Source organism: Pinus tabuliformis, chromosome 5_1, assembly GCF_031772625.1.
Source record: "Pinus tabuliformis cultivar Carrire ecotype Pingquan chromosome 5_1, CPIR1, whole genome shotgun sequence".
NCBI lineage: Eukaryota > Viridiplantae > Streptophyta > Pinopsida > Pinales > Pinaceae > Pinus > Pinus tabuliformis.
In genome coordinates, this window is record NC_142305.1 from 573,299,126 (window position 1) to 573,371,214 (window position 72,089).

Here is a 72,089-nt window from a genome sequence, read left to right on the forward strand (position 1 = left end):
CAGCTGCGGCAAGAGCTAGTACTTGTGCATATAGCACCGTCGCTTCCAAGTTTGTTACGAACTACCGGGTTGATAAAATTAAAGAAGGGAGTTCCAGAAGTTGCAGCATTATTGTTGCAATACTGGAGCCCACCATCTTTTTGGCGCCGTTGCCGGGGAAGCATCAAAGTATTGGTGATTGCCGCTTTTCTTCTATTTTCCACTACCATCTTCTGCTAAGTAGTTTATTTCATTTCCATTATGCAATTTCGTTATGCAAAAGTAGATTAGCATTTCCCGCTTTCATAGATTAGCATTTCAATTCCGCAATTTCAATTCTGCAAGCGTAGATTAGCATTTCAATTCCGCAATTTCAATTTTGCAAGCGTAGATTAGCATTTCAATTCTGCAAGCCTAGACTAGAATTTCATTCCTGCAATTTCATTTGAGCAAAATAGATTAGTCCTTTCCTGCTTTCATTTCAATTCCGCATTTTCATTTTAGCAAGATAGTTAGTTCCAGTTCAATCTATTTGATTTTTGCAGGTAGAAGTAGAAAAAAGCAAAAATCAACCAAAAAGATTTCATTTCATGCCTTGTAGGAGTAGAGATAAGTTAGAAAAATGATGGCACAACACCCCCACTGCTTCACACAGCCAACATTCTCTCTTCTTCGATGGCTGTGATTAAAGAACCCTTAGGTGGACAGCAAGACATATTTGAAGAACCTCAAGGGAAGAAGAAGAAGAAACCATTCCTCTGGAGCAAATGGCTACAAGCAAAAATGTTGGGAGTAGCACCTTGTCCAAAGACGAATTTGAAGATCAAATGGAAGATTTCAAGAGTGATATGAGGCAGTTTCTTGCCATGCAATTGGATACCCTGTGGATCCAAAAGAAGCAAGAGGAAGCCAAGAGGGCTTTGGCCATCTTTTGTCCCAAGTGCACTAGAAAGCATCCTAGGGACGAATGTCCAATGCACTCCCTAGAAGTGTGCTTCGTCTGTGAAGAATACCATCCTACGAATCAGTGCCCTTCCTTGCCTGGAATCAAAGATGCATATCAGAGGGCAAAAGGAGCCACTGAATCACTCTACTATATGAACCAAAGGAGGCCACATGAACCTAGATCTTATCAGCAGGAACTGCAAGGGACATCTGAGACCTATTATGACCCCTATCAAGCCACTTTCATGCCTTCTTGGGGTCCCCCTGCTCATCCTTCCTGGTTCACACCTCCTCCTTATTCCTTCATAAATCCATATTATTCCCAACCAGCTGCTCATTCGTTTCACACTTATGCTTAGCGACAGCCTCAGTGGAATGCACCTCATCAGGGGTGGAGGCCCGAATACAACACTCCTCCCGCTTCTTTTCCTCCACCACCTGCTCATCCACAACCATCGCCTCCTGCTCCACCAAGGCAACCCCAAATGCCTGCCCAACCACAACCCCATCCACATCCATCTCAAATTTACACCCCCACTCAGCTACCCATACCACCATTTCCAAAACCATACAATGGAGTAGCTCAACCCAATTGCAAAGCTGAGGCACAACATGTCCAAATGACTCCTCTTGAGCTCAATGATCTTCACCATAGCTCAGGAAGAGTGTTGCAAAGCAGAGATTATATTGACAACATTGAAGGACCAAAGGCAAAAGAAGATTCAAAAGAGGAGATCAAAGCACCATGGGCTGCACTTGATGAAGAGAAAACATCAGAAGCAGAAATCAAGAAAGCTCCCTCATGGTTACCATCAAATCTTCCATGTATTCAAGAGAAAGATCAGCAAAAAGAGGAAGATGAGAAAGTCATGGTAGAAGGTGACATGAAACATGATCCAGATCAGCAAAAGGACCAAGGATATCAGAGCTATATTGAAATATGGTTTCAGACGGTCACTAAGTTGCAGTGGTACTATCTTCCTCAGCTATGTTTGATCCCTTCAAAGTCAGATCATTTGGTCTCTGAAATCTGGATACCTGTCAAAGCATGCATTTCGAGCCTTCACATCATCTTGTCTCTAATCTCGATGTGCACATGGCTCCATTGGAAGTATTCTTATACTTGAAAATGATTTTGTTTTTCAAGTAGGGTAGGGTAGAAAAAAAGGAAAAAAAAAAATAATAAATAAGAAAAATGAAAATAAGAAGAAAAATAAAAATCTAAGGTGAAAACCTCCTCGGAGGCACCTTAGATTGGCTCATTGATTGAAAACCTCCATGAGGCGGTCAATGGGTTGGGAAAAAAGAGAAAAGAGAATAAGATCCCTGGGTGAAAACCTTCCTTAGAGGTGCCCAGGGCAGGCAATTAGGGTGAAAACCTCCATGAGGCGCCCTAGTTGTTTTTCAAAAAAAAAAGGAGAAAAAGAGAAATAAAAATAAACCTAATTTCCATTGGATAATTGCAGGTTGCAAGAAGGACATTGCAGGTCAGGAGGATCACTCAAAACAAAGACAAAGAAATTTTTGTGCCTTTTACAGGAAGTTCTGTATTTCTACAGGAAACATCCTGTAGAACCTTCAAGCGAGCCAGATTCAATTTTGGGAAGGGAATCTAAAGCTTGGAATCTGTTGGTTATGCCTACAAGCATCCATGTTTCCATCCCTCACCCTTTTCCATCATTTTTTCCACCTCATTGTGCTTCTTTTATGAAAACTGTGTTTTCTACAGGAAGTTCCTGTAGAAATTACAAGAAGCTAAAAATGGATTGCAAAAAGGTGGTTTGGCGAACACGATAGCTTCCGCAAGGGTTCAGAAGTCCTCCTGCAATCTTAAAACTCCTCCTCCATCATCTCCATGCCTGCATCACAGCCCAAGCTCAGCTTTTCTTTCCATGCAAAAACTTGCAGAATGCTTTGAAGAAAAAATACATAGAACAGAATTTGTTTTTGCCCTAACTTGAAAACCATGCATCCATTTGAAAAACAATTTTACAGGGAATTGTATAGGGATGATAGAAACATGCCTGAGCAGTTTCAGCCCATTCCGATGCACGATTTCCAAGAAATCTGCCTCCATCACCGTCAGCCATTTTCGCATTTTTTCCATATCCGTGCATCCATTTCAAAACTTGTTTCATGGGGAGATGCATATGGGTGATAGTAACCTACCCAAGCAGTTTCAGCTGATTCCGATGCACGGTTTCCGAGAAATTGATCTATGAAATATTCAGCCATTTTCCATTTTTCTCGAAATCTGCATATCCATTGATCACGATTTTTCTATGGGAGGTGCATCATGATGATAGGAACATGCTCAGCAATTTTCAGATCGATCCGATCTATCGTTCGGGAGCAATGGCGAAAACAAGTTTCGGTCCTGTGAAAATTCAGTGGCAGCAGCTTGAGGGTGCAGATTTGAATGTGAAGCCAGCTCCTACAGCATGCATCTGGCCAGAGGACACCTGCACAAGGAAAACAGCCATGAATCAGCAACCAAGCCATCATGCAACCATAGAAACAAATGCATGCAGCAAATGAGAGACCTCAGCACTTCACAACAGCCACGCACGACTTCCAGGTACGTGACTAAACTCGTTCCTCTGATTGCATGAATGTAATTTGAAAACTGTGTAAACAATGAGATGGTTGTGGTTAAAAGAATCAGTGGCCAGCCAACTGGCCACCCTCATCTAGTTCAACAGCGCTCGGTGGGTGGATACGACATGTGTGCTCAGCCATCTCAGGAGGAAATCTGGAAACAGGCAGTGGTTACCGTTTAAACTTCAGCGTGATTGATGGACGTGATTACAGGCAAAGAACAAATAGTTAAACACTGCAGTGGGGACCAACAGTCTGCATGGGGCCAACGTGTAGTTGGCCAGCTCACCCTTCATCAACGAAAATCTTCATAAACAGCCAATCGAACTCTCACAGCTATTGTTTCTAGTTTATCATCGTCCTTGCAGCTGCAACAAGCTCCATAGCAACAAACCAAGCTTTCTTGGCCATTTTCTTTTAAAGACCCTCCTGCTTATCAGCGTTCTACAGGAAGAAGTTCTCCAGGAAGTACGACACAGCTTTCAAAAGCAGAGAAAATGGATTTCTCTTCGACAAATTTGGAGTCCCGAGAAAGGTAGGATCGAAAACACTCTTCCATGTATGATATACTCCAAAAAGGTGGTGAATTGAGTTGTTTTGAATTGGAGGGTGACCATGCATGAATCTGCTTGAAAAACACTTGCTAATAGAATCTGTTTTAATGCCTGAAATAAGGGGCATCACAACAAATGGGTAAAGCAGATCTGAAGTAGTGCGCTCCCTCTACCCAGTCAGCAGGCATCAGAAACTATGGTTAAGAATGCTCCCTTTTATGTTGTAACTAAGGCACATAACAACCCTGGAAAATGTGCCCAGGCTGCTGGTTATAACTCCTATCACAGACGTGCCCCATCTCCTGGTGTAGATATTGTGCTTGGTCTTCCAGAAAGCGCCTCATATGCTCCTCTTCAAACAGCACTCAAATACCATATAAATTGGCTAAAGAACTGCACCTAGACATGTGAAATCAGGGGCTACATAGACCAACAAAAAAATGCCTTTCATTTTTTGATCTGGAACTGATGGGAAAACAGCATCCACTTCTCTCAAAATAGTGTCTCTTCAACTTCAAATCTGCCCAATCATACAAGAACAGCTCCAATAAAAGAAAACGCTCATATTTGTGTTTTCTACATGTATTATAATCCTCCATAACTGCTGATTTGTTTGCAGAGCTTGCACCATACATATTGAAATATATGTGTTGGTTTAGACTCTGACTTTGATTCAAAAACAACAAAAAAAAAGGAAAAAAAGTCAAAAGTCTCATGGAAGTGCTCCTCTGTAAGCTGGTATAATTCTGCACCCTGTTCAAAATCTGATTTGAACTTTTCCAAATCTAAAATATCTCCCAGAATCTTCAAGGTGCCTTCCTATGCTGAACAAAACATCTCAGACATATGGACTTATAAAAACATTGGATTTATCTTATTGTGTCCATCTGCTACTCGGGAATACTGCTACTTCATTTTCCAATATCACCCTGTATATGAAGTTATTGTGTGCTGGAAAGAATGCCTCTGCAAAGATCAAAATGCATCTGCATTTTGAGGGGTAACAGGACCCAATCATGCACTTGAAGAATGCTGCCACTAAACTGCTCATCATCTGGGAAACTATGATACTGAACTGTCCATCCGAAAAAGAAGTGTTGGAAGAAACAATAGTTTAATCCCTGGAAACTGTTGTAGGTTGCAGGAACACAATGCGGAAAGGGGGCCTCCCAACACAAGCAGAAGGGTCCCTACCAAGTTCCCAGGCATCCTCACATCCATCCCCTCCATGAACACTCATTTTTTTCAGGGTTCGGACACAATTTAGTCATGGTTCAACCTTCTACAGGAAGCTACAGGACTTTCTACAGGAAGTTCTGTATTTTTACCAGAAACATCCTGTAGAGCCGTTGGGCAGGCCAGAATCGATTATGAAGAGGGATTTGAAGCTTGAAGTCTGTTGAGGAGGCATGCAACCACTCTTTTCTTCCATCCTCCACTGGTTTCATCTCCTTTCATATGATTGAATATACTTGCACAATCATACCAAGGCTGAGAATTCTCTAGGAAAAGGAGCAGGCAGTGGGAAGAAGCAGAGAGAAAAGCATGGTTTCATGACCGAGAAGAGGAAATCACTTCAGAAGCTTGGGATGACAGGGAGGCCACCAGGGCCATCAAAGATGAGGAGATAGATTGGTTGCTCAGAGGATGAGCAACACTTTCAGTAGGGGGTGATGATGAGCCCCAAAAATGGATGATTATTTGGGCTCATTCAACCTCCTAATTCGACTTAATCCACCATTCTCATTAGTTTATTGCATGTTTTTTATTATATTTATGCTAATAGAGTGAATTGGGTTAGTCATTATGCCAACAAGTCTAATGTGTGCTTTGTGTAGCCTTTTTGGTCAATTTGGAGACAAAGTCAATGGTTGAAATGAGCACTTGGCAGCCAAATTCGTGGAGAGTATTTTTAGGAAGGTGTTCCCTTCATTTATGGGCCCTTACCTCGAATTCTCCACCATCAGCTCGGAGTTCAAGGGCCACCAAATCAATTAGCACAAGGGCAGCCAAGCAAGTCAAGTAAGACTGTTGTTAACTACAAGTTTTGGGCAACCGAGTCCCTAAAGTTTAGGAGGACTGTTGGGGTCCTCAATTTGTATAAATAAGAGGGCTTAGGGCCTCATTTCAGTTAGTAATTTTTGGGAGCCAGTAGTTAGTCATTTTGTATTCAGTTTGTAGTCATTTTGTAGTTCGATTTTTAGGCAGTAGATTAGCTTTGCTTTCAGCACATTTTCAAGTTCTCCTTGTGGACAATTTTTGGAATGTAACATTTATTTTGATCAATAAAGATGAATCCAGCTTTGCACCAGCTCTAAATCTCTCTTAGGAGGTTGTAGCTCTTGGGGTTGGGCCCATCTCAAGTGCCCAGTACCTCCTTTGTTTACTTTCATGTGTCTTTGCTGCATTCTTAGAATAAAATCTACTATTTAGATTTAAATATTGTGTTGTTGTTTAGGTTGCTTTTGATGATTAAAAAGGTTTTTCATGTTCAGATTTGCTTGATAGGTTAATCATAGGGAAGATCTTCATAAAAAGGCTACCAAATACCTTGGATCTCACCTCCCCCTCAGTGGAATCATGAGCTGGGACCAATGTGACTGTGCTGCCAAAAAAAATGTTGTTTTGCTTTGCCATGCAATTCTTAGTGTTGGAATCCTCTTTTGTAGATGCTGATATTAGTAGTGTTTAAGTGCTTCAGTTGATGATTTCTTAGTGGCATAAGTTAGTTCACACATTTCATTTCGAATAAACTGTTGTTCATTTCCTTTTGTTGTTACTTAGGTCATAATAGAGTAAAGTAACTAGGTCATAGGTTTTAATAGTGTTTGTTTGTTCAGTTTGAAAAAACCACTTGCAGAGTACCTATTACCCTTCCTTACCTGCACATACTCCATCCAACCTACCTGTTTCATCCTTCACTCAGAACCCTTACCTTACATTTACCTCATTCGCTTACTTTGCCATGATTCTCATCTTCTTGTGCAACATCGTTTCATCCCTCCTTGAACAAATCTCACCATCTACACCTTCTCCTCAACTCCATCCTCCAAGTCTTGAACTCCCTACACCCCTATTTCACCTCCATACTCATTCCTCCACCTTTTTTCCTCCATACATGCTCCAAAATTCCATTTCTAAACATCCTGTAGAAAAATTACAGAACATCCTGTAGAACCCCTGCAGACTTCCTGTAGAAGCTCACGAATGAGGTTTCTTGATAGCCAAACTTTGTGAAACTCTCAGGAAGGGTGCTAGGGACCCCTTAGGACCTCTTCTAACCTTCCCAACCTCCTGCAAGCATTTTCTCCCACCGATCCACCTCTGCACAGTCAAAAGCCAGTTAAAAAGCACATGCATGATAATTCTAATAACTTCTTCAAAAATACAAAAAGATGTTTTCTTCATATAGTGATAACTTAGACACATGCATTTTACCTTCCTAGAAGTCAATGGCATTCCTTTCAGTAGCTTGCATCCTCTTCCTTGCATCAGTAGGACTAGCTGGTAGAATTAGGGTTTGCTAGGGTTTGCGTTTCTTTTTGGCTTTTAGTTTCTTTCCGCAAGTAGATTAGCTTCCTTTGAGTTAGCTTTCATCCATCAGTTAAAAAGCTTCTTCTAAGAGCTCATAGAAGTTGGCTTAAGCCCCTAGCGGACTTGTGCCAGCTGACCAAGTGACAGCTACGGCAAGAGCTAGTACTTGTGCATATAGCACCGTCGCTTCCAAGTTTGTTACGAACTACCGGGTTGATAAAACTAAAGAAGGGAGTTCCAGGAGTTGCAGCATTATTGTTGCAATACTGGAGCCCACCAGTCGTGTTGAGTGGTTACAAAGTATGACAAACAGGCTCATTTTTCTCTCTTTTCCCCCACCATTTCTGGCAAGTACCTCTTTATTTTTGACAAGCTTGAGGAGGATAACATTTGCTTGATTATAAGCTCATCCTTTGGATGAGTCCAACTTAGTTTAAATTTGAACCCTAAGAAGGAGTGGTTCGTTCCTGTTTGTAATTGAACAGGTCCTTTACTGTAGAATTTTAATGAGTCCAGTATAGGGGAAACTCGGCATTTTTCAATTTTAGAGAGTCTGAAAAAAATTAAGAAGACTCCAGGGTTGACCTTTTTCGTAAATTTGTGTCTCCCAAGCCCGAAAAAGTATAAAATAATACTTGAGAGAACCGCTTGATCTTTACGACCAAAAAGTACTTTTTGTAATTAGTGCCCCTGATCCGAAAAAGTAAAAAAGTTATCAACGACACGTCGTTTTATAACCAATATCGAATTTGAAACGACAAAAATCCGGTAATCTTTTCATGTTTTTACGGTTAGAAAAAGAGCTATAAGTGGACCGTCTTTTTAGTTTCGTTTTGACGAGTTTAAAAAGAAAAACTTGGCGATCTTTTCATGTTTTAGGAGTCAGAAAAGAGCTTGAAGGTGACTCTAAATGTTTTTTCATCGAAAATGATCGATGTCGCCTGAACAATCCGTTATCCTGAACAAAAATTGCAAACATTACTCATACATGTTTGAGATGGATAAAAATCCTGCCAAAATTACCTTTCTAAGTGAAACATAAACAAATTTACAATTTATTTATTCAAAAAACTTATAAAAAGGGCTTTCGTCAATTCATTTTTACCGTTTCAGATTTGGGTGAGAAAATAGTGCTTTTGTTCAGAAACTTCCTGTGATTGTGGAAACTCCATCCGTCGGAATCGAATGTCGTCTCCTCCAGGTAATCCACATCATCCTACTCTTTAATTTCAACCGTTTCAATTTGTGTTTTACGGTTTTATTTGATTTTTAGAGGGTTTTTAGGCTAGAAACCCGCGCGCGGGGGCCCGCAGGCATGACACTGGCAGCCCGCGGACCCCGACTTTTTCTCAATAGGGAAAAAGTCAAGGGTCCGCACCTTCCATGAAGGCAAGATGCGGACCCCGCAACAAGGGTTTTTAATCCAAAAATTCTCAAAAATGACCCAAACAATTTAATTTCTTGCATTCTAATTTGCCTTTTTGTTGGATGTAGAGTGTACATCATGCTTGATTGGCGAGAACGGGAGCAATAGGACGTGGATCTTGCCACGTTGAATCACCAACCTTCGATCGATGCATTGAAGGCATGCGGCTTGTACAAATTCTGGGCCATACCTGGCATGAGGGCGCAGGCGGATTTCTTACAGTGGCTGGTAGACAGGTGGAGCATACAGGACCAGTGCTTCTTCATTGGTGGCCACCAGCTCGAAATTGAGCCGGCAGATATATACTTTTTGACTGGTTTGCCTAAGAGAGGCGAATACTTGACTCTATTCGAGACTAGGCCAGGTGGCCAGTTTGTAGATAGCCTCCGGCTAGAGTTCTGTAACAGCCAGGCTAGAGACAAAGGGATAGACATTAAAACCATATCCCGTACTGAACTCATGGTGATCGCGTTTACTATCACCAGACTTTGCGGGAGTGCCGCACTACATATTGCCACCGGATCCCAGATGCGGATGGCAGTTGACTGCTTTTGAGGCACCATCTTCAACTGGTGCGATGCTGTGTTGGCCAATGTAAAAGGCCAACTGACCAGAGCCAAGAACGGACAACTGAAAACCTTTGGTTATGGGGCTTTGGTTGTGAGCTTTGGTCTGGAGAGGGTCTGAATGTTGGTTTCGCAGCACCTTACTGTTGGAGCTGGGTTTCCTCGAGAGCCCAAACTGATGTGATGGGTTGCAGTTATGGCCCGTCATCCGGACGAGGGGACAGAGGTCGTTCGATTCAAACCTGAGTATTTCCATTGGTTGGAAAATCAGGTTTTTGCTATTCAGGACTTCCCTTATGCTGGGGTAGATTTTCGTGGTGACCTAGACATGGCTCTTCCACCAGGAGAGCAATGGGATGATTCAGGTAAAATCATTTTCAACATTTTCCTATTTTAAATTTTTTGTTTTTTTTATATCGTCCCAAAACTGATAGTAAAAGTTTTAATGCAGATGTGGGTCCAAAATGACCAGCCATTCTCCGGCCTTACGAGAGGAAACAACCAGCTGCAATGGTGCTAGCCCCACAGGACGAATCAGCAGAGACCTTGGCCGAGTTGGAGAGTCATCTAGAACGCTTGACAGGGGACATTCCAGAGACCGGCATAGATGACATTCCTCGTCAACTACAGCGCTATGTGATTGGGGTCCCAGGACCTTTTAGGAGGTTCCTTTGTAAGGTGGCCCGTACAGTGGTTTCTTATCGAGATCATCACCAGTGATAGGATGATCGCCTATTGTAGACACATATGACATTTTTGGTTTTTGTACTTACCATTTTTGCCAATCATAAGGTGTTTTTCAACCTATGATCGAGGACGATGTATATTTTGACACACTCCTATATATATATATATATATATATATATATATATATATATAGATATATAGATATATATATACCACTATTACCGGCTTATCTTGTAAATCATGTTGTGGAATGCTTTTAAATTTACATGTATGATTATTGCAAATGTCTACTTAACATTCGAGAAGCAATTGCATCAGCTAATGTATTTAAAGATCTTGGAATATGCTTATATTCAATATAATCAAATTCACGTTCCAAGAGACGTACTCTCAAAAATAATCTCAATAATACTGGATTTCTAATGGCATACACTCTATTAAGCTGTAATACAATGAGTTCAGAATCTAACCTCACTATCAAAATCCGAATCCCAAATGAAATAGATTCAGATAATAACTCAATCACTGCACTATACTCGGCAATGTTGTTCGTTGTTTGACCGAGGCTTACCCCATGCATAGATACTAACTCATCAGAGGGCGAATAGATAACCCAAGCTCTGGAAGAAATGTTCCGTGTATTACGACAAGCACCATAAGCGAAACCAATGTATGTTTGGAGAGGCATCGACATCTGCAATATCAAGAGTAAAACCAAGATAAGTAGGAATAATGACGAAAAACACTCTCTACGCTAAGCACACTTTTTAAACTAAAACACACCAGCTAGAAAGAAAACTATCCTAACTAAAAATCTCCATACCCATTCTTTAAGCATAATACCTCTTCAGGTAAAGACCATTTATGGGTTTACCTAAAGAGTCCCCGTCAAAGTCTACCAATTCATAGGCCCTTTTTGCTAGCTTTCGCTTGACAACATAGGGACCATGCCACATAGGAACGAATTTTCCAGCACCTAATTTATCATTAGCTTGATCCTACAATAAGACTAGATCTCCTTCCGAAAAATTTCGAGGGGTCACATTTCGATCATACTGAGCTTTCATACATTTTGCGTGAGTTTCGATCGCCAATGCTGCATCACGTCGATTCTCATCTAATTGAGCCAAGTATAACAAACGTTTTTCCTCTTCGGAAGTGGCTGGAAGTAACTTGATGGCCATTTGCAATGACGGGATTTCACATTCAATGGGTAACACAGCTTCCAGACCATAAACTAGTTGGAAAGGAGTGAACCCTGTTGAAGTTTTTACTAAGGTTCGATACGCCCAAAGCGCGGAAAATAGCATGTTATGCCAATTCGACCGATGAATCCCAATGATTCGCCGGATCATGATGACTAAAACTTTGTTGATGGATTCAACCAGACCATTAGCTTGTGGATAATAAGGAGTTGAACTATCGTGACGCAAGCCAAGCTGGCCTGTAAGTTCGGTCATCATAACGTTTCAAAAATGACGCCCATGATCAGTGATAATCGCTTATGGAACACCAAACCTAGAAATTGTATGATTGAACACGAAAATTGCAGCTGTTTTGCCGTCTACCTCAAATGTAGGCATCGCCTCGGCCCACTTGGTAAAATAATCTACCGCAAGGATGATATACACATGCCCCCCGGCCAAGTGAGGGTTACATGTAATAAATTCGATACCCCATTTGGAAAAAGGACCAACGACAATTATAGGGTGGAGAGGAGCAGGTGGAGAGCGCATCTTTCGATCAAAAATTTGGCAGTTGTAGCATTTTCAGACCGCGTTAATACAATCTTTAAACAAAGACGGCCAGAAGTAGCCAGTACGCAATATCTTTTGGGCTGTGGCATATCCAGACATATGACCGCCACACGCTCCAGAGTGACAATCATTTAGAACCCTTTCAGCTTCCTCGTGAGTTAAACAACGTTGAAAAACAGAGTCCGTCCCACGACGATAAAGAGTATCTCCAATAATTCTGAATTGTTGGGACTGGAATCGTATTTTCCGACGTTCTGACTTTGAAATTTCTGGCTGAAAGGATTGGGTCTGGAGATAAACGATGATATCCCCATACCACGGATCTAAAGTGCTGATTAGAAACAAGGATTCGTCCGCAATGGGCTCCTCCGCCATAGTTTCCGTGTCAGCACGTGGGAAGTCACACATTAACTCCGCAAAAACTAAAGATTTCTTAGACTTAGATTTTTCAAATTCCAAGTCGAACTCCTGCAGGATCACAATCCATTTGGAGTACTTGGCCCCTAGCAATTGCTTGGTCAAAATGTAGATCATAGGGTTGCAATCATAAATTACTGTAGTTTTATGTAGTAAAATGTAGTGACGAAAACGTTGGACAGCTTGAACAGCTGCCAATGCCAATTTCTCCACATGTGAGTATTTTAGCTCAGTTGGATTTAAAGTTCGACTAAGGTAATATATCACATGTTCAGTACCGAATTCATCTTCCTGAACTAAGACCATTCCAATGGTGGAATGAGAGGCGGCGAGATACAAGAAATAGTCCTGGTTGTAGTTGGGAGGATGCAATAACGGTACATGGGTCAACGCGTGTTTTAGTGTATCAAAAGATTTCTGAGCTATCTCATCCCAATAGAATGGAGTATTCTGTTTCAACAACCGAGTAAAACCCTTTGTAACCTCAGCGTAGTTAGGAATGAATCGTCATAAAACGTTTGCTTTCCCTTGCAAACTTTGGAGTTGGTGAAGACTCGAAGGAGGAGGCAATTTGACAATAGCTTCAACCTTCGAGGGATTGACGCGAATGCCGGCTTTCGAAACAACAAACCCCAGCAATCGACCCATTTCTATACAAAAAACACACTTGTGTGGATTCAACCTAATCCGATAATGTCGACACCTCATAAAGGTTGCTCGTAAATGGATGAGATGATCAACTCGATGTAATGAATGAGTAGGCAAATCATCGAGATAGGGTTGCACAATGTGCTTGATGTCATGAAATGCATAAGACATGGCCCTTTGAAAAGTTGCCCCGACATTCTTGAGCCCAAAAGGTATTTTGCAATAAGCAAATGTCCCCCATGGACAAATGAAAGTCGTTTTTGGTTGATCAGCAGGTAGAATATTGATTTGATTGTATCCGGAAAAACCATCCATGAAGGAAAATATTTCGTTGTCAGCACAATCATCAATGATTTGATCGATATAGGGAGTTGGGTAATTGTCCTTTGGACAGGCTCGATTAATGTCCCTATAATCGATACATATTCTTATTGTCCCTTGCTTTTTGTTAACCGGAACAATATTCGATACCCAATCTGTTAACGGAATCGGATAAATGAAACCTGCTTTGAGTAATTTTTCAACTTCTGCTTTAGTAGCAGCAGCTTTTCTTGGGTGAATCTGATGCAAACGTTGCCGGACGGGTTTAGCGTCCGGATAAGTCTTGATTTCATGAACAACAATTGCGGGATCAATTCCTAGCATTTCCTCATATGACCAGGAAAACACGTCGCAGAATTCTTGAAATAGGGCCTTATATATTTGAATTTCGTCTTCTGTACACGAGGCACCTATATGAATGTTTTCAACAATTCCATGCTTAACCAAAATGTCAATAGGAATAGTTCGAGAGATGTTTCCCAAATTTAACTCTGAATCAGGATTTTTCATTGGATTCTGAGGTTCCTTGAAATATTCAGTCGTAAAAATTGATGAAAAATCATTTTCAAAACGATCATTCTCGGGTAAGAACGAAGACCTGTGATGGAGATCTTCCCATGGTAAATCATCTACACATAGGATTTCACGAATTTGCTCATCAGAGTGAACAAGTTCGGAAAACGTTGTTAGATCCGAGCTTGATGTGAAAATTGATTCCTCACGGACCACATTCATTAAGTCAATTTTGGTTGAAGATGGGTCGGAAAACGATTGCACGGCCTCATACGCAATTTCATATGGACTCAAAGGCATAACATCACCAAATGAGTTTATCTCAGATCCAGAAGGTATGATCCAAGGATCATCATAAACAATGGTGCCTGACGAAGTCATATGAATGGTTGCAAAAGAAGACGATGCGTTGATCGGAGGAAAAGGAAAAGTTCCCAGTAAACCGGCATCTTTAACTAGTCCTACTCCAACATCCTTATACGGGATAGTCGTTTTATCGACATGCTGAATGCTTTCAGAAGAGGCCGAGTCGGATGAAAAGTAAGCCAATTGGTCTATTGTTATGATATTTCCATTATGAGGAAACTTTATAGCCCGAAAGACCGATGAAACGACAGCTGTCATAGCATAAGACCAACTACGACCCAAGAGAAGGTTGTAATCTAGAGGGGCATCAACCACCTCCACATCTAGATTAACGGTTTTTCCTTCAACCCCTATAGGTAAATCCTGTAGAATGCCAAAAGGATGAAACCCACGGTCATCAAAGGCCTTTAGAATCGTCGGGGATTGATTTAGTGAAGGAGAACCAAGCGATCTCCAACACTGTATCGACATAATACACGTTGAGGCTCCCTCATTAATCACAGTCCTATGAATAGGCCTGTTTTTTACTATCACTGGGATCTGGAAAGCCATTTGATGAGGTAAGCGCGGTGTACTATTTTCTAGATCGAAAATTATTATGTTCGAGTCTTGAACGTCAACAGCTCCTATAGCCGACAAAAGTAATTTACGTTGTGCTAGACATGATTGCAGCACTTCCAAAGCCGACATTGCTGAAGATGAAATAGTTAAATCCTCAACAATGTTATAGTTCTGAGCCACTCTCGCATGTGGATTGAAAGCTGACTTTCGAAGTATACCCTTTGCAGGCGGTTTGATTACTAAGTCTGGATTAGATTTCTTGATCTGTAGTGGATCGAAACCGGGAGCTGAGGTTGATGGGTTAGAATGAGAAGATTCTGCTTCTTAACCATCAACAGGACTTTTACTACCATAATCATGCGATCGAGTCGCAATCCTAACATGGGATATCATCAGTATGGGTTCTTCATTGGCACTCGAGGAAGAACCTATCATCTTACTGTCTTGACTTGGAAAAGGATCCTTCAAAACAGCAGGCATTTGGGAACCTTTGACAATCTTCGCAACCGATGAGGGCAGTCTCTTGTAAAATGCTCTTTGTCACAAATGAGACAAGGATAACGAGGTTTGCATTTCTCATCATTTGATTCCGCTTTTTCAGGTTTCTCTTTTGAATTTTTGTCTGTTTTATTTTTCTTCTTACCACCAGATTTTGATTTGGCTGTAGATGACTCTACAACGTGAATATCGGCGGAAATCTCCGCGGAGGAATCTCCTATCGGGGAATCTAGCAAGGTTATGATAGGAGAAGAATTCATGGAAGACTTCTTCTTACTTTTGGTGTTAATTGTACCAATCATACCGTCAGCGGCATGAGACCCTGAAGGAGCCGCAGCGATTTGATTTTGCTTAGGAAGATCGGGGATTTTCTCGTGTAACGTACCTGACTGAGTATAAACCAAGTCAAGGTACTGTGCCTGAGCAATTACTTGCTCCTCAGTAATGACCCCGGCCTTAGCTACATCCTCAGTGATCTTTGGCAATAAAGATTTTACAAACCATTCCGCTAAGATCTGATCCGGAATAAAAACCTTCACTAAATGCCGTCGACGTCTCCATTCATGAATGTGATCTGAAATATGAGTGGACGTCGACTGCTTTAATGAAGTTAGTAATTCCGTGCCATTGTCATATCTGACTGGCAATTGAAAATGAGTTAAAAACGAGGTAGCTAACTGACTGAAGTTATAAAAAGTGCCTCGCGGTAACTCAATGTACCACTTGGCCGCAAGACCAATTAGAGTGCGCTGGAAAAGCCTTAGATGGATTGAATCATCTGAAATGGAGTTAGACGCACACCAGAGGTGATAAGTCATCACATGGTTCGACGGGTCCTCTCCTGATTTGCCTTCAAACTTAGGAATATCACTAGGCAACTTATTCAGTATTGGCGGCCAAAACGGAAGATAATTAATGGGACTGTTTGTTAGGTGCGACAAGTCAGGCAAGTCCAAAGTTGCGATAAACGGTAATTGACGATTAGGGTCCCTAAAACTCTAGCTCATGAGACCAACCCCAGGAGGAGGATATCCAGGATAACTAGGAATAGGAATTGCATTTGGGATATTGTATCCTCCCGGAAAACCAGGACTAACCGGACCGTACTGGGGTTGTTGAGGTTGTTGATATGTGTACCCAGGGTACGGTTGATACTGATAGACTGGCTGCTACACAGCAGGACCGAATTGGTACTGTCCCTGGTATGGTTGATAAGTAAATTGTGGTTGACTTGTGACAACCGTACTTGAACCAGGTTGTCCTACAGGCATCTGAACCGAAGTTTGAATTGTGGATCCAGACTAAGGAAAAGATGTCTGACGAGTAGATATAGGAACAGTAGAAACCGAAGTTGTCGATACTCCAGAAGTAGGTGGGGTAGATTGAACAGATGTTGCAGCAGTTGCAGCAGCCGTTTGAGGCGGAGTACGAGGCGTACTAGGCCCAGGCTGAGAAACTACCGAAGGTATAGAAGTTTGAATAGTAGACTGGACAGGTTGCTGGGGTGAACCAGAAACTAAGGGTTGTCCAGTTTGAGATGACAACTATACATTTGGTTGCAAGACCTGTTGAGTTTGTGATGGATCCCACACTAAATTCATTCAGGGGTACGGACCCATAACAGGTTGAGAATATTGAGGACCGTAACCAAGTTGAGGGTAGGGTTGATAATTCAAAGGTACATTTCCCGTTCCTTGAACATATGGTTGACCCGAGGGTGGTTGGAAACCTTGGTTCGAGTACTGACCTTGGGGTTGATACCCTTGAGGCACGTACTGATACTGGGGTTGACCTTGAGGTACATATTGATACTGGGGTTGACCTCGAGGTACATATTGAGTCTGGGGTTGACCTTGAGGAACGTACTGTTCCGTAGGTATGTACTGTCCTTGAGGTTGCCCCCCAGGCGCAAATTGGGTACCTTGAGGTTGCCCCCCAGGCGATAATTGAGGATTTTGAGGCTGCCCCCCAGGCGGTAATTGACCACCTTGAGGTTGAGGATTAGGAATAGTACCTGACATCATGAGAAGATTTTCTACACTCAACGGCTTAGTACCATTGTTTCCAGTTAATAACCCTTGTTCAATGGGTTGAGGAGATGCTCCCGCAAAAGTACCAGAAAGCGACTAATACCCAGAGGGAACAGAAGGACCGCCGTACAAAAAGGATTCTGGCGATTGAGTAAACATGGATGATTGTCTTGACATATTTAACGGAGGATAGTAACCTCTAGGTGTTGGGTGATAAGGAACACGAGGTGGTGAAAAACTTAGCCCTGGGTTTTCCAAAAAATTAGTCAATGAAAGATACCAAGCACTGCTCCTAGGTGGATTGTAAAAAATTGATTCACGCTCCCTTAGTTCAATAGCAAGTTGATTTTTAGGGATAGGGATGCCACTTCTTCTTCCGGAGTAGCAAGTTCTTCAATAGCTATAAGTCTAGAAGGAAGATTTTGGGTAATTATTCTTTCTACCCTGGGTGAACCAGGACCACTAGAAGTTGGAGAGGTAAACCCCGATGTTGGAGTAGCGGCAAATTCACTTTCAGGTTCGGATATTTCAGGTTCCTCACCTATATCACTAGTAGATGAAAAGCTACCAGCAACTTCGGAAACAGAGACTGATTGTGGATTATAATATGATACTAAAGCTTGAAAATCAGGATGTACCACCAAAGAAGACTCTCCTTCTTCAGGTGACCCAACTCTACTGTCTCTAGGAGTTACAAATGCTCTTAACCCTTTAGGCTAGCTTGGTGAAAACTCAAGAGGTTGGCCCCGAAGTCTACGGGACTTCCTCGTTAATTCAGCCACGATTAAAAAAAATTAACTACTTCACACGCAAACAAAGTAAAATCTCAATGAAAACCACCTAAATCCTCTAAAGAACCAAGCAAATTTGAATCACATGCCTAAAGAATCCAGGAGATCAAACACACACAAGCAGTAACTTTCCATACTGAAAACACTAGTTGGTGATGAAGCCCAACGTCGCAGAGTTCAATACAGAAATGGCGGTTAGAACAGTTACCCCGGCAACCTGCTTAATGAATAGATTGGCACAAGTTCCTCCACTAAACCGTCTCGAGTGAAGAGAACCCCCCAGAAAATCCAAGTGAGTCTAGCCGATGTCTGCTCCAAGTACAGTGGGATCTTCCCACCACTGTCACTTTAGGAAGAATCCTATAGAATATAGTCACTAAGGTTACCAACGGAAACAAATATACCTAGGGGAATAGTCTACGATCCGATACGCACACAAGGGCAGAGTAACAAGCTCAATCCCCTTGAAGGCTCCTTGACAATAATCCAAGGTTTACCAACAAGTGACCCTAGGCTCCTCGACAATGGTTAATCCGAGGTTTACCGTTTTTAATACGTTAATATCTGGCGTCGTTCCCAATGAGGAAGGATTGATTCCCACATTGGTTCAGACACAATCTCGTGCTTCTCCTTTAAGAGGAGCTTTCCCATAGCATAAATGCAACAATTGGATTTCTCTCCTACTGCAAGATACAGCTACTTGTTTGTTTTACTGTCTTGGAGAGTTAATTACTCCCTCCTCCAAGACACTAGCCTAAGCTATATTGGTGTATCAGAGCCCTAGAAATAAAAATATTACTAGATAGATTTTACTTTAAGCGTTATTTTTATTGGTTTTAAGTCAAGAGGTGCAGAGATGAAACTCGTGGTATGAAGACTCGACTCGAAATCACTAAAAAATGCACTTAAGATGATTAAGCAATCTTTTCCCTTCAATGAACTTCTAGCTAGGAAAGAGTTTGAGAATGCAAATACTTGTAAACACAAATATTTCTTAACAAACAAATTAAAAGAAGAGCTTTTTGTCTTTTCTAATGCACTCAAAACGAGACAACTAGTTATTTTCACAAAAATTTCCCTTTTCTTTCAAAACACTCAAACACTACAAAAACAAACTTTTTCCAAAAGAGATTTTTTATTTTTTATAAAACACTCAAAACTATGGAAATGACTAATCTTGAGATCTATAAACTATAAAAACCTATTTGAAGTCAAAGCTTACAAGATGTCTTTTTCAAGGATGTTTTACTTAGCTACAAGCAAACTAAGGACTAATTTGTCCAGAATCACAAATCAGTCGAAAAACAACCAATTTTTTGTTTTCTTTTCTAAAAATGAAATCCAAACTTTTAACACAAGCTTTTCGAAGTTTCGTAAAGAGAAAACACAAGGTGGATTCCTCAACAAAGGTAGATTTTACAAATGGTCAGACTCATAAGAAGGCTAGTAAAAACCAAGGTGATCTGAGGTTTCTATAGCTTCTAAGCTCAGAGCTACTACAAGACCAAACTGAAAACCAAACCCAACAATCAAAACTTCTAGGAATTTCACCTAAAACCCTAACACCAATGGAATCAACCTAAGAAAAGCTTCTGACAAGTTATATGCAGGTCTGGGTAGGGGATAACAACATCTAAACAAAAACTAAGCTGACTAACAGAGAGAATCTTAGGTTTTCCAAAATTTTGACAGGGTCCGCAGGCCCATAGTTAACACAGGTGCGGTACAACTTTGTGCTAAAAGCAAAAGTGCGGATAAGTCCGCACTGTGTCACAAGTCGAGGGTGCGGTCCTCTCCCAAAGTTATGAAAAACTTAAAATAATCCTAGATCTACTCAATCTACCCAATTCCACACACAACAAGCCAAAAACAGAAACAAAAACACAGTTTCTCAGGTCAAAGCAAAAACAAGGAAAAAATCAAATCCCCAGTGGAGTCGCCACTTTGTCACATGGAATGAGTTCTTGCAGAAAAGATAGACCTTCCTAGAATCTGACGATATCTAGTGACAAGCAAGCCAATCAAAAACTATCTATCTCTAAATATGCATTTATAAACAAAGGCAAACAAGTGTTTAGGCCTACCTTAGGTCCAATGCAAGTTTGTGGAAGCCTCGCTCCTTTGATCCAAATGAGCTCCCTTGTTGCGAATCTGCAAACACAAACAAGAAAACAAATTAAATAGCACCTGAAAAGCCAATATCATAAAGCATATCTAACATGATGATCAAGGAATTCATGAAACAAATGACATAGGACAATTTGTTGAGAAAAATGAATCTGATTGTATTAATTCAAATCAAAGAAGAACTTTACAACATGTGCCTTGATGTTGTACAAGCTCCTCCTAGGGTCCAACAAGAAGTCTCCTCTACTTTGACAGGTTTCACTCTCTTCCCAATGAAGCCAAAAAGGTATGTGATCTCTCCTCTCAAGCTTAACTAGGAAGTCTCAATTCCAGCAGCATTTACCCTAAAAAATGTTCAGCTTCTAACCTCTCTAGCAACCAACCCAATGCCTTAATTTATAGTGCAATGGAGGGAAGTTACTACGTCCTCCTTCAAAGGGATAAAGCCCTCCTTCAAAGGGATAGCTCCTCTCATCAAGGGATTAGCTCCTTCTATTTTGGGATGCATGAACCACCTAAGAGCGACCAATCCACGTCAAAATTCCTTCTAGAATCATCTAGAATTAACCCAAAGTGATTTTTTTAGAATAAACTTGCGCCTTTTTGACTTTCACAGGGGTCTGCACCCACTCCTTTAGGGACAGAGCAGGCAGGTCCACAGTTTTTGTGAACAGGGGGTGCGGGACCACAGGCAACAGTGAGAGAAAGTGCGGAACCAGAGCTTTGTTGATTTTTAATGTCTTTCTCCCATTTTCAAAGCTTGACTTGAAGAGCTGAGGTCTGAGACTTGCTTAGGAGGACAGTACAAGTGATGATAGACCCATACTGACTACAAATAATCATGGTGACGATATTTTTGTGTAACAAACCCATAGGGAGATAAGTTGAAAATACGAGTTGAAAATATAGTTTTTTTTTTATTTTTTTCCTCTAAAATTTGATTATGTAATCTAATATTATTTTATAATTTCCTTAGGAGGCCCATTTTAGAACCCAAAAGTCCCCTAATGATTATTGGATCTTCCTTTATTGGTGCAATTTTGCTTGGAACTCCTCCTCGTCAAGGTACACCCTTCACCACTCCTGAAGGATCCCTGCACGCTACCCCCCTTTGGGAGTGCACACACTTCTCCTCCAGAAAGTCCCCGAGCTACCCATCAGTTTTATCCTCTCATGAAATCCCTATAGAGGACTCCACTACATATAGTTGTCCAGAATTGCTTTGTGATGACAAGTAATGCACAGATCCCATTTTTAGCTTCATTAAATCTCCCAGATTTAAGAAAGCTCATAAATGACCCTATCGAACATGGCCAAAATTTGTTAGGCCCTCGGTGGACTTGATGTTGAAGGCAGAAGGTTGGGTTTTTCTGGGCTGGTGGTCTAGGCTTCTGGCTTAAGGCTCCTTACTCGTGTGGCTCTTGGTTGTTCGATAAAGACCTAGGGACGTTCACCTCAAGCACACAGTGGAAACTGGCAAATCTATCCTCTCCTCAATCAATTTGTTGACTCCGCGAAGCTCTTGTGCGACGAAGAAGTCTTTAAATCAATTCGTTTTGTCCTCCACATAGGCAATGTCGGATCTCGAATCCGCTCCTGTAAGCAAACAAATGAAACTATTGCGAAAGTACGTGCCCGCATGAAAATAAGTTGTATTGAACGGCAGAAGAACTGAACTGAATGACTGACTAAAAGAAAGGCACAACTCAAACAACCTAATCGGTTCACTGACAATTGGTCAATTGGGCAAATCCCATTAGTACCCCTACTATTAGTACCCGGGAAGGATAGGACACATCTACATAAGCCATAGCAGCGGAGTAAGCCTCCTAACAAGATATCGTGCCATATACTGTAGTAATAGATTCAGAGGCAGCTAGAGCAGCAAAAAGTAAAGTAACCTAAGTGTTTATGCCCACAAAGCTCCCTTCCGATATTTCAAAATTTGAGGGAAAGCAGGGCGAAGACCCAAGGAACCACGTCATGACATTTCACCTGTGGTGTTCGTCTAACAATATCACAGAAGATACTATTAGATTAAGGCTATTTCAATGCACCCTAACAGGGCCCGCCATGAAGTGGTATATAGACCAACCCTTTGTGTCTCACGAAACCTTTAGCTCATTAGCTAAAGCATTCCTTACTTTCTTCCAACTCCTAGTTCGCCATGATTCGGGGTTGGAACTTCTAACCAACTTCAAACAAACACAAGCTACGCACATCTCGGACCATATCCATGAATGGTGGAAATGTCGCAGCTTGTGCAAAACTGATTTTGAAGATAAAGTCCTCCTGGACATTTTCTTGAGATCCCTCACCTCTGAAATCTCAAAAGATGTGGCTAAAACATTCCCACAAATGAGGAAGAAGCCATCAATAAAGCCAAACAACTGGAGCTGATCTACAACTATTCGGGGTACATTTACCACGTACTCCCAAACGCTCCGCACCTGCAATCTTATCGAGAAATAACAGGCGCATCCAATACTATTGACAGATTAATTGGGGCCCTATCCCAAAGACATCACAACAATAGTTTACAATACCCTACATATCCAATGAATGGCCCATCTTACGATGCTACACCACCATTACAAAATACATGGTATTATAATGGTCAGCCTGCACCTATGCAAAATATAGGCAATAGGGTTAACCAGCACCAATGCCCACAAGGAGGCTCATGTCATCCCCCACAAGGAATCAATTCTCCTCCTCGAGTACGAATAAACCTCTACTCCCCCAAACCAATATGTTAACCAGGGACAAGAGAACCAATATTCTCCTTTCCCAACACCGCAACAAAATATCCCACCAAAGCAAAATAATGCACAGGAAAATCTAGTGCAACCATCTCTTGCTTCACTGCATCAATCAGAAGAACAGTCGAATTCGGTTAATCCTTCTAACAGTGCTAGGAAAAAACCAAAAAATAAGCCAAATGAAGAGCTTGAATGAGGAGGTAGCAATCAATAGCAACCCCCAAGGGTACCGAGAAGGGATAACCCCAACTAGAACGAAAACTAGGGTATGACCAATAACAACTCGCAGAACACAAGGCAAGAAATCTAGTCTTCGAACTAATCATGAATGCACCATCTGCGGGGAGTACTACCATTATACCCATCACTATCCCCAACTTCCAGATTAAAAAGGATACAAGACAGTAGGGGGAAGTGGCCAACTAACTGTAGTCATGCAGGAACCCTTTCCCCATAAGGGAATTGTTCACACACAACAACAAACCTCCCAAGCTCACCCATCTGGAGGGAACCTCAACAATACTCCTAACTATGATATCTTCGTGACAGGAGAGGACATCTGCTTACAAACAAGAAATCAAACTTATGAGGCTCCCCCAAAGCCTAATTCGTCCACCTCAGCTACGACCATACCTACTAGACCATTGACCATTATGCGACCTCCCATAGATGTCATGTCCAAAATGGTTAAAGGACCTTTATGGCGTGCAGGGACCAATTCAAAAGCTTCCCATAGTTACAGCATATCTGATGATTTAGCTTAGTCACCATCAGCTATATCAACGCTTGAAGTCCTGTAGATGTGCCCAACCCAATGGAAATCCCTACTTTTCGCTTTAGGCGCAATCGACCCATTTGATTCCCACCTCATGGTCTTTGACTTAGACAAAGCTACTCCACAAATCCCTGTCTCAGTCTAGAATATAAATATCCATCGTTGCATCATCGACGAAGGGGCTTCCGCATGCATCATGTCCAAATCAGTTTGGAAAAGATTAGGATCCCCTGAACTTAAGATTTACGACATAGCACTTAGAGCATATGACGGATGCCCTTCTGCTCTCGTCGGTCTATACCCTAGCATGCCAGTTAAGTTGGCTGGAAAAATTGTGTTAATAGGCATTGAAGTACTCGACGCCCAGTTAGATTACAACATCCTCCTAGGCCGAAGCTATATGTACAAAATGCTCGCAGTCACCTCATCAGTGTTTAGAATCATGGTGTTCCCCCATGACGGGAAGGTCATTACCATTGATCAACTCACGTACTATGAAAAGAAAACTCCATCCACACTAGATGGTGTGTTGCCCTTAGTATCCCAAGAGGTGGTCACTACTTACACTGAGCTCAACCCAGGCCAGTTTAAGCCATCAAACCTCCTAGGAACATTCCCAGGAGATCCTTCGGTAATACAAGAGCTTGTCCCAAATACTGGAGCACCGGTTTGCATGATGACTTCATTAAACACCGCCCAAACATCGAAATCAGTTCTAGACACCTCAACACCTGCAACTGAAGAAGTTGGGTCTTTACCTCCTGCAATTACGCAAATACCCTTCTTATATCCACCATCGGGTTTTGTCTCGCACCAAGTCATCGCAACAATCACGTTGCCTGACCTAGCCCTCACAATACCAGTCTGGTATTTATCCCCCAAGACCATGCCATCCATCACATATTACACTGCAATAGAGGTGTTCCCTATTCTTCCTAAGGACAACAAGACACCCCATACATCGCCTACCCAGGTTTCACCTATGCCACAAGCAGTGACAGTACCAGCACCAGCTAAACCAAAACCAATGGATAATAAAAAAGGTAAAAAGATGGAAGCCCCAAGCACTCCTCCTCTAGGACCCCTCAACCATGTGCTTTGTGTGAAACCATAGGGCACCCCACCAATAAGTGCCCCGAATTAAAGAGGCTAAAATATCTGCTACATGCCCCACAAAAGCCTGTAAACCATCTAACCTCTATTGAGAAGAAGAATTTACCCATGCATTATAAATAATTACGCACCAATCACACATCTTCCATCTACGTCGATTACAAGCATTATGCCCATAGTTTCCCCAAAGTTCCTCGATACAAAGATGTGTTAGTAGCACTCACTCAACCCAGTTCCCCATTACTCTCCATAGAGGATGGTTCCAAAAATATTTTCTACATCGTAAGTGAAGAAGCCTCTTGCTCCTTTCGTGCGACAGGTCTGTCAACCTCCAACCATGGTTGGAGGCGCTCTCAGCAGGAACATACCTCACCATCACTTACATGTGCTCTGTGTGATACATCAAAACATTTAATCAACCAATGCCCTGAGTTACAAGCATTTAACCAATTGTATCCAGTTCCTCATGTCACCCAACCAACAAGATCAAGGTACAAGCATCACACTTGCCAAATTTGTGCCAGCAACCATCATGTGCGACACTGTCCCCATCTTTCTCGATTCCATCCAATGTTAGGATTCATGTGGCGATTTATCGCAGAGAATTCAGATTTTCCCGGAGTAGAGACCGAACCATCAAGACATTCACCGCCCCCTGGGAATGAAGCATCAAGGTCCATTCTATGTGTGTTCGAAGAAAAGCGACTCCCAGCAATAGGGCCTAACCCTTATTATATGAGCCCCCTTCAACACCACCAAAACATATCAGATCTTCCATATGGTAACCAGGCATCAACACCCGATACCATGAGACTAGTATGCAGAACCGCTACTCATACCAATGAAGCCTGCCCTATGTTACACACATTTCAGTAGCTTAGGATTCAACACTAGCATCCCATGGAAGAAGCTTCTCTTGCCCCTCGTACACCAACAAGAGAGTGAGAGCTTCCTCCAAAAAAGCCGTAACCACCTATAACTGAGATTCTGCCACCACCCAATGTTGATGACACACAACATCATATATGATTTATTTCCTCGTCCATAGGAACCATGATCTGTGCAGTCTGCTCATCATTTTTGGTGTCAAGACCGCAAAGTCCACCCCAACGGTGGTACCAACTCTAACGATGCAAAACCATCCAATCTGCACCTTGTCAACCTCTCTAGGTTCTATAACTTCAACCGATGAGTCATATTCGTGTTCGTCCACTAGCACAACCAAGTCTACATCTCAAGACTCAGCCCACTCCCAGTCAACCTTGGATAATCTTTTCCACTCGGATGAAGATATTCTCGAGGCCATGATGGAACCCGAGTGTCCTTGGGATGCCATGCATCATCGTTCGTTTTTCTTACCCAAAGAAACATTTACCCCTAGCAGCAAGAAAACCCACGACATTTACACCATTGAATGATCTGAACTTAAATAGGAATGCAACAACTTACATATATAATCATAAACACAGAGATGCAACAGAAAAACACTTCATTTCATTAATAGAAAAATATTGAACTATGCTTACAAAACAGAATGGAAATAAGATAGCTCGGGTGATGGTATCTTATCTCTGAGAGGAGATGTGGTGGTTACATGCCTCTAAACTATGTTACAATGAGGCTCAAGGGCCTATTTATTATTGGAAAACATGAGAAAACCCTAAACAACCAAAACCCTAACCCCGAGAGATGTAACACCAAGAGTTTGTGGGCCATGTGGGGGTTAGTTCGGCAGCCAACTTCCCAAGGTCGTAACTTGGTCATATTATCTCTGTTTGGCACGTACGATACCTTATTGGAAGAGTACTACAAGTTTTCTCGTAGGCCCATGCCTATGGCTATGGGCCTGTCGCGAACCCCAAAAAAGCGTCATTTAGGGGGTCAAAATTTCTCTGAAAGTTCAGGACCCGAAAAACTGCTAATAATAGTAAATGCTAAAATGGACAAGGAAATAGATGAAATTGACTGGGGGGCCTAGGTGGAATAGGCGGGTGGCCACCAATATCCACCTGGATCATTGAAACAAAAGACTTCACCCCCCTCCCCCCGAGGAAAAGTGGATTGGTTCAAAAACCCCATCCCAGCACTTGATGCATTTGAGGAAGGGAACATGTCCAATATCTCACCCACCATAAAAGTGAATATTTCAAAAGATCTTGGCAAAACCAAGGAAATCTCCCTGGGGGAAGCATGCTCCCTTGAAGAAATAGTTGCATACACATCCCTATTCCAAGAATATAGAGATATTTTTGCATGGGACTACTTAGATATGCCAGGCCTTAGTCCCACAATAATGGAACATCATATTGACACATGGCTAGATGCCCACCCTATCCGCCAAAAACAACACCAATTGCATCCCTCTAAGGTAGCAAAAATTAAGAAAGAAATTGATAAGCTTCACAAAGCTGGATTTATCTACCCAATTGCTTACACATCTTGGGTTTCCAACCCTGTACCCGTCATGAAAAAACAGGGCACCATTCGCGTTTGTACTGATTTTAGGGACCTAAACAAAGCATGCCCTAAATATAATTACCCAACACCATTCATCAATCAAGTCATCGATGCTTGCGCCAATCATGAGGCCTTATCATTTATGGATGGGTTCTTTGGGTACAACCAAATTCATATTCGTCATACAGATCAATACAAAACAACATTCACTACCCCTTGGGGGACATTCGCATACCAAGTCATGCCCTTTGGTCTTAAAAATGTCAGCGCCACTTTCCAGTGGGCCATGAACTACATCTTCCACGATCTAGCTCACCTCATTCTCGCATATCTGGATGATCTCACAGTATAGTCCAAGAACCATGCCAACCATTTAGAAGACCTCTGCCTGGTGCTCCAAAGATGTTGCCAATATAACCTACGCTTGAACCCTCTCAAATGTGTGTTTTGCATCAACGTTAGAAGACTTCTAGGATTCATTATTTCCCAGCAAGGGATTAGAGTAGATCCCCTAAAAGTCTAGGCCATCAAAGAGGTACCTCCACCAAAAACTTTAAAGCAGTTACAAAGCTTACAAGGTAAAGCCAACTTCTTATGCCATTTTGTACCAGATTATGCCACTTCGCGCAAGGTTTCCTACGTCTCCTTCATCAAGACATCCCTTTCCAATGGGATGATCAAGCTCAAAAATCATTCGACGCTTTGAAAGATACCTTATCCCAAGCACCTTTGATTAGCCCCCCTGACCACAACAAAGATTATACCCTATACTTATCAGCCTCAAAATGAGCCATAGCCGGGTATTAGTCCAAGATGGACCAGACAACAAGGAGCACATAATTTATTATGTAAGCAATAATTTATCTGGACCTGCATTAAATTATGAGCCCGAAGAAAAAACAGCCCTAGCCCTTGTACACGCTATACAAAAACTTCAGCATTACATCATCCTTAGGACCACTACGGTGGTAGCAACCATCAACCCCATACAATACATGCTTACTCGTCGCATGATGAACCACAAATATGCCCGATGGGTGGTGATTCTACAAGAGTTTGACCTTCAGTTTACCACCCCAAGAGCAAAAAAGCACTCATATTGGCTGAATTCATCATAGATCTCCCAATAGATAATCAGGGATCTCCAGTTAATGAGGCCCTTCCCGATGAACATCTATTTTTTGTGTCCACAGATGACCCCTGGTATGACGATATCCTTCTCTTTTTACGAACTCAAAAGTTCAGACCTCAACTTATGTGTGACAATCGAAGACGCATATGCCAACAAGCCCCTCGTTACCTCCTATTAGGAGATGTCCTCTATCGATGAGGTATCGACACCATCCTACACCGATGTCTCGATCACCAACAAGCTAAGCAAACCTTAAATGACTATCATAATGGGGTATGTGGTAGCCATCTATCTGGGATGGCCACTGCCCAAAATATCCTCCACATTGGTTATTTTTGGCCCACCCTCTTCCACGATTGTATACAAGCAATCAAAATATGTGAGTGATGCCAAAAATACGCTCATAAGGCACGTGCGCCACCCGCCCCCTTACATCCAGTTATAGTGGCCAACCCATTCTACAAATGGGGCATCGACTTTATGACTTGTAACCCCCCATCATCTGGCAACCACAAGTACATTGTAGTAGTCGTGGACTATTTTACCAAATGGGTAGAAGAAATGCCCACATATAATAACACTGCTGAAACCGCTTCACAATTTTTCTTTAACCACGTCATAACGCGGTTTGGTGTTCCCAAAGAGTTGGTGTCAGATCATGGTAAACATTTCAAAAACAAAGTCCTCAAAACCATGTTACAACGTATGGTAAACATTCACAAAACTGAATGGCACCCCATGGTGTTCTCAGCCCTTCCACAGGATTCACACCCTTCCAAATCGTATATGGTATAGAAGCAATACTTCCTATTGAATGCAAAATCCCCATGCTACACTCAGCCATCGAGCTTCTTGAAGAAGATAAACCACTAAAACAAATATTAGTCCACCTAGACCTCGTCGATGATAATCCCTTCAAAACAACAAAGCCCACAAGAAAAGGGTCAAGGCCTCATTCGACCGCAATATCACCTCTCGAACATTCACCGAGGGAGAGTTATTCCTCTGCTACAATGTTGCCCAAGAAGCAATAGGACTTGGAAAATTCGAAACCATTTGGAAGGGCCCATACATCATCAAACATTGCCTCTGCAAGGAGGCATACATACTATTAGAGCCCGACAGTACTTGCCTAAAAAATCCCGTGAATGGTCTCTACCTCAAAAAATTCACCCATAAAATGTTAGAGTAAGCATGTATGTACAATGACTTATTGTTTATGATGATCACCTCATCATAAATGTATTCTAAAAATCACTCTCTCATCTCATGTAAACAGATGGATCTTCCGCCAGCTTATCAACACGGGTTCGCTGATGGCGCATCTCGATGGTCGCAAAATCTCGCTGCCGCAACATGGGTTATATAATCTTCTGATCGAGCACCTCGTCTCTTCAATGGGCTATGTATCAGGTCAACCACCAACAATCAAGCAGAATATGATGTCGTCATAGGCCTCTTGGCCAATGCCCATCACCTAGGTATCTGTCACCTACATGTATTCCTTGATTCCCAATTCGTATTATCCCAGTTAAATAGGACATTCCAAGTCCACGATCCATGCTTTTTTTGCAAGTATTTGCATGCACAAAGGTTAGCTAGACATTTTGATCAAATCGCATTTACACATATACCCATAGATCAAAATCATATCGCAGATCACATCACTAATCAAATCCTAGACTAGCACGCATCACGCATATATAACCATCAAGATATATAAAAAGCATCAACACAAGATACATCTAGCAACACAAACGCAAAAATTCACCAAGAAGTATGGACGCATTTATCACATCATGAGAGTCGCCAAAAATAGCCTCGTATATACATCAAAAATATATATATGAGTACAAAAATCATTGACCCGCGACCAGGAAGGATAAGTCATAAAAAAATACAGGGGAGCATCCTCATAAATGGGTGTTTGCCTTGGTGCATACATCATCTCGACCCAAAACAAAGGTACATAACTAATCTCCCTAAGGCCCTAGTGGTGCCATCTATGCATCAGGATCCAAGATGGGACCAGTTGAAGCCTCCGCCATAGCAATACGGCGCAAAGTCATCTGATGCTCCCGCTCTTGGGACATCATCATCTCAACCACAACCTATGGAAGGTGAGCCCATCCCTTAAAGGGCACACCTACAATCAAGGTCTCCACTCATCTCCAGAAGTCACGGTACCATTGTAACTCCGCCTCGATAACATCTCGTCGCACCTCAACCTCCTCAACTTGCAAAACCAATCTCTTTTTATCCATAGCCCCTTCTCTAGAGGGCCCACCAATCCCATCTGAGGTTTTTGTGTTGATCACTCTGAGCCATCCCAAGGAGAATTTGATGGCCTCGGTACCCAAGATCTCTGAGGAACAGGCATGTCCCCTACAACTCCCATATGTTTCGGATCATGGCCGACCAGAAAGGCCAGTGGATGTCCTCACGGCCCCTCATATGCAAGTAAACAAATCATAGTGTCAATATCATCGTAAATCATAAATACACGAAAAAACACATATGTATACAAATACAGAATTAACAAACATATACCTGATCGTCCCTAGGCAGCACCTGGAGGGAGCCCCATCTCTGGATCTCCACAGAAGTCAACCCCATGGTACGAGTAGTCCAGTATCAGTTGGGGGTTGGAATCAATCTAATGTTGTACCACGTCGATCTAATACTGACCCACCTCTCCTTCACCATCTCGCGGCATCGCCCGTCCCCAATGGTGCATGTGAGGCTCCCAAGGAGGCTCCGCCAATACTGCAAGAACAAGGCAAAGCATAACCACCCTCCGATAGAGTATGTCGGAAAGCACACTCCCATAACTAAAATTCTTCAGAGACAATTGTTAAACCTGGGTAAGTTGTGACACCATCCCCTGCCGCACTAGTCGGGCCCAGTTGAAAAATGCCCTCACCTGAAGTCACTACAAAATTGAAATATGCGACCTCGAGAAACGATTGGGGGACGCCGACCCCACAAGTCTAACAATCATAGCCAGCACTGCCCACTCATCTAGATCCTCCACCACTGCAATCCTCACGTAACCATCTGAAATAGGGTTTGGACTGCAGTACCCATTAGCCCAAACCCTCATGCCAACATCCCCTCTTGGAAGGGGATAAGGGAGCACCTCCCTTCACATCATCAACCTAGTAACAAAGTAAATGTCAACCTCTGCCAGGATCGGGAGGTCTATATGATGGATAACCATCACCTTGCGATCTGCATCCCAACAACTAACCAGATATCGTAGGAACCTGTCCTGTGACCTCATCAATGAGTTCTAAAGAAACTTCAGCAACCCCCACTGCACTAGCTTCTACCTCGCACCAGCATCCTGCGTCACAGAATTCTGAGGATGAGTCCAATCTCACTCTCTCCAGATCATCCTACCACCAAGGATGCCACAATTCAAAAAGGAGAACCCCTCAGGTCCTCAAAAAATCAAAATGGGGGCAAAAAACCAATTTCCCCCCCACAACGCGCTTGTTTCCTAAAGAGGCACACGGTGCACGTGCTTGTCCTTCAGAACAACACACGGTGAACACGCTTGTATCCCATACAGGTGCGCGCCCGATGTGAAAACTCTTAAGAAAGTCATGATGAACCCCGACAGGGATCATCGTGCAAACCCATAACTCAGACGGGCACAAAGCGAGTCTAAGTATCCTTTTCACGTGGGGTATTCACACATAACTCCAGTTCTGCGTGAAGACCGTGTGGCTCAAGCATAGTCACACAGGTGGTCTTCAAAATTGACTCTAAAAAACCGCACAGGGGACCCCTGTATGACCTACCTAATCTAACATACTGAAAATCACAAAGGTTTTGCCTCAAGCTCTTACTTGTCTTTGACGGTTCAAAACCCGGATGCACAGGCTGACTGCAACGACAAGAAACTCTCCAGAAAAGCTCACTAACCTCCATAGCTCAACAATTCAAATTATTGATATTTGGGCCCCACAACCCTATCTATCACCCTGTTTTCCATCTCTTTGGGAACATTGTAGAAGCCTAGGATCTCCATTGAAAAAACTGAAAGAGACGCAAAGATCAGTCCCACAACGTCTTCATCATGGAACTCTCCGTAAACACGAAAAGTCATTTTTTAGGCCTACCGCACATGTCAAGTACTTCTCCAACTCTCTAAGTCCATAACATTCATTACATATATATGTCTTGAACGATGCTTTCACTTTGGGTTTTGGTTGTATCCATTGCAGGAATATCACACATGGTCAACTTCAACCAGCACCTCAACAAGCGAAAAGAGAGAAGGTATCATTCTCCACTTAGCATGATAGGCTCCCCCCTAAAAATATTTGCATATCCTGACATAATTTCTCTGAAATGCGCCATAAGGTCCAACATCTCGACCATGTTTATCACCATCTCACACTTGTACATGATAAACATTCATGTTGGTTAATAGAAATCCGCCTCCATGGCTCATGTCATCATTGCAGATCCTTGTTCACACAAAGGAGCCATGACCACTCACTCCATCCCAGGAACCATCTCACATACATATCTGAAAGTTTAGCCTCATTATGCTACATTCATTTACGCATTCACCCCATTCTCTCGAGCCCCCTCACAAATACTAACGGATGCACCTTTGTGTCCTACATTTGGCCTATCGTTCATCTGCATCACATAGCCCATTTGTACCACTTCACCCACCCACCCGACACAGAGACCAACCAATGGGGACCCCACCCTTAGTAGATACATTACACCTTCACACAAGTTACTATCATTATGGGACACATGTTTCCGTCGTTGTACATCCAAACCAACCCCTATTCTTTTGGCTACTATACAAAAAATAAATAAATAATAATAATAATCCTCCCATCCACATTTGATTTTTACAATCCATGGCCCTCTCCCGCCTGCAATCTCTGATAACCTTTGGTTACATCTCATCAACGAATCACCCCCATTTGTCACGTCTGTCAAAAATCACTTACACCCATCATGTAAATCCTACTGACTCCAGGATCATCAGAAATCATGTTTTGACCGCCACTATTTGTATCTCGAGCTTTAACCTCATAATGTCTATCTATATCCTCCAATATCTATAGCCCTCACAATCATGACTACTTGACCCAAGTTGTTACAATATGTTCATATCTCACATTAATTTCTCGACTCACCATGCTGGGCAGATGACACCCCTTTCCTGTCGACTTCAACAAATGTATTACAAGAAAGAGTTAGTACCTTGGATACTCCCTCCCTTAATAGGGATATCCTCAGGTGGCACATTTGGAACCATTATTGCCTAGTGATGTCATCGGTTCCCTTGACATTTGACATCAACTCAAATCATTCATGTCAAGGTGGTGTCGTACTTAGTTACTGTTGTAACTCATTCACATAGTCGAAGACCCCCACTTCACTAAGAACCTCAGTCAACAATGCTTATATTATGAGGTAGGGGAGGTAGTTGCCGCCAAATATTTGTGCATGCCACAACACCCATCAACAAAGTGCTTCACCAAGATATGCATAGGAAAATAATATTTTTCCTATTTGACCAGAAAGCGCCCCTGAGGGCATCAACAATGTTCATCATCAACTATCAACATGTCAACAACCAAAAAGTTGACTGGACACAAATCAATTGTTGTCCAATTGTAATCAGTTTTAATTAGCCATCATAATGAGCATGGGACATGCTCGCCTCGTATAGACACATCATTATTGTATGTTTTCCACCAGATCATGGGTATCATTCATACTCAGTCAAGGTATTTTTCTCTACTCATCTTCGAAACAATCTATCCTCTCTCTTGAAAAGTTAATCAGACTCTCCATAGAAAATGAAAACATGATGTATTTTGGCTATACGTCTACTCCTAACCTTGTACATTAGGGGGCAATTGTTAACACTGAAAAATCGTACACTTGCTAGTACAATCCATAAGACATTAAAAGTGTCCAGCAAAATGCACAGGTGGACATTTTTCCAGTTGAATACATTATAAAGATTAAAAACTAAAAGGTTCTCCTCAGGTCCAAATTTTATAAAGGAAATCAATTAAGGTCATGTGTATATTTATTCAATAAATGTGTGCACGCGACATATCCTGAAGAAGCCGCACAGTTGCGGAAAAGATGACTCAACAGCCCGGGACCACTCTACACACTTGGAGTTGATTTCTTGATACGAGATTGGCCTAGTACAACCAAATTCGAGTCGCCTTGGAGAAGTGCAGTCTTCAATGGAATCCTCTTGTCCTACTCATGTGTATTTATCATACATGTGCCAAGAGAGGGAAGAGGGATTCAAAAAACTCTATATAAATAGGCCATGGGAGAGCCAAAAAGAGGAGTTATTGTTATGCTAGCCAAATTGCTTCTAAGCAACCCAACATCTTAGTGAGTAAAGAGTAATCCACCCTTTGGAGAGTCTTCACACTTCCTTGAGACAGAGGAGAAACTTGCAAAGAGATTGAGGAAAAGAAACATCCTTGCTGAGTATTTTTGAGCTCCCTAGCTCAAGGAATTCTCTTCAAGTGTTTTAGTATTCGGATTGTATTCAACCTCTACCACCAGCAATCAATAAAAGGAGATTTTTCCATATATTATTGATGTTTTTGCTCCATTTGAGCATTATTATGTTCATGTACCTCTTTGTTTAAGTTTATGTTTGTGTATGCAATGTATCCATTATTTACAATGTTGTGTTTATTTAAGTTTGTCCAATAACAACACCAATTTTGACTGTGATCCTTTGCTAGTAACAAGCCACTGCTAAGGGGGTGTTTTTTCGTACACTTGTGCTCCAAAAACACTACAACAAAAATCAAACAAAGGATGAGTTATTTGTAAAATATCTTCAATAAAATGACAATAATAACTAGCGTGTCCTAGAAAACTTTGTACCCCATTTTATGTTTGTGGAATAAGCAAGTTTAGTATTACCTTTATTTTTGTTGGGTTCACTCGATTCCTTTTGATGAGATTTGATGCCCAAATACTATACCTTAAGTTAATATTATGTAACATTTATCATTGCTAAGGACTACATGGCACTCATTATATCTTATTAGAACTCTTTCTGGATTGGCTAGGATAAAGTCAAATATATCATAATATGTCATGAAATAATCCATGTAAATTTCTATGCAATCATGAACTAGATAAGAGAATATTCCAATCACAAGTAGCTGAAAATTTGTTGGATCATTACAAATTCTAAATGTAGAACACATTACGAAAATTTTCCCCATGGATAGATGAATGTGGTTTTGTTCTTATCTTCTGAAGCAATATAGATTTGGTTGTACCATTGAACTCATCGAGGAAAGAGAAGTACTTCTTCCTTTCCAACATATCTAGGACCTGGTCAATAAATGGAAATGGGAAGTGATCTTTGTGTGTGGATTTATTAAGTTCCCTATAATCGACACACATTCTCCATTTTCAATCCTTTTTAGGTACAATGATAAGAGGGGAGACCCATTAGCTGTTAGAAATGGGATAATTGAAGTTGGATAAAAAAAAATCTACAACATCTCTTTAAATATATCCCTTAGTGTTGGATTCATCTATTTTTGGGTTAATGAATGGTCTGGATCCTTCCTTGATATAGATATGGTGAGTACACAAGCCATGATGGATTCCCTTCATGTCAATGTATTCCTAGACAAAAACATTGATATAATTTTTTAGGGCTTGGATCAATTGTTCCTTTTGTTGTTTGGTTAGCCCTTGATTGATTTTCAAGGTTTTCTAAGGTTGATCTCTATAGTTTTTAAAGTTGGTCTTGTCTCTTTAAAGGAGGAGGATTCATGCTTTACTAATGATTTATCTGCTGAGACAATAGAAGCATGTGTAGAAGCATATATCCTTAACATATCTTCCAGTATGGTATTTACTCTTTTTGTTTGTCCATATTTCTGAGGATGGTAGGCAATGTTGCAAGTCAACTGCAGCTTTAAACCTACATATAAATATTTCAAAAACTTTGAGGTGAATTTAGCATGCCAATCTAATATAATGTTCTTGGGCATGTCATGCAACCTAAAAAAAAATGCATGAAGATATTCAGGATGTCAATTGCTTTATAAGTGCATTTCACGGGAGTTAAGTGAGCTACCTTGCTCAACTTATAATCGCCATCATGATTGCATTGTGATTCTTATTTATTTTTGGCAAACCAATGATGAAGTCCATGGATATGACTTCCCACTTCCATTCTAGAATTTGTATTGCTTGCAACAATCTTACTGGATGTTTATACTCCATTTTGACCTAGTGACATTCCAAACACTTAACAATGTAATATGGAATCTCTTTCTTTGTCCTAGGCCAATAATATAGCTTTCTTATGGATATTATCATTTTCTAATAGCTTGGGTGGCCTAAATAAGGCCTCTTATGGAGTTCATCCATTATAATAATTTTAAAATTTATCGAGTTAGGTTTTTACAATCTGCCCTTGTATATTAATCGCCTATCTTTTGTCAACTAATAATCTGCACATCTTGGTTCCTTGGTTTCTTGATCAAAGCATATTTTTACACATTGGAAGTGTCCATCACCTTGTAGAGAATTTCTAGCTCTATCTTGTATGTTTTCTTTATAGAAACTTATTGTTTCTAGACGTATATGTTGGATGCTCTTGCTAAGTGCATCAACTACTTGATTTTCTTTCCCTTTGATATGCCAAATTTCAAAATCAAACTTGTTGATGAGAGCCATCCATCGAGCTTTTTGGCATTCAATCAAGGTTGATTAAACAAATATCTTAGTCTATTATGGTATATCAATATTGCAAACCTTCTTCCTAATAAGGAATGTCTCCACATCTTCAAGTTGTGTATAATAGTTGCAAGTTCCAGATTGTATGTCACATAGTGCCTTTTGTGCTCATTTAGTTTTATGGATTCATAACTAATCACGTGACCTTCTTGCATTAGATATCCTTCGATTACTTCTTTATAGGCATTAATACAAACTCTGAAATCTTTTTTTGGATATGTAATCCTTAGAATAGGCACATTTGTTAAGAAGCATTTCAACTATTGAAAGATCGCTTCACACTCTATTATCCATATAAGTTTCACTCCTTTCCTTTGTAATAAAGTGATTAGGTGACTAATCTTAAAAAACCCTTGGATGAATATTTTGTAGTATTTGATCAATCCCATAAATGATATTACCTCTATCACATTTTGAAGTGTTGGCAATCCATGATCACCTTGATCTTCTTAGGGTCCATTGCACCTCCTAAAATTACATGACCTAAATAATGTATTTGTTTATGAAAGAAATCACACTTGTTGAACTTGACGTATAGTTGGTGTTCTCTCGATACTCATAATACTATTTTTAGGTGCTCCTCTTGCTCCTCATTGTTCTTTGAATATATAGAAACATCATCAATAAAATTAAAATAAACTTATCCAAGTATTTTTTGAGGATACTATTCATCAGACACATAAATGTAGTTGGTACATTGGTGAATCCAAATGGCACCACCACAAACTAATAATGACCATACTTGGAAATGAAAGTAGTTTTGCATATATCATCATCCTTGATTCTAACTTAATGGTATCTAGAACTCAAATAGATATTTGAAAACACTATTTCTCATCTTAGTTGATCAAAGAGGTCACCAGCCTTGGGCAATGAATACCTGTTCTTAATAGTAATTTTGTTCAGTTGACTATAATTGATGCATAATCTAAGGGTACCATCTTTCTTCTTCAAAAGAAAAGTTTGTGCTCCCCATGGGGACACATAGGGCTTGATGTACCCTTTGTCCATCATTTCTTTGAGCCACCTCTTTAATTCCACAATTCTGATGTGCTCATCCTCTAGTGCTCTCTAGATGCGAGCACTACTTTAGGCATAAGCTAAATCAAAAAATCAATATCCCTCTTGCGAGGCAAGCTCAACTTCTCTTCTAGAGACACATCTATGTATTACTACAACACTATATGATCCTTGATTTTTAGCATATTATTTCCAACTAATTCTAACATGTGTATAATGTATAATAGACATCCATTTCTACAATTCTTCTTGAGTTGTAGCAACTAAAATATGCCTTGTAGACACAATATTTTGCACACCCTATAAGATCCTTTGCATTCCTTCTTCATATTCACAATCTAACATCTTGTTAAAGCAATCCAATTTAGCTTCATGTACTACCAATGAATCCATGCCAATCAACATATCATATGACGATAATGGTAGCACATTCAAGATTACTTGTGTGCAGCCCATTCATCTCAAACTGGCATGCTTCAATGAGTTCAATCACTTTTTCCTTTGGTTAATGTAGCTAGTTGGACCAGCAATGTTTTGCAGTGCTTCTTTATCCATAAAAACATGCCTCAACAATTTGTGGTGCTATATGATTGACGTTAGAACTCATGACAATCAAAATTGAAATAGATCAGTTGGCTAGTTCACCTTCCATCTCCACCATTGAATATTGGTGGTTTGCTTGTTGATTTTCAACAACTATACAGGTTGGGGTATACTCCCTGCTACACCATCAAAAATAGTAGCCTCTTGGAAATAAAAAAATTCTCCAATTATTATGTTTCTTGTAAGGGAAATTGCATATCAGATGATCCTTCTCACACCCCTAGCATTTTAATGGTCCTTTCTTTTGGTTCTTCTAGCTTTTACTTTGTCGATTTGATTGTCTTGTCCCAACTTTCAGTGGGATAGTTCACTCAGTATTCACTCCTTGCTAGAAACCTGAACTTGACATTTTTTCTTGACTGCTTATATCATGATGAATTGGATCCCTTCTTTTTAAGTCCATTTGTATCCTTCTTCTTCCACCCTACTAAGGATTCCAATTGATGATTTCATTGGTCATAACAGTATGTTGTTTTCAAATGGTGTCATCAAGTGTCTTGGGTTCATCAAAATTAATATGATCTTGATATGATTGTGCTAGTCCATTGAGAAATTGTTGTATCTTCACTTTCTCTTCTTTCATATATGGCACATATATCAACAACTTTATGAATCTATTTGCATAGGCATCCATAGTGAGCTATCCTAATTTATGCTTGTGGAATTGTTTTATCTTTCTATCATAATACCTCTATGATAGTTATTTTTCCATGAATTGTTTCTAAAACTTTTGCCATGTAAACTTTCTCTCATTGATGTCCTTAACATTCTTTATGTCTTCCGACCAAATGTCAACTTTTCCCTTTGAGTTGAATATGGCCACTCTAGCTTTCATGTTTTTAAAGTAATTATGCACCTTGAAATATTTTTTTAGTTTGAGTAGCCATGCCTCTACTTCCTCATTATTCTTGATGTAACCATCAAAAGTAGGTGGCTTTTCCTTTTTGAATTACTTAGGTAGCAATTCTTTGTAGATATTTTCTTCTTTTTATTGTGGAAGCTTGATTTGGTTGCATTGCTAGACAATTTGTTTCCTCAACATAGGTATCTGTTGAGGTGTCATTGATGGATATATCTTTCTTGGCACTTCTATGCCTCTTCCTTAAGGTTTTTCTCCCTATATTGCTAGTAGCTGGCCCATGATTATGAACTTTTGATGGGCTTGCTAGCTTTTTTGATTGGTATCTGCCCATATTGCTAGCAGTTGGTCTAGATTGCAACTACCTTTATATGTATGATAAAATTTATAGCACCATTGCATTGATCTCAACTTTCTTCTCTTGGGATCTCATGATTTTCTCATTATTATCTTCATGACTTTTAATTCCAACCTTCACATTTCTTGCTATCTCTACCAAATCTAGAGGGGTATCAATAACTTTCCTCTCATCTGATTCATCATCCATGAGATGTGCAGTTTTATCCATGCTATACCACACCATTCTACTAAACATTTTATATGAGTCTTCTTATGCGATGAGACAACATACCAATGTTATTTTATTGAAAATAATAAATTTCAACATAGCTTATTTCCTTGGCAATATATGCATTAGCATATAAGAGCCTAAAATTGAAGTTTTGCTATAAATACAAGTCACACTCTAATCTTAGTTAGTGCTCCAATTAATAACAATTCTCAAAACCAATTTAAAACCTAAATTTAACAATTGATTGCAATAAACCTTTCCTTTATAAAAGAACAATTCTCATTATTACAATCAAAACTCAATTCTCTCCCTTGAGCCCATTCATTCTAAATGTTGAACCTTGGCTCAAATACCACTTTGTAACACACTAAGTTCCTCAAGGCCTTTCTGAGGGTATGGAGTGTACAGAACCAACCTCCAAGGTAACTTTATGGAGATGAGGTTATCAAAATTCCTCTTATTCCATTCACCTTAAACTTATTTTCCAATATCGCCATCATCTTCTATTCATCAAAAGCATCTTAATGACATAAATTTCATCCAAATATGAGCATTGTATCCAAAGATATGGCTTTTATAATATTCACCTCTCTTAGCGCCATGTTAGCATCTATACCATTGAAACATGGAAGTGATTTTTCCCATATGTCACCATTGTACAATGCCACATCAACTAACATGTGGTTGACATGTGGTAGTCCTCTATCCACGTGCCACTACCATATAGGGCCACACTCATAGTTAGACATGTTGGCTTGTTAGCAAGCAATATATCCTGGAAATTTCTTGAAGTCACATTTATAAAAGTTTTGAATCTCTAATCTTTAATATTTCCACTTTTCTAAATTCATGCGGAATTTCCAAAATTCTAAATTCACCCAAATCTAGGAAAATGCTCCATATGTGATCTAGGAAAATATTAAAAATGTTGGATTTCTAGATTTCTGCTATTTGGAACACTCGGCATTCACATCACCTCCAAATAACTACCACCTAGCCTCCACATTAGCACCATCATATTTTGTCTTCCATGTCCGCACAGCATGCCTACTTTCCACTTTAGTAAGCAACGTCAACAAGACACATCATTTGATCATGTCCTTTACCACTTTAGCATGAAAATTAGCATGCATCGTCAGCATGTCATGTAAATACCATGTGACTCCCACGTGGTCTATCCAGCTGGAATTCATAATTAGTTTTTTCAAAAGGTTGGCATGATAACTTTTTTCTATATTTTTAGATCTCTTGTAACATTAACATCAAGGTTCATCCACTCCAGGTTCCATCACTATGAGTTATTTCATCTGAGCCATCTGACATCGAGTTTTTTCATAAATTCCATTTATAAGAAATTCTAAATGAATGGACATCCAAAACATCTAATTCTCCCACTAACTCCATGCAACAAAATCCAAAATGTCCAAATATCTATATATATGGATATTTGGAACATCTCAAACTTTTTGTTGATGATTTAACAAAACTATATACTTCTAATAGCAACTTTTGAATGGGAACATCTACTCTTATCAGATTTTGCCTCCTTTAGCTCCTTTTTACCAAACCCTTGGTCATGGTCCCTATAGGCCCATGTGATTAGGGGTTTGGGCTAAGATTTTTTATCCCCAAATTTCAAAACTTCTACTAAGCATTTCAAGCATACTTCAAAAGAATGAAACTAATTTTGATGGGGAAAAGACTTATCCAAAAGACTTCTAAAGGCCCAAAAATCCTCAATAATGTAAAAAGGCATCCAAAACTTTTCCCAAACTAGGCTATTTATCAACAGAATTCATTTAAGAGAGGCCCAATGGGAAACTCCATAACTTCAAACAACTTAATGAGGTTCTTATCACTCTCTTGGGGCTACGAACTTCATACTTCAAACTCCAAATACTTACAATTAGAGAGGCCAACATTCTAACTTATATTTTGAAGAAATAAAGTCTCCATAACCTCCTAACAATAGATCAACAAATCCATTTTCAAAGCTATCCAAACCAAGGCACTTCTATACCTTTCCAAAGTTTCCAATCAAGGAAAATATCCAAGTCTTCTCATTCCCAATAGGAATACATCACACCTGTTCAATCTCACAGTTTTCCTAGTAAAGGACAATCACATCAATAGATACATAAAGGGCCTTAAAGCTCAATTCAACCTTTAATTTCCAATTCACAAACAATATACTTCAAATCTATTATTTGAAACATATTTTAATGGATACCTCTATATATAGAGTTTGTTCTTATAAGTATTCACAACTAATAATCAAACACAATTAAACAATACTTCCAACTCATCATTCATACATACTTAGTAACCTATAATGACAACATTCATGAAGCTTTGGACATATAAATCCATTTCATTATATAGAAATAAATACACTTATTTTTGTCAATTTAATCTTTGTTATAAAATGGAGATGGGAGAGCCACTCTCCACCCAATGATAGGCTCAATGCCACCCTTGAGCCAAATTCAATGCCACAAGAAGAAGATTTTCATAGGCTTTAACAAGGTTCATATTAGGGTAGAGAATCATGAAGGAAACTTTCCTTCATACACATAACTCATTATATTGTCTTTTAATCTTTTGAGCTAGGGCTAGTTATCATTCATAGTGATGCCACAATGGGACTGCATAGGGAAAAAGGGGGCTTTTCTTTGATCCAATAGTTTCTTGGTACTACCCCTTTCTTATTGCTTTCATGCTTAAGTTCAAACAAATAATTTATCAATCTCTAACCCTTTAGCTCAGGATGAAGACTTCAACACTAACCTCCTTAACCAAAACAAGTAATTCATTGTTTCATATGGGTTGTTGTGTCTCAGAAGGGTTTATGTCACCTTGGATTTAGAGCCACAATTTCTAAACCCATGTGTGTCTATGTTTCTCTTTTCATAGGATTATATTTATATCACACACACTTCTTTATATATGGCATAACATTCACCTCACATGACTCTCTTTGCAACAATTTGCTCACATCTTCTTCCTAACCACAACACACACTAATGCACACTCCATTTCATGAGAATTCAAAGTGCATACCTATATTGCATTGTCAATTAAAAGGTATCTAGATGGGTACATTATCCATACCTCTAGAGTAGTCATGTACTACTCCCATTCTTTCTCATAATTGATAGTAGTTAGTAGTTCAACTACCAACACAATGTTTGGGGATAAGGGAAACTGGCGTGTAATTTGAGGTAAGTGTAACACCCTCCTCCCACATTTACCCAAGCTAACCAATCCACTTGGGTGAACATGTGACGAAGACTTACTATGATATGATTCAACTCCCCATGTATAGTTAAGGAAGTGGAATCGATATGACAAGACAAATTTTACCTTCCTCAGAAGCTACAAAACCTTCAGTAGCCAACCAACCCCTTCAAGTGTCAAACCCCTAAGAGAACGTACTTTTTCACTGACATAGAGTGTCAATCACTCCCATGACAAGGAATGCATGCAACTGGGACCCTCCAGTTGCTCCCACAACAAGGCATCCATGCGACTGTGGCCTTTTTCAGGCAATTTGGTGCTAGTAGCCCGGATTCTATGCAACTTTTACAAGCCCGGGACTCAAGCCACTGCCCAGAACTTCAAGAAACTTCCATAAATGATAAATGACATTGAAACAAGGTTACTAATGCAAACACTTGAACAAGGATTTGATCTGACCTCTACTAGCCATGACAAACATTTCGTCAAACATATCATAAACATGAAATTTACAGGTCTTAACAACAGATCTGAACATAAGGATCTCATACTTATTTGAGAATCGTCAAAGAGGACTGATATCTCCTCAAAATAGCTGCATTGTTATCTATTAGTTTATGCATTCATTAACATTTCATATACTAACCAAAACATGATGAGATCCATACATCATAACTGTCATAAAACATGCTTATAACCAACAAATAACCAGAGATATATTAACGAGGAAACAACCATTAAAGCCACATAATGGCAAACACATTTACTCATAAAGTACCAAAGGAAAAGGAGATATTATTAACATATGCAAATCCAACCAAGGTAGGGACTTCCACCCACCACCCGACCATAGATTGGGTTGAACCAAATCTCTCTTTCAGCCAATCACCCTCGTGCCATATTCCAAGCATGAATATGGGATCTCATGAAACAAATCAAACAAAACCAAACTAGGGCTTCCAGAAGCCAAACTACCTCAAACCTCAACCAATGATTCCACCTCACAGTCAGACATCACTAACCATCACCCCATCGGTCTCTACCCAAGTTGTCCATGACTCTAGATCATTTGTTCCAACTAAGGCATCCAGGACTAGTAACTCAACCCACAGTTGTTGTCGAGATCTAGAGAATTTTTCCAACCAAGGCTTCTAGGACTAGTAACTCAACCCACCAAGGGTTCTAAAGTGTTTTTCCAACCAAGGTTTCTAGGACTAGTAATTCAACCGAAGTTGTTACAGGGCTTCCAGATCGTTTTCCAACCAAGGCTCCAAGAACTAATAACTCAACCCACAACACTGTGGCTATCTGAGAAATGGCAACACTAGGCAAAACCACTGTCAATCCAAGCAATCCTCCATGCCAATGCTAGATCATAACTAGGAAACCACATGCATGCCAAAACTAGCAAGGAAATCATGCATGCAATTTGGTACTTGCAAAGTGATCCATTTTTGGTTGCTGATCTTGATTTCCTCTTGCACTTTCCTGCTCTCCCTTTTCCTTCTTGCTCCAAATCCCAAGTATGCTACACTCCTCCAAGAGTGCTCCAAGAAAACTCTAAGTGCCCAAGAGTATGAGAGATAGAGTAGAAAATGAGAGCTCCAAAATTGAACTGACAAAAATCTACAAACTTATCCTTAGAAGCTTTTTTATTAATGAGGCCTCTATTTTCTTAATTTTCCATTATTATTCCTTCATTTTCCTCCTCACATGCCATCTATGACCTTTCACCTCCCTTTTCTCCTATTTTCCATTATTTTCATAAATAGATGCCAATTAATGCCACTTTGCCTTTTCAAAGCCTTTTCCATTTCCATAGCCATTTATTAATCGTAAGTGATCCCCATCACTATGTTTTTGCCCAACATTCAACTTGGAATACGTGTCCCATGACCTTGGTTATTATTTTTCCTTTATTAACCTTATTACATGGATTTTTTACTAGGACTGTTACATAACCCTCCCTCTTGGGGGAACACCGCCCTCGGTGTTCAATGACACCTACAACCAATAAGACCGTTGAAAAGAAAACATATTGTCCATGGAGATTTATAACTTAGCTCATTGTAGTATTTACAATGATCAACCTATTGAGAAGCAAATCACCATGACAATCATAATTACATGACAACCATACCACTTATTGGAGCTTTATAACACATCTCATGACAGTGTTTACATCCATATACATATATACACATACCAAAACATCACACCAAAACATATGCCAAAACAATTTGCTTGACTAATGAATAGAGAAGGATACATAGCCTACATCTGATCAGACATCTCCCATGTAGATTCATTGGGCCCAAAGTGATTCCATTGCACTTTAACCTGGTTGATTGCTCAGTTTTGCAGCATGCGCATATTTCTGTGCAAAATGCACTGAGGTTCCAACTGGAATTCTCCTTCTAGCTCCACTTGCAATACAGAATAGTCAATCACACGATCAACATCTTTAACATACTTCTTAATAAATGACACATGGAAAACATCATGGAATTTCACTATCAGAGGCAGTGCAAGTCAATAAGCTACTGGTCCAATCCTCTCAAGAATCTTCAAAGGTCCAAAAAACTGAGGTACCAACTTGGCACATGATCCAATCCTCAAGGAGCTCTTCTTAGGATTGAGGCACAAGTACACATGTTCCCTAACCTAAAACTCCTTAAACATCCTGTTTTGATATGCATAAATCTTTTGTGTGTCTTGTGTTGCCTTCAAATTCTCCTTGATTACCTGCATTTCTTGTTCCATCTCCTCCAACATGTCAAGCCCTATCAAGACCCTGTTAACTGGATCACTCCAACTAATGGGAGTATTACAACTCTGCCCACACAGTGCCTCGAATGGACTCATCCTCAGTGACTCCTAATACCCATAGTTGTAAGCAAACTCAACTAGTGGAAGATACTCTTCCCACCTTCATTGCTTATGCATCACATACATCCTCAACATGTCCTCCAATATCTTGTTGACCCTCTCTATCTGTCCATTTGTCTGTGGATGATAAGTTGTACTGAAGGCCAACTATGTACCTAAACCTACAAATAACTCTTTCCAAAATCTAGAAGTGAACTCGGCACCCCTATCGCACACAATCTTCTTCAAAAAACCATGTAGCCTCACTATCTCTCTAATGGAGACCTGTGCTACATCATTAGTTGAATAAGTAGTCTTCACTGGAATGAAGTGATCTACCTTTGTCAACATGTCAACCACAACCATAATGGAAGCATGTTGTCTATATGTCCTCGACAGACCTGTAATGAAATCTATGGAAATGACCTCCCATTTCCACTCCAGAATCAGAATCGACTATAGTAATCCACCTGAATGCTTACATTATGATTTTACCTATTGACAATCTAAGCATCTAGCGACAAACTCTACCACTTCCTTCTTCAAATTGGCCAATAATAGAACTTCTTCACCGTTGTTAATGTCTTCTGACATCCTAGGTGACTTGAATATGGCTTAGCATGAAATTCCCTCAAGATAAGCTTCTTGAGCTCACTGTTGTCTGGTACATATATCTTGTCCCTAAATCTGACCAAACCATCTGCTATGAGATGATAATCCACATCCTAATCACCTGTACCCCGTTGTAAACTATGCATAAGCTCCCTATACTTGTCATCCTGCTATCCTTCCTACAAGACTCAATCCTATAAATATGTCCCATAGGAGCTCATAGTTGCTATGTGATTTACCTGTACTCTCCTGCTAAGAGCATCTGCAACCCTATTCTCTTTTCCTTTGATGTACCTGATGTCAAAGTCAGACTCACTGATCGTGACCAACCATATAGCTTTCCTGGCATTTAGATTCGATTGGTCAAATAGATACCCCAATCCACTGTGATCACTTATCAAGACGTACCACCTACCAAGAAGATAATGTCTCCACATCTTCAAAGCATGGATGATCATTGCCAACTCAAGATCATGTGTCAGATGGTTCTATTCATTCTCATTCAGTTTCTTTAATTCATAACATACTGCCTTTCCTTCCTACATAAGGACTCCACCAAGCCCTCTCTTGCAAGCATATATAAATACCACAAACTCTTTGTCCAGATCTGCAATATTTAGAACTGGAGCATTTGTCAACAATTGCTTCAACTGCTCAAAACTGGCTGCACATTCCTTTGTCCATTCAAATTTCTTACCTTTCCTTTACAATGATGTAATGGGAAATCTAAGAGAAGTTCCTGATGAACCTCCTGTAATAACCTGATAATCCCATGAATGATCTTACCTCATCCACATTCCTAGGAGTTGCCTACTCCATGATAGCCCTTATCTTTTATGGATCCATTGTTATTCCTTCCTTGGAAACCACATGTCCTAAGTAATGTACCTATGTCTGAAGGAAACTGCATTTAATAAGCTTAGCATACAACTGATGCTCCCTCAGCAAACTCAACATTGATTCTAAGTGTTCAACATGCTCTTCCTCATTATTAAAATATACCAATATATCATAAATGAATACACTAACAAACTTCTCCAGCTAATGATGCAATACACTATTCATCAAGCACATAAAATTAGTTGGAGCATTAGTCAAACCAAATGGAATCACAACAAACTCATAATGCCCATATCTGGCCCAGAAAGAAATCTTGTAGATGTCTTCTTCCTTAATGCGTACTAGGTAATGATAACCAGATCTCAAGTCAATCTTCGAGAACATTGTTGCTCCCTTCAATTGGTCAAACAAATCATCAATCCTCAGCAACGAATACCTGCTCTTGATGGCCACCTTGTTCAACTTCCTGTAATCAATGCACAACCTGAGAGTACCATCCTTCTTCTTCACAAACAACACTAGTGCACCCCAAGGCGATACACTTGGCCTAATGTATCCCTTGTCAAGCATTTCCTTCAACTGCAACTTCAATTCCACTAACTCTGGTGTGCTCATCCTATATGGTGCCTTTGATGCTGGTGCTACCCCTGGTACCAACTCAATAGAAAAGTCCACTTCCCTATGAGGTGAAAACTCTAAAATCTCTATCGAGAACACATCCTAAAACTATTGTAAAACCAGATACCTCCTCAAGACACACACGTCCTCAACTTCCTTACCTTTGTCACTAGAAATATGCACTGCAAATAACACACACCATTTTCTCTGACTACGCTTGGCCTAGATAGTTGTCACCATTCTAACTAATGTTGCGTTCTTACCCTGCAAGATCCTTTGTTTTCCATTGTCATCCAAGCACTCAATAACCTTGTCATAATAATCCACCTTGGTCCTGTGAAGATATAACCAATCCATACCCAAAAGCATACGATATGATCTTAACAGAAGTACATTTAGATGTGTTGATGTAGGCATACCATTCAACTCAAATGCACAAGCTCTTAACCAATGATGAAATCTCTTCTTAGTACCTGTAGCCAACTGCACTAACAAAGAGTCTGCTTGGATTTCTTTACTCAAACCACACTTATCCACTAGGTCACAATTAACATGACTATAATTAGATCCAAGGTCAATCAAAATAGAAACAAATTGATCACAAAGCTTACTGTCCATCTCAATAATAGACGCCTGGTGATTTGCCTACCTATTATCCAATGTTGTATAAATCTGAGGAATACTTTGTCCAACATCCCCCATTTTTTGTGCTTCCTGAGCACTGTAGATCTGCGGTCTACCACCTTGATGCTGTGGAAAATCTCTTTTGTGATGCTCTCCTCCACAAGTCCAACACTACAAGGGCTTCCCACCATCACCCTTGTTCTGCTCCTTAGACCTAAATCTCTGTCCTCTATCATATGCATTGAACTTCTTAGGCGGTGTTGCATTCTCTTTATTACATGTGTCCTGAGGTCTTGTTCGCTTCTTATTCGATTTTCTTTTATTCTTATCACTACCTTTCAAATCTTGCTTAGTTTTAGATCTGCGCTTCAATTTCTCATAACAATGTTTTAGCTTTCTGATGGCTTCCTCCAATGATCTAGGATCATCAAACTCAATCCCATCTTTGAATGCTACTGGCAACCCACTAATGAATCTCTTAATCTTGACCTTATCCTCCTTGAGGTAAGGAACATATCTCAATAACTCCAAAAATCTGCTAGTGTACTCTTCATCGGTCATAGATCCCATCTTCAACTCATAGAATTCTTTTTCCCTATCATCGTAGTATCTCTCAAATAGATACTTCTTCCTGAAAAGTCTTTCAAACTCACTCAAAGTCAACTCCTCTCCTCATATGCCTCTAACATTCTTTACATCTTCCTACCAGATTTCTGCTTTGCCTTGAGGACTAAATGTAGTTATTATGGCCTTCATTTTCTCTGAGTAATCATGCAATTTGAAGAACTTATTCATCCCAAGCAACCATGCTTCGACATCCTATGAATTCTTCATTTCTCCATCAAATGTAGGTTCTTTTGATTTCAAAAAATCATCCAGAAAATATCCTCTATCACTCCTTCTGTAAGGATGATAACGATGATGACCATGATACTTGTATGAACCAGAACTAGAGTAAAGACCATGTCCACTACCTCGTCTCTCAGGTGTATCAAAGAATTTGCCATCTCTTACTTTGTCATCTCTATCCAACCTGTGCCCACAATGTAACCTACTACCATATGATCCATTAGTCCTATCCTCCTATCCATGATTGATTCTAAGTGGTCCTTGTCTTTGCAAGTCTAACAAGCTATGAAGAATCATTGCATTGACTTCTGCTTGTTTCTCTTGTGCCCTAACAAGTCTCTCTTCAGATTGAATGATTCAATTATTATCTTCTCTGCAACTCCTATTTATGCCTTCAAACTCCTCAAAGTGTATGCTATGCCAGGAGAATATCCCTCACCATGCTGCTCATCTAATCTATAGGGAGAATCTTGTGAATTGTATTCTACCATCTTGCTAGTCATCTTTGATCTTCTTTTCCTGCAAGTTATGTCATGTCAGCTAAACCAAATCCTAAACAAACCAACATACCTCAGTTTAGTTCAGGGGAGGATCTCTCGTCTACAAGATCAATTAGATTAGCACAATACATGTATAATCATAATCATCACAGTATATAGACATCATCTCAATCATCATCCAGTTACCACGCTTGATGCCACAACTACACACCAACTAGACACAATGCATGCATACACAATACATACAAATACATTCTAAAAACAACACCATCGACTTTTGCATGACATCACAATGACAACCATGGCCACCACCATACATACACAATGAGTGCATAGAGCACAAGCATAAGGACATATATGCCATTGACATGTACACATGACAACACATTCATCCAAGGAGAATAGAAACCAGACATCACCCAAGGAGAATGAAACCATGCTCTCATACCAGTCTGTAACACCCTCCTCCCACATTTACCCAAGCTAACTGGTCCACTGGGGTAAACATGTGACGAAGAGTTATTATCATATGATTCAACTCCCATGTGCACAGTTAAGGAAGAGAAATTGATATGACAAGACAAATCTAACCTTCCTTAGAAGCTACAAAACCTTCAGGAGCCATCCAACCCCTTTAGATGTCCAACCCCTGAGAGAACTTGCTTTTTCACTAAACTAGAGCCTAAGTCGCTCCCATGACAAGGCATGCATGTGGATGGGACCCTCCAATCACTCCCACAACAAGGGCAGTTCAGTGCTAGGGACCCCAGATTTTGTGCCACTTTTTCAAGCCCACTTCTCAGGCTACTGCCCAAAAATTCATGAAACTTCCAGAAATGATAAATAACATTGAAACAAGGTTACTAATACAAACACTTGAATAAGGACTTGATTTGACCCCTACTAGCCATGACATGAATTTCGTCAAACATATCATAAACATGAAATCTACAGGTCATAACAACATATCTGAACATAAGGATCTCATACTTATATGAGAATTGTCAAAGAGGACTGATATCTCCTCACAATAGTTGCATTGTTATCTATTAGGTCATTCATTCATTAACATTTCATATACTAACCAAAACATGATGAGATCCATACATCATAATTGTCATAAAACATGCTTATAACTAGAAAATAACCAAAGATATATCAATGAGGAAACAACCATTAAAGCCACATAATGGCAAGCACATTTACTCATAAAATACCAAAGGAAAAGGAGCTCTTATTAACATATGAAAATCCAACCAAGTCAGGGACTTCCACGTACCACCCGACCATACATTGGGCTGAACCAAATCTCTCTTTCAACCAATCACCCACGCGCCATATTTCAAGCATGAATGTGGGATCTCATGAAACAAATCAAACCAAACCAAACCAGGGCTTCCAGAGGCCAAACCACCTCAATCATCAACTAGTGATTCCACCTCACGATCAGATATCACTAACCATCACCAGATTGGTCTCTACCGAAGTTGTCTAGGGCTCCAGAGTGTTTGTTCCAACCAAGGTTTCCAGGACTAGTAACTCAACCCACAACTACTGCCGGGCTCCAGATAATTTGTCCAACCAGGGCTTCCAAGTGATGAGGCTCATCAATAGTTAAATTATATGGACCTTAATGCCACTCTCCAACTTATTAAAGTCAACTTTTCTCACATTTCTTTAAATATTTTATTATATTTTGCTTAGTGAGAAGGGTAAAGTTGAGATGTTATGTCATGTGGCCTAATGTGCATTAATTACGGGATTTGGAGCAGTTTTTGGCTAATTTAAGTGCATCAACTCGAAGTAGACAAGCAAGCGGGATTTTAGGAGATTGGATCTCCCTCCTTAACTCCTCAATCACTTGAAGATTCCTCCACCAGATCTCATCAACTCGGAGTTACAAGCAACCAAGCCCACCAAGGTCATTAGCAGCCAAGCCAGTGATAGTTGAAGACAAGTTAATCTCAAGTTTGGGAGCCAAGCCTCCCTAATTTTAAGGAAGTTTTTGGTAGCTTTAGTTGTATAAATAAGAAGGCCTAGGGCCTCATTAGGATTCAACTTTTTATTATAGCCAAGAGGCAATTTTGAGCATAAGACATTGTGACTATTATTCTCATGTTATTTTCGACATTTTGGTGATAATGGAAAGGGTTTCTTTGATCCAGCATTGAGTTGAATCAGAGGGTTGAAGCTCTTGGGTTAGGGCCCAACCCTAGCAGCAAAGGTTCCTCTTCTTTTTGTATATGTATGCTTAGATTACATTCATAGTTAGTTGCTGAAGTTATTTATGTTTTATCCCATTTGCAAGTACTTGAATGATTATTTAGTTTTGCTCCCATTAGTTGAAAAGGTAGATCAATGGTACAATAGTAAAAGTGAATACTTCAGAAAAGCATGTGATAGTGGACTCTTCCTCATCTCTCTCATGGGATCATGGTTTGAGGGCCCCACTCTCACAACCCCAAAAACATATTTGTCTCTTTAGATCATTGCATGGCTAGGGTTCTTGATTGAGTAGATTACTGTTTATAATTCCTTAGAGGCACCTGCAATTGTCATTTTGGTTTTTGAAGTTGTTGTAGTTTAGAGAGCATTGCATTTCACAGATTTCACCATTAGCCATCAATAATTCTGTTTTTCCTAAATTCAACTCATCTTTTCCATATGTAAATGAAGTTATGCATAAATGAAGGAAAGAATGTATGTTGTTGCAAAAGTTTCTAATCTACAGGGAGAACTCATTTCACCAGCCTCATCCAAGTTGTCTTCACCCATACTACCCAAGTCTACCAACCCCTAATCTGAATTTTTGTTTTGTAGCAAAGTGGACATCTCCCTTGAGCAAATCCAACCATCTTGAAGATTTGGGTTGAGCCTTGGGAAGTATACACCTCCTCTATGCCTTATCCCACCATCAGACACCTTTCCCACACTTTATTCCACCTCTCCTACCCTCCTATATCTTTCAACCTGTTTCCTGTAGTAAACCAGGACATCCTGTAGTACTATAGGAAACCCTGTAGCAGCCTGTTTTAAGCCTGAATTAAGCATAAATGATCATCTGAGCTTAGGTTAGGCCTCCACTTGGCTTCCATACCCTCAACACCATTTTGGACATGTTTCCCCATGCCTTTCTCCCCTGCAAAATATCAGATTGGTTCACTTAGCATTTACATTTATAAAATTGAAAAAAAAAGACTCTTTTCTGCAATTTCTAGTTAGTACATGCATACAACAATCAGAGTAGTTTGAGTTTAATTTCCATGCTTACTTAGTCTAACTAACTAGATTTTAGAATGCATGGTTAAATTAGGTCTCTTTTGTAAGTAACGTGTGAATGCTCAGCTAGATAATTTCATGTTCATAGCAATTTCCCATTCAACATTTTCGTTTCCTAAGATAGGCAACATTTCCTTTCTACATTACAGATAGTTTTCGATTTGTTGTTACTAGTCAGACTCCTTTTAGTCAACAAAAGATTGGTTTGAAAAACCCTAGTGATCTATCACCCCAGTTGAAAAGTGACAAGGGTAGACCATTGCATCTACTGTGTATACAACACTGTCACCTCCAAATTTGTATGAACCCTTGGTTGATGAAGTAAAGTTGGTAGCCCTAGGAGTTGCAACATCCTTGCTGCAATACTGGAGCTCATCACCAGGACTGGTAACGCAACCCACCAAGGGCTCCGGATTTTTTTTCCAACCAAGGCTTCCAGGAATAGTAAATCAACCTAAGCTATTATAGGGCTTCAAACGTTTGTCCAACCAAATTTCCAGGAACTAATAACTCAACCCGCAACCATAAGGAACATGAGCACCAACCAGAAAACAAAAGGAAAAACCCACAAGACCATGGTTATCCGGGAAATGGAAACGCTAGGAAAAACCACTACCAATCCAGGAAATTATCCATGTCAATGAAAAATCATAACCAAGAAACCACACGCATGTGCCATGCATGCCAAAACTAGCAAGGAAATCATACATGCAATTCAGTACTTGCAAAGCGTTCAAGATGTGGCTCTTGATCCCGATGTCCTTTTGTGCTTTCTTGCTCTTCCTTTGCCTTCTTGTTCCAAATCCCAACTTTGCCACACTCTTCCAAGAGTGCTCCAAGAAAACTCTAAGTTTCCAAGAGTATGAGAGAGAGAGAGTAGAAAATGAGAGCTCCAAAACTGAACTGACCAAAAGTTAAAAAATTAACCTCATAAGCCTTTTTATTAATGAGGCCTTTATTTTCTTCATTTTCCATTATTTTTCGTTCATTTTCCTCCTCACATGCAACCTTTCACGTCCCTTTTCTCATATTTTCCATCATTTTCATAAATAAATGTCAATTAATGCCACTTTTCCTTTTCAAAGCCTTTGTCATTGTCTTTGCCAATTTCCATAGCCATGTATTAATCATAAGTGATCCCCATCACTATGGTTTTGCCCAACATTCAGCTTGGAATATGTGACCCATGACCTTGGTTATTTTTTTTCCTTTATTAACTTTATTACATGGATTTTTGACCAAGGCTGTTACAGTAAGACAAGGAATTTCTGAATTCCCCCTTACAACTTCCTCTTCGGCATCATGATTTATGTAGGTTGCTCTCTTCTTCAAATTTTAGCAATATATTAAAATAAAATGCATTTGCATCAAATAAAATTTAGCAAGATATCCATGTTAACTATTTCCAACAATATAATTCAAAATTACAATTACAAAATTTAGGGTTTAATAAGGGGTGTTACAAACTTCCCTAAGGATAAGATTTCTAAGACTGTAGAGTCTAAGCAAAATGTGATTTTGGATGATTAAGCCTTAGCAAAATGTATGGTCGTAGTATGATGGGAAATGAGTGGTGTGAAAAAGGAATGAAAGTGTATAAACCTTGAGACGAGTGCCTGCCAACTCTTAGGAAAAATTGAGTATAAAATGCCTGGAACTAATAGGCTTAATGTGTGAACGTGTAAAGAAGATAAGAATTTCCATGCATGCAAAAAAATTCACCTTAACTTGCTAAAAATTGATGTACATAGTGTTGTAGCGGTTACAACCACCCTCCAAAATGTTTCCTTAGCTTCGTTTTGGAGCCTCCCTACCAACCATTCTTAGCAGCATGTCTTGCACTATCAAGTACATAGGCTTCAACTGAGTTTCAGTGGTCTACCGGCCTGTGCATGATAGCTTATTTGTCTCCCTCCCGCAGGTTGACATTTCAGACTTAAACTATTTGCTGGCCGAGACACTCCCCCATAAAATTGTGCAATTCTGGAGTGGAACCAACCTTCCCTCTAGAAAATTGCACAAATCAGTTGGGCAGCCTGCTAGGCTCTAGAATTGCGTAGAATAGTTAGGCAGTCCTCCTTTAGAAGACTGCGCAATTTGGCCCGACATTGCAGCTCAGCCCAAAAATTGCCCAATTCTCGGAGACAGTCACCTGCTAACCCCAGAAATTGTGCAATCCCTTAGGGACAGCCATCTAGCTCAGCCTAGAAATTGTGCAAAGTTTTATCCCAGGCTCACAGACTGATGCATGTGCCTTCAGGTCGACTGGTTCCCTCCGGGACCAAGAAAAATTGATTTTCATGCATGGGTTTCTTTTCCCGAAATAGCAAAAGGCAGCATGCAAAAGGCATCCCTAAATTTGAGGAATCTATTTTAGCAGCTGGAGATTACATGCATAGATCATTTTAGAAACCTCTCGCCAAGTGTCGCTTTTTATTAAATTTGTGGCATGCACGGCATAACCTTGATCTTATCAAAACTTATGAACTAGATGCTGCAGAGCTCATTCCTCACATTGATCTTGCAGCTTTGACATCCCACAATGCATCCAGGAGTTTTCGGCACTTTCAACTTTGTTGTTTCAGGGTAAGTCTGCTTCTCATGTCTTGTGTTGCATTTCTGTCGCTTTTTGTATTTCTCTTTGTGTAAGTGTTGTCTGCTTGATTTCAATGAGCGTTTGTTGTCATTTTGATGTATGTTAGCTTGTAGAAGCACCATTTCAGTTTTCGTTTGCATCTCACTACTGTCGCATGCATGACACTGTTTTGCACTGACAGTCATCGTTACGGTGACCCACTTGACACACATTCATGTTTTCCTATTCTTTGAATCCTGTACTCACTGTTTGCATGCATGATCATTCACTCTTGTTTACACTCAGTATCACCATGCATTCAGACTTCTCATGTTTTCAGTCGCCTATCGGTAGGTATAGGCTGCCTCAGCCCGCACCTTGCCTTGCCCGGCTAGCATTGCACATTTCTGGGGGGGGAGCTTCTACCTTACCTCCATAAATTGCGCAAGTCTTGCCCAACACTGACCTCCAGGCTTGCATTGTGCAATTCTAGGAGGCAGTGCCTTTCTGGCCCCATAAACTGCGTAATGCAGTTTGTTGGTTTGCATGTCACTATTGAGTGAAATTGCGCATTGCACAGTTTTAGTCCTTAGCAAGCTAGGCTAGACTATGCATTGAGTAGTTCCAGCATCCAATCAGCCTCTTGCCAACCTAGACTGTGCCTTGCGTAGTTTTGGCAGGCAGTCTCCCAGCCTCCCAGTGAAAATTAAGCAATCTTCACAGACAATCACATAAGTATGTTGCATGTCAGTACTCCAATTTGTTTTGCTTTTCAATAGACATATTTCTTTCCATGAGTGTTTCTATGTCTCCAGGTATCACAAGTGTTCTTCTGCCTCTCAGCAATACAGGTACAATGGCTTCCAGGAGAGCAAAGTTAAAGACATTGGTGAGAGCGCAACTGGGAATGCAGTTGATCAAGTGTCTATAAACTTGCCTATCTATGAAGACATCAAGTTGTTCATGGAAAAGAATACCAAGATGAAATAGCAGCAGCATCACAGCGAGTATCACCATCAGCAACAACAGAAGGTAACACCCTTGTGTGCGACAAATGTAAGAGTAAGGTTGTTAGCGCATAGGCGGAACAAATTTGCAAGTTAAAACAGATCCACTTGTGATGAGAGCAGCTTTGGAGATTGAGGCTATAAGGTGACAGTGTGGAAAAAGAATTGCGCGAAGGAAGAAGGAGAAATAGAGAAGGAGTTGCAGCAGGAACATGTATAGCAAGAGGCGCAACATGCATAGACTGATGAAACTGTGCCCATACAGGTTATAGATCCAGCCTAGCAGCTAACACAGAGCAGACAAGGTAAGCAGTGTTGTTGATCACATGCAAGGGTGTTCAAGAGCATGGATGTCATTATAAGCACACATGCGATCCCACTCATTGGCACACTCACCGAGGCGAAGACAAGAAGCAAGTCCAACTCAAGTTGAACATGTATTTTGACAAGTTGATGCGCATGGTCACCAACACACACTTAGAGATCAGCACAGACACTATGCATCAGTATATTGTCGATTCAGCTGCACTCAAGACAATGATGTGCATGTTATCAGACGAGTCGGATAGAGAAGCCATATCACTGTACCTAGATGCAACAAAGGCAAGAGTTCGCTTTCAGCAGGATGTCACCATTGAGCACGCTAATACCATCACAGATGACTGTCTAGTCAATTTAATGTCTTAAACTGCTCTACATAAATTATCAATCCGGGTATCGTAAATTGATGAAGTGTGGTGCACTATATGTGCTTAGTTAACCTTTCTCTTACTTCGTTGTTTTATAGTTTATGTTGTTTTTGGGGTTTTGTTCTTGTTGGTTTTCTAAGGTCTTAAGAATACTTTTAAAGGACAAGTATGGATAAAGATTTCAAGACAAGGCCTATGTCCTTAATGGTAACTTCCAAAACTTAGCACTTCAAAAGAACTTAAAACATGTTATTGATGGAGTTAGTATTTAAACAAAAGTGTAAATATACAACTAGTTCAATCAAAATAAAATGCAATAATCAAATAATGAGAGAATGACTATGAGACCCAGTATCCTTGCTGCTTCAGCAAAAGGACAAGATGATTCGATCACGTCATTAGTTCATTAAAAGGCTATGTGCATCACTAATCTACAATCAACTTGAAAGCAATTTATGTACAATAATATACATGTTAAAAAGAAAATAAAATGCAGTAATTCAAACTGTACATTAATATACATGAAAATCAGAAAAAGAAATACAAGAAATTAAAGTGACAACTATACAAGGCAGGGGCCCCCTACCACCTATGAAATCAAATGCTTAAAGGAAAATAAAGACATCAAATAAAGAACTAATGACATCGGCCCAGTATCTATGCTACTGATTTAAAATGAAAATGAAATGTGAAATCTAAGTGACACTACATAAAGGAGACAAATCACACTACTTTAACCTTTTCTTAACCTTTTTGCCTTTCAGCTAGATTTATCATGTGATAACAGTTATGAACAAGTCAGCAATGTGAGTCTTAAAGCAAACTAAACCAAGCTGTACTAAGTGATATTTTGGCTCCAATAAAGTTATTTGATTATGGAAAAAGAACCATCAATAGATGAACAACTTGATATCTAAGAGCAGAAAGTAAAGTGCAAGTTAAAGAAATGATACTAATGAAAATCAAACTAGAAAAATAAAGGTCAGCAACATAGACAAGATGATCACATATGTCATTAGTCATGAAATCAAAGCAAAATTAAACACACTTGCATGAATTAAAATTGCATGAATGAAAAATCTAATCTACCTTACATTCTACAAAGCAATATTTACAAAATGAAATCTACTCTACTTACATCCTAATATGCGCCATGACATCTACTTCACATCTCCTTCCATGTTGAGAACATCAAAGCTTTATTCAATTTCTTCAAAAGTACAAAGTACAAAAGCTTTCAAAAGCCATGGGACTAACAAGCTAAAAGGACTAAGAAAAGACTAAAAGGGAAGACTAACAAATGAAGGAGAGAGATCTCCTATTTATACAAAAAGATGAGAGCCATCTCATTAATGATAGTCCATGAATCTCTCCCTCTACCTCTAGAGTCCTAATCAAAATAGGAACTGATAAGACACATGTCTTTTTAGAGTTACAATACAATTAGGAGATGTGACACATATCCTCATGATCCCATGATTCTTTCCTCTCAAATTCGAATTTGGCCTTGGGGTGCCACATAAGGGACTTCTAGAAGCCTCCTTTCAACCTACACATGTCAAAAATCTCAACCCATTTGTTAGGTATAAGCATATGCACATTATTTTCTAATGTTTAACCACAAATTCACTTAAAAGGCTTAGAAATAATAAAGATTGGAAAAACATAAAGGTGGCCCAATGATAATAAAAGTGGGATGAATGTGGTGACATAGTAGTGAAATGGAGGTGAAATGGAAGTGATATAATGGACATAATAGTGAAAGTGTAATGGAAATGAATGACATTTTCAAGACTCAACAATGACCAAGCTTGGCATCAGTTTGCCACCGTCGATCATTGCAAGGATGTTGAAGAGTTGGTCTTCCCACCACTATCTAAGTCTTAGTGATAGCTTGCATGGCTCCCTCAAGCCTATTTTGTCTCACATGGGTAAATGTGCAGATTGTATGTAACATCTTGTAAAGTGAAAGTCCAAATGTCAATAGTTGAATGTAACAGTCATGTAGTAGGTGAAGAGTCACAAAGGGGGATGTCAAGGGTCACCCCACCCTTTGCTATTTATAGAAGCTCATAACTCAATGTAAGGTATTTTGGGTAGCCAAGCTTCTGATAGGAGTATCTTAGAGAAAGCTTGGAGAGTATTGTAATGAGCCTTGACTTCTCCATAATGCAAAGCTAGTACATCTCTTTGGAGGAGCAGGCAGCAGTGACTTTAACGTTTCTTTATCAAGACTAATGGTTGGTTAGGGTTGTACTGTATGATTGGAACTTTCACTTCTTAATATAGCATAGCCAACACATTTCATGCATATGTTGTTATCTTATTTCAGTTATTTTTTGTATTTGTATGTATGAATCTTATTGAGATGTGTTGTTGGTTTAACCATCATTTTGGATTGTTGGTTCACCTGCCTTCTAGTTCATGATGCATCTTTGATCATGTGTTCCCTTCCAAGTTGCGTGTTCTCACAAGTTTCCAAGGGGCACACTCACTCCACCTTCCGTGTGTTAGAACCATTCATGCACCTTCCTTGGCTTGTTGCGCATGTCACACTCTTGCTACCAACAAGGACATCCTACTTACCTCTGCGCGCAACCGTGGTCAAGGCGATATCGTACGACCCACTATCGGGACTCCTACACCAAACGGTCTGAGGTCTAGTTGGGACTTCTTATTGGGGAGATCCCATGACATGTTGGCGGGTCCAACACCGTCAACATTTCTGTCGCTAGAAGGAGGGCTAGATGACAAGCTGAGTCCTCACAATCTGTTTTGAATATTCATACATCTATCATGGAGTTTGTTAAAGTTCACCCTCTGAAGTGTCTGCCTGACGGACATATCTTTCATGTCGAGAGGGAGTTCTGGGATCACTTGTCGAATCACATATGATGGTGAGGGTGAGGTGGCTTGGCCTAAGCACTTAGATGACTTCCATGTGCTCATGGAGAACATGGAAGGATCTAATGAAATAGGGGTCTGTTTGTTGCTCGTACACACACTTCACGACCACCCATTACGATGGTGTGGCACGCTGCCTCATAACTTTGTGGACTGATTCAAGCAGTTCAGCGATCTAATTGAATATGTTTTTCACCATTTTGATCCTGAAGCACTTGATAAAAAAATGTTAAAACAACAGAAGGCCCCACATGAATCACCTATGGATTTTTCATATCGCTTCCGTCTATTCATGTTTGAAGCTTCAAAAAGTCAGATGAAATTCCAGTATCTCATGGACAAATTTGAATATCTTCTTACCAAATCTGTCAATCCCAAGAAGAAGTTGAAGTTCAAACCCCACTCAGCATACTTCAGTGATGAAGCTGCGCAATCACAGACAGTCATGGCTGCTGTCACAAGTGATTGTCCACCGTCCCCTCATCAAACAGCTTCACCACCGCAGAGTGATCCCTCTTTCGCCTCTGATCCCTCCTTCGCCTCTGAAATGAATAAGTGCTATGCACAGTTACGAAAATGAAAAAAAATGAAAATGTGAAAAAAATGAAAAATGAATAAGGCGAAAGAAGAGAAAGGCTTCCTGCGTAGAGAGGTGATGCAAGTAACTTCACTGAGGTACTAACTAGACTCGCTGGCAATGGAGCGATGCTTGTGTTCCTGTGTGATTCTGCCGGGGTACTATCCAAGCCTGCTGGCAGCGGAGCAACACTAGAGATGAAACTAAAAATCTGACAATCATATGGCTTGTGCACCAATATACCCCTCATCCCAATTGAAACAACTGTGTTGGCTTGGCTTGGAATGTGTGTCGATCGATCAAGAGCATGGCGAATGCTACATCTTACAATCAAGCAAGTGTGGAAGCCGAGACGATCAGAGAATTGAACAATACTTCTGGAGGTGTTAGACTTGCTTTTCATGAACAAGGTCCATGCAAAGAGCTGGAGATCTACTAGTGTGTCGCCAAGTGTTGTAGCGACTACAACCACCCTCCAAAATTTTGCCTTAGCTTTGTTTTGGAGCCTCCCTACCAACCATCCTTAGCATCATGTCTTGCACTATCAAGTACATAGGCTTCAACTGAGTTTCAGTGGCCTGCCGACCTGTGCATGTCAACTTGTTTGTCTCCCTCCCGCAGGCCGACATTCTAGACTTAGACTATTTGCTGGCTGAGACACTCCCCCAAAAATTGCGCAATTCTGGAGGGGAACCAACCTTCCCTCCAGAAATTGCGCAAATCAGTTGGGTAGCCTGCTAGGCTCCAGAATTGCGCAGAACGATCAGGTAGTCCTCCTTGAGAAGACTGCACAATTTGGCCCGACATTGTAGCTCAGATCAGAAATTGCACAATTCTTGGAGACAGTCACCCGTTGACCCCAGAAATTGTGCAATCCCTTAAGGACAACCAACCCAACTTAGCCCAGAAATTGTTCAAAGTTTTATCCCAGGCTCACATACCGATGCATGTGCCTTTAGGTCAACTGGTTCTCTCCAAGACTGAGCAAAACTGATTTGAATGCATGGACTACTTTTCCCGAAATAGCAAAAGGCAACATGCAAAAAAATCCCTAGATTTGAGGGATCTATTTTAGCAACAAGAGGTTACATGCATGGATCATTTTAGAAACCTCTCGCTAAGTGTTGCTTTTTCCTAGATTTCTGGCATGCGCATCATAAGCTCGATCTTATCAAAACTTATGAACCGAACGATGCAAAGCTCATTCCTCACATCGATCTTGCAACTCTAACATCCCACATCGCATCCAGGAGTCTTCGACACTTTTAGCTTAGCTGTTTCAAGGTAAGTCTACTTCTCATGTCTTACGCTGCGTTTCTGTTGCTTTTTGTGTTTCGCTTTGTGTAGGTGTTGTCTGCTTGATTTTAATGGGCGCTTGCTCTCATTTTGTTATATGTTAGCCTAAAGAAGCACCGTTTCAGTTTTCGTTTGCATCTCACTATTGTCGCATGCATGACACTGTTTTGCACCGACGGTCGCCGTTACGGCGACCTGCTTCACAGATATCCATGTTTTCCTGTTCTTTGAATCCTGCACTTACTGTTTGCATGCATGATCATTCACTCTTGTTTACACTCAATATCACTATGCATTCAAACTTCTCATGTTTTCAGTCACCCATCGGTGGGTCTGAGCTGCCTCAGCCCTGACCTCGCCTTGCTTGGCTAGCATTGTGCATTTATGGAAGTGGAGGCTCTGCTTTCCCTCTAAAAATTGCATAAGTCTTGCCCAACACTGACCTCGAGGCTTGCATTGTGCAATTCTAGGAAGCAGTGCCTTGTTGGCCCCAGAAATTACGCAATGTAGTTTTCTGGTTTGCATGTCACTACTGACTGAAATTGCGCATTTCACAGTTTCAGTCCTTAGCAGGCCAGGCTGGACTATGCATTGCGTAGTTCCAACAGTCATTCAGCCTCCCGATAGCTCGGACTATGCGTTGCATAGTTTTGGCAGTCAATCTCCCAATCTCCCGGTGAAAATTGTGCAATCTTCACAGACAGTCACACAGGTATTTTGGATGTCAGTCCTCCAATTTGTTTTGGTTTTCAACTGACATATTTCTTGCCATGAGTGTTGCTATGTCTCTAGGTATCACAGGTGTTCTTCTGCCTCTCAGCAGCACAAGTACAATGGCTTCCAGGAGAGCAGAGTCAAAGACACCATTGAGAGCGCAACTAGGGATGTAGTCGATCAAGTGTCTATGAACTTGCCTATCTATGAAGACATCAAGTTGTTCATGAACAAGGATATCAAGATGAAATGGCAACAACATCAAAGCAAGCAACACCATCAGCAGCAGCAGAAGGTAGCACACCTGCCTGCGACAAATGCAAGAGGAAGGTTGTTGATAGTGCATAGGCGGAGCAAAGTTGCAAGTTCAAGAAGATCCAATTATGATGAAAACAACTTTGGAGATTGAGGCTATGAGGTGACAATGTGACAAGAGAATCACGCAAAGGTAGAGAGAGAAACAAAGAAGGATTTGCAGCAGTAATAGGTACAACAAGAGGCGCAACATGCACATACTGATGAAACTACACCCATAAAAGTTATAGATCCATCCCAGCAGCTGGCATGGAGCAGATAGGGTGAGCAGTGTTTTCGATCCCATGTAAGGGTGTTCAGGAGCATGTATGTAATTATGTGCATGCATGCGATCCCACCCATTGGCACATGAACCGAGGCGAAGATAAGAAGCAAGTCCGACTGGAGCTAAACATGTATTTCAACAAGTTGATGCGCATGGTCACCAACACACACTTGGAGATCAACACAGACACTATGCATCAATATGTTTCTGGTCCAGTTGCACTCAAGACGATGATGCACATGTTATTAGACGAGTTGGACAGAGGAGCCATATCACTGTACTCGGATGCAACAAAGGCAAGAGTTTTCTTTCAACAGGATGTCACCATTGAGCGTGCAGACACCACCACGGATTACCAAGCTTGGCATCAATTCACCACCGTCGATCATCGCGAGGATGTCGAAGAGTTGGTCTTCCCACAACTATCTGAGTCTTAGTGATAGCTTGCATGGCTTGCTCAAGCCTATTTTGTCTCACATGGGTACATGTGCAGATTGTATGTAACATCTTGTAAAGTGAAAGTCCAAGTGTCGATAGTTGAATGTAACAATCATGTAGTAGGTGAAGAGTCATGAGGGTAGGTGAAGAGTCACAAAGGGGAATGTCAAGGGTCACCCCACCCTTTGCTATTTATAGAACCTCATAACTCATTGTAAGGGCTTTTGGGTAGCCAAGCTTCCGATAGGAGTATCTTAGAGAAAGCTTGGAGAGTATTGTAACGAGCCTTGACTTCTCCACAATGTAGAGCTAGTACATCTCTTTGGAGGAGCAGGCGATAGTGACTGTAATGTTCTATTATTGGGACTAGTGGTTGGTCATGGTTGTACTGTATGATTGGAACTTTCACTTCTTAATATAACAAAGCCAACACATTTCATGCATATGTTGTTATCGTATTTCATTTATCTTGGTTACACTAATGATATATGTATTTGTTTGCTTACACATGTATGTATAGACTCTTTTCTGTATATGTATGTATGAATCTTATTGAGATGTGATGTTGATTTAACCATCACTTTGGATTGTTGGTTAGCCTGCCTTCCAGTTCGTGATGCATCTTTGCTCGTGTGTTCCCTTCCAAGCTACGTGTTCCCACAGGTTTCTAAGGGGCGCACTCACTCCACCTTCCATGTGTTAGAACCATTCATGCACCTTCCTTGGCTTGTTATGCATGTCACACCCTTACTACCAACAAGGACATCCTACTTACCTATGCACACAACCGCGGTCAAGGCGATATTATACGACCCACTGCTGGGACTCCTACACCAAACGGTCTGAGGTCTAGTTGAGGCTTCTTACTGGGGAGATCCCCTGACATGTTGGAGGGTCCAACACCGTCAACAGATAGTTATCCTTGGAGAGCTAGGGATGCTACTCTAAAACAAAGTCATGAATGCGATGTTTTATTACTTCAAGCAACAACTTAGTTTAGTAGACGTAATCTTAATATAACCGATGTAGATCCATCTTAACTTCGGATCTACCAAGCGCTGAGAGGGATCAAATATCTTTTCATTCTAAAATAGGTTTGCATCTTAAGATACTTGATCCCTCTCGGCCCTTGGTAGATCCAAAGTTGTTGGTTTAATTATTAATTATAATTAATTCTAAATATAATTATTAATTATAACTATAATTATTAATTTTGTGTTTTTTATTTTATTATTATTATTATGACTGAGTCAAAATCTTAAACATTACAACATCTCTACCATATTGGGCTGGAGAGCGCCTCTTGACACAACAATGATGAATATAAGTGGAATTCAATTCTCACATAACATTATCCAAATGGTAGTAGATACACCATTATATTGTAACCTTGATGATTACTTACAAAAGTTTCTAAAAAAATAAGCAATATGAGAAAGAATTACGTAAATGAATCCTCACATAAGATAGATGTAATACCTCCAATCTTCCATTAAGTTCACTATTATCACTCATAATCTCTCCCGGTTGTGTAAGAAAAAACCCCAAGGCAACCTCAAACCAAACATTTAGATTGGAAACTGGCCTTTCCAATCTAGAGGGGGATCCCTCTATGAGTCTGATGTCTAGTGTCACTTCAACAACAAATCTGGTGATGAATCATAGTGGTCAGACCTTTAATTAGGACAAGGATTTATAGATGTGGTAGGGAAGAGAAGCAAATAACCATTGGGCATGGAGTCAAGATGGTTGAGTATTAATCAAGGGGTTTCTAAGATGTTAGAGTGTGAATAAATAAAATTGCAGAGGCAAGGTAGGCAATATTTTCTTAGATAATTTAAATCATCAAAGTATGGTGGTGGAATAAAGAAGACAACCCATCAAAATAGATCACCTAACAAGGATGAATTCTGCAATGACTTTAGAGTGAAATGGTGACAATATTTGAATCTAATGAATACACAAAGCATCAATGATGAATTTTGTAATTCATATAACTATCATTCAAATATGAAGAAATAACATTCATGATATGCACATGAAATATCACAATCACTTTGCAATAACACAAACTCGAAAATACCAACATAAGAATCTCTAGTTTAAAATGCTCAAGTACTTCTTATCTTGGCCAATTTTGATTAAAATCAGAAAAAGATTTACATACACATAGTTGTCTTTCTCTCAAATCACAACCCTTCTATCATTACAAATCATAAAATAGATAACAATTCACATTCTATCAAATATTGCTAGCTGTTACAAACTTTCTACAGGTAGAATTAAGAACTTGTCACTATCAACAATTGATATTTGAATGCTAGTTGTCAATGAGTTGTTGAAACCCTGTGGTACTTGTATGATTCATTGGAAACATATATCCATGTTTCAAAATGACATCTAGACCTAATAAAATCCCTAACAAGTGTGCAAGGATCTCCCTCAATGGTGATTGGCATGAGAAGTAGCATTTTGATTTGTAAATATACGCACACTTGGACACAAACATTCTCTGGCAATTTTAGGCGCTTTGTAAGGCTGCTCTTTGGCAGATGGCATTTGGTTCTTTTCATAACCCCTTTACTTAACAACTGGACAATTGGCCGACAATTTTATATCGTTGGAAAGCTTGATGGTTGCACTGGTTGTAATCAGTATTGAATTTGGCGCACGATTTTATTATTATTATTTTTCAGCAGGATAAATCCCACATTGTTTAGTTGGAAATGTATTTTAGTTTTTATATGCACCATTGAATACAAAGGCTTTCGATGTGTTGTGCACAATATTATGCTCCTCTCTCCTTGGCCGTGGGATCCTCCTCTCGGTTGGCGCATTGTGTGCAAACTTGATCCTTGGTAGACTTTAGTGCTTGGACTGAATGTTGGAGTTCTCTACTTAGAGACTGGTGCTCATGTTGAGGCCAATTTATTTATTTGTATTTTATATTTTATATTTTACCTTAGAAAGGGAGAACATAAAGGCTGTAAAAAACAAACTTTTTTGCTCAAATTTTTTTTTTTTACAAAAAAATATAAAAAATTTATATGTGATAATGCTCACCAAGATGAGGTACAATGTAACATAAAGGCACAGATCCTTGATCCCCAAATTTCCAACCATCGCAATGGAGAGAGAGCTTCTCTTTTACAAAGTAAGTCTCTTCTCTCATATAATAAAATATTGTTATTTACTAACTCCATGACAAGTCAAATAAATAACATAATAATGGAGTAGTTAGATCTCTCTTAAATCCATGGTTGAACATGTTTTTTCTTTGATCTAGAGGAACTAATAACTTGTTAGGATTATAAAGGTGAGTCTATGGTTGAACATGTGGGCCTAATGATGAAGAACATGTGCTTCTTGGTAAGAGGTAACATGTTTAAATCTAGAGGGGGTAGAGTATGTACACTACTGTAGACTTTAGTAATTGAATTGCTAGGCAGAGGCAAGTCCCTCGTCTCATAAACAAAAGGGTCTCATACACCAATTTGGTGTTTTTCTTGGTTGTGACCTTAAAATTAGATTATTATTATTCTTATTATTATTAGTCCCTGCCGGGGACTATACACGATCGATCGATCGCTGACCCCGCGTTGACCGAGCCGATTTTGCGAAAAATTAAGGCAATTACCTAAGTCGAACTAAGGTTTTGGGCGAGGAAAGGTTTTGGGGTCTTATTGCGGGCTTCGCATCGTTCGAGGTGGAGGCCACGTGGTCCCGCGGCTCCCACGCGGACGGCATGTACTGTGGTGGTCTTATGGGCGGACAGCTGTCCCTCCTAGAGATCGTGGAAAGTTGCTCGGCTTGGGTTTTACCCTGTTCGCGGCGTTTGGGTTGTTATTGTTACTTGGTTGTTTAGCTCTGCAGTCTCTGCGATTTTTCCTTTGTGTTTGTTGTATTGTCTGCGGGGAAAACAGAATGCGGTTAACTGTATAGCAAATGTTTGGTTGCGGTTCTGTTGTTCCAGGTCCGGCTTGTATGCCTCGAGTGTCTGGTGTCGCTTTGGTAAGTTCGGCTACTGTATTGTTTAGATGTTTGTTCCTCTGTCGTTTGGCGTTTTCCAGTGGCGTTGATGTTTGTCACAGTATTGAGGGTTTCTGTTAGCTGCATGGGTTTTATGGAAATTTCCGTAAATGTCCTGCAAAGTTACTCGGCTTGGGTTTTACCCTGTTCGTGGCGTTTGGTTTGTTATTGTTACTTGGTTGTTTAGCTCTGCAGTCTCTGCGATTTTTCCTTTGTGTTTGTTGTATTGTCTGCAGTGAAAACAGAATGCGGTTAACTGTATAGCAAACGTTTGGTTGCGGTTCTGTTGTTCCAGGTCCGGCTTGTATGCCTCGAATGTCTGGTGTCGCTTTGGTAAGTTCGGCTACTGTATTGTTTAGATGTTTGTTCCTCTGTCGTTTGGCGTTTTCCAGTGGCGTTGATGTTTGTCACAGTATTGAGGGTTTCTGTTAGCTGCATGGGTTTTATGGAAATTTCCGTGAATGTCGGTTTCGACCACCATGTGAGTTCCTTGTCATTTGGGCCGAGACGACCTGGGTGAAGTTGTGATTCTTGGTGCAGATTGAGCGGCACGTGGTCCCGCGACTCCCAAGCGGACGGCATGTACTGTGGTGGTCTGCCTGCTCGAGATCCTGGAAAGTTAGTCAGCTTGGGTTTTACCCTGTTCGCGCCCTTTGGGTTATTATTGTTACTTGGTTGTTTAGCTCTGCAGTCTCTGCGATTTTTCCTTTGTATTTGTTGTATTGTCTGCGGTGAAAACACAATGCGGTTGCTGCCTGCTCGGTTAACTGTATAGCAAACGTTTGGTTGCGGTTCTGTTGTTCCAGGTCCGGCTTGTATGCCTCGACTGTCTGGTTTCGCTTTGGTAAGTTCGGCTACTGTATTGTTTAGATGTTTGTTCCTGTGTCGTTTGGCGTTTTCCAGTGGCGTTGATGTTTGTCACAGTATTGTCTGTTCGTTTCCCTCAAGAGTCCATGGTTATTTGAGCACTATAAGTTAATGGCATTTTTCTTACCTGCATGGGTTTTATGGAAATTTCCGTAAATGTTGGTTTCGACCACCATGTGACTTGCTTGTCATTTGGGCTGAGACGAGCTGGGTGAAGCTGTGGTTCTTGGTACAGATTGGGCGGCAGTCTTTTGTAGTTTGAAGGGTTTTTGCAGATGAAGATCTAAACAAATTGGGGTTTTTGAATTGTTTGAACTGTTTGTGTCGCATATTGGGTTTTTAATGGAATGTATTGTGGTTTGGAGAAAGAAATAGGTACTCCTCTGTTAAATTCAAGGTTCTGGTGCTGGGTTCTGCATGAATATGATCTAGACGAGAAGGAATTTGAACTGTCGGCTTCGTTGCAGGTACGGCGTTGTTCTGCTAATTGGTTTTTGTCAAATTTTCTATTAATTGCTTTTTGTCAATTTGTTAGGGTTTTAATTTTTGCATTGTGTAGGTTTATGGTCCAGTTACTTTAGGTTTATAGTCCAGTTACTGCGTGGTCCCTGCCGGGGACTATATGCGATCGATAATTTTTCGATATATTGACAATGTAACCTAAGTCGAACTAAGGTTTTGGGGATGGAAAGGTTTTGGGGTCTTATTGCGGGCTTCGCATCATTCGAGGTGATGTGTAACGCTGGTATGAATCGGACAGTATACAATTGATTTGGTAATAAATTCAGATTGATTTACAATCAACTTGGGTTACGGCATGTACTTTGGTGGTCTTATGGGCGGACAACTGTCCCTCCTCGAGATCCAGGAAAGTTACTCGGCTTGGGTTTTACCCTGTTCGCGCCCTTTAGGTTATTATTGTTACTTGCTTGTTTAGCTCTGCAGTGTCTGCGATTTTTCCTTTGTATTTGTTGTATTGTCTGCGGTGAAAACACAATGCAGTTCATGCCTGCTCGGTTAACTGTATATCAAACGTTTGGTTGCGGTTCTGTTGTTCCAGGTCCAACTTGTATGCCTCGACTGTCTGGTGTCGCTTTGGTAAGTTCGACTACTGTATTGTTTATATGTTTGTTCCTCTGTCCTTTGGCGTTTTCCAGTGGCGTTGATGTTTGTCACAGTATTGTCTATTCGTTTCCCTCAAGAGTCCAGGGTTATTTGAGCATTATAAGTTAATGGCATTTTGGTTAACAGGGCGGAGATAGGAAGAAGGTTGGCATGTACTGTGGTGGTCTTATGGGCGGACAATTGTGCCTCCTCGAGATCCTGGAAAGTTACTCGGCTTGGGTTTTACCCTGTTCGCGCCCTTTGGGTTATTATTGTTACTTGGTTGTTAAGCTCTGCAGTGTCTGCGATTTTTCCTTTGTATTTGTTGTATTGTCTGCGGTGAAAACACAATGCGGTTCCTGCCTACTCGGTTAACTGTACAGTAAACGTTTGGTTCCAGTTCTGTTGTTCCAGGTCCGGCTACTGTATTGTTTAGATGTTTGTTCCTCTGTCCATTGGCGTTTTCCAGTGGCGTTGATGTTTGTCACAGTATTGTCTCTTCGTTTCCCTCAAGAGTCCATGGTTATTTGAGCATTATAAGTTAATGGCATTCTGGTTAACAGGGCGGAAATAGGAAGAAGGTTGGCATGGTTTCTGAGAAGGACAGAGAACGAGAGCTTACCAATTGAATTAGCTTAGTTTGCTGTTGTTTATATATTGGATCAAATGTTTCCTTTGCGAAAATTATAAGCTTTTCCCTGATACTGAGGGTTTCTGTTACCTACATGGGTTTTATGGAAATTTCCGTAAATGTCGGTTTGGACCACGATCTGACTTCCTTATCATTTGGGCCGAGACGACCTGGGTGAAGATGTGATTCTTGGTACAGATTGAGCGGCAGTCTTTTGTACTTTGAACTGTTTTTGGACATGAAGATCTAAATAAATTGGGGTTTTTGAACTGTTTGTGCCGCATATTGCGTTTTTAATGGAACATATTGTGGTTTGGAGAAAGAAATAAAGACCTTCAAGTATTTATGTATTTATGTGGCGCATATTGCCTTTTTTTTATTAATGAAATGTATTGTTATTAGTGGAATGTGTTATGGTTTGGAGAAAGGAGCGTTGTTTGCTTGGTACTCCTCTGTTAAATTCGAGGGTCTGGTTTCACGAGTTGTCAGGCTTGAGCAAACTGCTGTTCCTGTCGCTAGGTTTTGGTGTTCTGCTTACCCAAAATGTTAAAATATTTAAGATTCCAATCTGTTTTGTAAGTGCACGGTTTCCTATCTTAGGCATGTATTCAAGGTTTTTCACTTGTATAATTTATGTGTATGCTTACTGTTATCACTGAGAACTGCAGTTGCATGTATATAGGTTAAGTCCAAAATTTCATGGGTAAAAATGAATGTTATATGGTTGTTCTCCTATGTTTACCACTTAGGGGTCATGTTTTTCAATGATATTGTTGAGAATCATTTTCAAAACCGCGAGTCATCCTCCATCATGATTGATTAAGATATGTCTTGTCTCGTATGTGTCATTTGT